At 34.2% G+C, this 72,089-nt stretch overlaps 6 protein-coding genes and 1 long non-coding RNA gene across 7 annotated transcripts; 5 read left to right on the top strand and 2 right to left on the bottom strand.

The window, feature by feature from the left end:
- The first annotated feature begins 3,576 nt into the window (after positions 1–3,576).
- Positions 3,577–5,551, top strand: LOC133803888 (probable nucleoredoxin 1). Its single transcript, XM_062242028.1, has 3 exons — positions 3,577–3,777; positions 4,265–4,729; positions 4,811–5,551. The coding sequence occupies exons 1-3, from the start codon at positions 3,661–3,663 to the stop codon at positions 5,309–5,311; spliced, it is 1,083 nt and encodes a 360-aa protein (XP_062098012.1). The 5' UTR covers positions 3,577–3,660; the 3' UTR covers positions 5,312–5,551.
- A 20,770-nt stretch (positions 5,552–26,321) lies between these two features.
- Positions 26,322–27,356, top strand: LOC133806505 (glutathione S-transferase T3-like). The gene is made up of 2 exons (XM_062244597.1): positions 26,322–27,180; positions 27,346–27,356. Exons 1-2 carry the CDS (start codon positions 26,322–26,324, stop codon positions 27,354–27,356), a joined length of 870 nt encoding a protein of 289 aa, XP_062100581.1.
- A 500-nt stretch (positions 27,357–27,856) lies between these two features.
- Positions 27,857–29,158, top strand: LOC133806504 (uncharacterized). The gene has a single exon (XM_062244596.1). It carries the CDS (start codon positions 27,857–27,859, stop codon positions 29,156–29,158), a length of 1,302 nt encoding a protein of 433 aa, XP_062100580.1.
- Positions 29,159–30,551: 1,393 nt separating this feature from the next.
- On the top strand, positions 30,552–32,733 carry LOC133803160 (uncharacterized). Its single transcript, XM_062241121.1, has 3 exons — positions 30,552–31,624; positions 31,719–32,247; positions 32,312–32,733. Exons 1-3 carry the CDS (start codon positions 30,728–30,730, stop codon positions 32,686–32,688), a joined length of 1,803 nt encoding a protein of 600 aa, XP_062097105.1. The 5' UTR covers positions 30,552–30,727; the 3' UTR covers positions 32,689–32,733.
- Positions 32,734–32,972: 239 nt separating this feature from the next.
- On the top strand, positions 32,973–33,454 carry LOC133803158 (uncharacterized). Its single transcript, XR_009877811.1, has 2 exons — positions 32,973–33,142; positions 33,224–33,454. It is a non-coding gene; the product is annotated as an uncharacterized LOC133803158 (long non-coding RNA).
- On the bottom strand, positions 33,432–37,308 carry LOC133803157 (uncharacterized). The gene is made up of 3 exons (XM_062241120.1): positions 37,071–37,308; positions 34,347–36,201; positions 33,432–34,263 (listed from the first exon to the last, which is right to left on the bottom strand). Exons 1-3 carry the CDS (start codon positions 37,072–37,074, stop codon positions 33,600–33,602), a joined length of 2,523 nt encoding a protein of 840 aa, XP_062097104.1. The 5' UTR covers positions 37,075–37,308; the 3' UTR covers positions 33,432–33,599.
- A 5,273-nt stretch (positions 37,309–42,581) lies between these two features.
- LOC133803156 (probable nucleoredoxin 1-2) lies at positions 42,582–44,629 on the bottom strand. Its single transcript, XM_062241119.1, has 3 exons — positions 44,466–44,629; positions 43,404–43,868; positions 42,582–43,322 (listed from the first exon to the last, which is right to left on the bottom strand). Exons 1-3 carry the CDS (start codon positions 44,580–44,582, stop codon positions 42,822–42,824), a joined length of 1,083 nt encoding a protein of 360 aa, XP_062097103.1. The 5' UTR covers positions 44,583–44,629; the 3' UTR covers positions 42,582–42,821.
- Between the last annotated feature and the right edge of the window lie 27,460 nt (positions 44,630–72,089).

Genomic DNA, 72,089 nt, shown 5'->3' with positions numbered 1-72,089 from the left:
TAATATGGTATCAATCATTTAACTCATATAATCACATTTATGCACTTAACGGACCAAAATTACAGATATGCCCTTATAAACAAATACAGGTCCACATGCATATTTAATACTCATAAACATGCATATAAATATATTCATATCATCATATAGATCTTGCATGTCACATAACCATGCATTTAATCAATAAATCACACATATATCCAACTATGTCCTCCCAGCATACTAATCAAGGCACCAAACCCCATTAGTATTTTTGGGACGTTACACAAGTGCTTGGTGGATAGAAAATGATGTATCTTACAAGTGAGCATTAGGCTCCTATTTATAGAGTTTGAGACACCCTTTGAATTTCAAATTCCACCAACCCCCATGACTGTGACCAATGTTTAATTTGATATTTTTGGAATTAAAATGGAAATTTGGGAGTTACTTGGGATGTTAGAACAATTCAAATTGGAAAAAATTGAAAAAGGAAATTGGCTGCCAGCCTCACTGATCGCGGCCATTGGCCTCTATCCCCCAGGCCGCGACCAGGGATAAACAGTGGCCGCGGCCACAGGCCATTTTCAGCACAAATTTTTTCAGTTTTTCCAAAACGTCCCAAACCCTTTCCCACATGATTTTGTAACCTCGATACACCTAATGAGAGTTAAAAACATGTCTCCAACATCCATATTTCATAATGACTTTGTCAAATCCAAACTCAAATGTGTAACACACAATCTACACATTATTGAGTAATATTTGGGAGTTACAAATTTGTAACTATTTTTGTAACTCCAAAATATGTCACATTTGGGCACACACATGTGTCCAATTTTTTTATTCTCAAAATATGTTTCAAGGTGTGACAAATCACATTTTGTCACATTATTTAATCTAACATTATATTATTTAAAATAATATAACATTCCCCTACTTAGATTAAATAATCACATTTTGTAACACTTATTTAATCAATCAAACATTATATTAAAATATAATACCATTAACAATAAAATTATATTTCTTTAGCAAAACTTTTAACCGATAAACTAACAAGTATAAAATAAATTATAAACGTTAAAATTTATTTTTATATATTTTAATTTTTTTAACGAATATGAAAGTCAAGTATATGTAATTTATTAATTTTTAATGAGGTAATTTAAAAAAAATAGTATTATTTATTTTTAAATTTTGAAATTGATTTTCTTTTTTGAATATGGAGATGTATTAATTTTTCTTTATTATTTTAATAAAACATGGTGCAAATTTTTGTTTGTTTGTTTCTTAAAAAAAAACGGATAGGATTCATGCACTCTATATATCTTTTTAGGGAATTTTTCAAAAATATGGTTTTTTAACTATCAAAGTGCAAAAATATAGGAGTTAAACTTTCCTTAATTTGTATGGGAAAAGTTAATTAACAAAAACTTAGTTTATGGGAAAACTAATCCCATATTGAAAATCAAAATTAAACAAAAAAAAAAATCAGCAAAATGAGGGGTACTATGGTAATTAACATAGCCAAAACTCCTTCAGCCAAGCCACATCTTCTCTTTCATTTTGCCTTAGCTGCCACCTCCACTCGCCTGCCTCACCATCTCCACCATCATCTTCGGCCACCCACCCTCACCACCTGCCAAGAACACCCCAGCTGCTCCTCCCTGAAACCCATCCACCCTCACCACCTTAGGCACGCACCTCCGTGAAACCTAGCCAAGAACACCACAGCCGCACCATCGATGAACACAACCTCAATCCGCGCATCTCTGTGCGATTCCATTCGCGAGCCCCCAAATCCAAAACGACGAGGATAGGTTGAGGTGAGGGATGTGCTGGTGGTGGTTGGAGGCGATGAAGAAGGGTGGCGCCTGGGCTGAGTGCGATTCGTGGTGATCGGAGTTGCGCAAAACGACGGGGATGGTTGGGTTTGCGACGGGGTTTTGCGCGCAGGGGATGGGGGTTTCTGGTGGTGGTCAGAGGCGAGGGAGATGGTTGGTTCGTGGTCAGATCTGTTTTTTTTTTATCTATCTTCAGATCTGTGGTAACTGGTTACCTTCACGTTCTTTGTGTGTATATTTCAGGAGGTAACTGGTTACCTTCACATTCTGATGTGTGTGTATATTTGTGGGTTCTTTATGGTAACTAGTTACTAAATCATACTTACTCTTCCTTTTTTTTTTCCCTTCAAATGTGATGTTTCTTTTCATTTCTAATATGAGTAACTCGTCACCCATCTTATGGTAACTTGTTACCCCTCTTATGGCAGTAAGTTACTAATCTCACTGTAACTGGTTACCCCTCCTCATACATGTTATTTAACCTCTAAGATTATTTTTTACATAACTATGAAAAGTCAAACAAATAACTGGTTACCCCTCTGGATAAATATTATTTAACCTAGCTGTAGGATTTTTTTTTACATAACTTTGAAAAATCAATTAAGTAACTAGTTACCTTACCCAAGTTTTGAAAAAAATGTTTATAATAAATAAAAAATAATAATAAACACAATTCATATTACAAAAAAAAATAATAAAAAATTTGCAAAACAACCATGGAAAAATTTAAAATAAAAATAGTTATATAAAATTAATATAAAAAAAATCAAATAAGCTAAAAAAAATAATCAAATTACAAACATATCATTCCAAATTAATAAAACTTGATTAAGAGTAAAACTATGAGATAATCAACCTTTTATACAAAAATATGGGAAACAAAACCCATAAAAGTGAAATTAAAAAAAAATAGACATAGATTAACTTTTCTTAAAAAAAAACCATATTTTTGCACAATTTATTAAAAATCTCATATAACATGTAATTTTCACATCTTTTTAAATCAATGGGCTGTAGTTGTAGAATTTTTAGTTATATTAGTTAAAAAAAATACTTTAACTATATATACCCAAAATGATATATATATATTTTTAAAAATATTGCAACAACCATAATTTTCATGATTCCATTAAATTATTATATTTCTAACAATAAAAATTCATTACATGATGATAGGAAATAAGAAATAAAATAACTCAAATAAGAAAGAATTGAAAAGTGAGTGAAAAAATAACATTATATATAACACATCAATGCTTTTAGTTGGTTATATTAGCATTTATTATATTTATTTATATACTTTTAGGAAAATCTCCTATACTATATATCATCACACCATCCTAAATAAATAAAAGAATATATATATAGTAATAGAACAAAAAATCATATCAAATCTACAATTAAATACAATATTATCTGTATTAATTAAGTCTTTTTTTTTTTTTGAGGATAGTCTCTAATTAATAATATTATGTTTATAACATACTCTACTTGAGGCCCAAGCCCAAACCCAATACTATTCAACCTCTTCCGCGTTAAGTCATGCTTGCCAGCCACGTCCCCTCCCTTTTATTTTTGCCTTGTTAGCTTAGCTTTGATTTTCAAGGTAATAATAAGCATTACCAGTATTATATATATATATATTTATATTTATACAGCCACGTCCCCCTCTATTTATTTTTTACTTGTTAACTAAGTTTTGTTTTTTAAGGTAATAAGCTCATAAAACAACAAGCTGTATAGTAACTTGGGAGAAATTCCAATACCTTATATATATATATATATATATATATATATAAAAAGAGAAGAGAGTTGAGTAGAGATATATACAAAGATGTGGAAGTATGAAAGTGAGTGGGGGTTTAATAGGCATACCCATTACGACTTCCCCTCTCTCTTAGCCTCCAATTCCGAGTCCAGGGACTTTCTTCTCCGCAACGATGGCACCAAGGTATAGTAACAAAGATTTCAATCTCTCTTTTTTTTTATAAATGATTTTGGATTTTTGCAAGAATTTGTTTAGTTTATGTGATGGGTATTATATTTTTTTATTATTGTTTGCTTGGGTACCGATGTTATGAATCATAGCTCTCAAGATGTTTGATGAATTGCCTAAGCGAAATTTCCCTTTTCTTATTATTATCTGCACTGCTTTTATGCTACTATATTCATGTTGTATTGTTATACTAGTATAGTATTTGTCTTTTTTTATTTCAAACTTCATTCTAGTAATTTTTTCAAGAGTCAAAATTTCCTAGAGTTTTGCTGAATTATTAGGATACTTCATTTGAGGCACTGAGTACCATGAAGGCTTATAATCATAATCACTAGGATACAATTCTTGCACTAACTCCTGGTTAAAGATGTTTGTGGAATTGTTCATCGTAATGATTTTATGGATAATTTCAAATTTTGATTTTTGGAATTTTTGATTATAGGTTAAACTGAGTAGCTTGAACGAAAGAAAGTTTGTGGGTTTGTTATTTTCTGCGTCATGTAACTTTTATGAGAACATATATATGTTGGTACAACTCTACAAACAAAAGCAAGGCGAATTCGAGCTGGTTTACGTTTCCTCCGACGAAAACCAAGACTCCTTCAATGCCATCTTTTCGAAGATGACATGGTTGGCCATTCCCTTTTCTGATTCCACCATTTGGATTCGCAGTCGCTTGAACGAGTTCTTCCACATTTATTGGCCCAACACTCTTGTCATTTTCCACGACAATGGAAAGTTCGTAACCGACGAAGGAGTAAAATTACTCGAAGATTACGGACTCGAAGCGTACCCATTCACAGATGAAAGAATAGATTCTTTGCATGAATACATTTTTCAGTACCATTTGAGTTATTATCTAGTCTCCGAATCTCGTGATTACTTTATTTCCAATGACGGCCATCAGGTAAATCGATTACTTTGCTTTACTTTACATGGTTTTGTCTTACTAATCAATAATATATATATATCTACTACATATTTATAGGTTCCTTTCTCTGAGCTTGAGGGAAAAATAGTTGGCTTGTATTTATGTGATATTTCTAATCGCCAATGCCTTGAAACCACCACCGACGTACTTAAGGATTTTTATGGCAAACTCAAGGAGAAAGGTGTAGACGACTTTGAAATTGTTTTCATTCCTACCAACATTGACGATGATGACCAAGAGGGATTCACAAAAGCTTTTCAAAACATGCCATGGTTGGCATTGCCATTCACTGATAAAACTTGTAACCAGAAAATTTTGGCCTATTATCAATACCCCTTCTCTCCAGTACTTCTAGTCATATTTGGGGTTGATGGAAAGATAATGGACGAAGTTTACGCAGATGTTGAACGGCTTGGCATCCAAGCTTACCCTTTTGCACGAGAAAATCTCAATCGTCAGATTGAAAACAGTATAAGTGAAGAATCCCAAGATTTCGAGTCTCTTTTAGCCTCTTTTGACAACGAATTTGTCATCAGAAATGATAGAAATAATGAATAAGAAACTAAAAGTTTTTTTTATGTTTAATTACCATGGAGCTTAAGGTTGTACAACTTATATAATAAAGGAGCTTAAGGCTGTACAACTTATATAATAAAAGAGCTTATGTAATGTTGCCTACTTTGATTATGTGTTGTATACAAAACAAACAAGCAAGCAATAACAGTTTGTTCTGAAATTAAGCAAAAGGTCATATCAAATCTCCAGAAACCTTGGAGATTTTTCAAATTTTGTGACAAACTTTATACACATCTGACCAACTTGGATCGGTGTTCCATTCAATATCAACCTGAATTGTTTCACTGCATCTGTAATTTTAGACTTTCCATTCTTTATGATATTGATAGAAGCTTCCAAAGGTAATCAATGTCTTTACGAAACACATCACATGATTACATTATGCTTGGGAAAATAAATAATCGAATATGTTGAACGACTCGTTGTGGCAGATAATCAGAAGCCACAATATATAGCTGATGCTTAAAGAGTTTTACTAAGCCCCATATATATCATCACACAGAATCCCATGAAGGTTGAAACTTTAAAGAAAGTCAACCAATTTATACCTTCTTGTTGACCTAAATAGATAGTTAGCAACTCAAACATCAAAATTTGAATAAGAGAAGAAAGATACATACCATAAGCAAATGGGATTAAGTCAGCAAGAGTTCCTGTTCTACTAATTAGCAAATGGGATTGCAATTCAACTTTCACGATGACAATTCTTAGTGTAACATTGAGCTACAAAATCAAAATTCACATTGCTTTGTTTACAGGTTACATCCAAAGTAAAATAGTTAAAAATTAAAACGAAAGAACATACACTACTACAAAAAAGGCTTTTCTATGCGGTTTTTTTACTCAATACACTGCGGTTTTCGAGAGTATTAAAAAGTGCAGTGTATTCGACCGCAGATAAAAGTGTTACGCAAACCGCGGAGAAAAGCTACACTTTTCTCTACGGTTGTAGTAAGCCAACCGCGGAGAAAAGAGACTTTTCTCTGCGGTTGTAATAAGCAAACCGCTGAGAAAAGCAACCTTTCTCTGTGGTTTGCTTATTACAACCGCAGAGAAAAGTTGATTTTCTCCGCGGTTGGCTTACTACAACCGCAGTTAAAGTGGTTCTCATTAAAAAAAAAAAAATCAATTTCGAATTATAACCTAGCATTTTTAATAAAAAAAATTAATTTTCAATTTTAATTATATATAATTATTTTCAATAGTATAACGTAATTTGTTAAATTGTTATATATACATTTCATATCTTATACAAAATAATTGGCTAGTAATGAATCAAAGACTTTAATCATTCTAACCAATATAAGTTAGCACTTTAATTTTACATACATACAAAAATTTAGATTTCATAAACAAATGGCATTAATCTAGCTAACCAATCACTTTGTAGTGGTAGTAGATCCTCTTTGACATTGAATTGTTTTTTGTCAAACCACTGCAAAATTGAAAAGTTAATATAGATTAGATAATTCAATACTATATCTAGTTTTTCTTAAGCAAAAAAAAGTTTAAAATATAACATACTTTCTTCTTGATAACTTCTGCCGGATTTGGTGCATTTACAAGATCATAAATGTATCTTAGTACATAATAACCACATTCATGACTTTCAGGTTGTTTTGGACAAGAACCTCTCAGCAATTTTGTAAATGTGCCGATGTATTCATTTTCCAAATATTGTGCGTATGCTCTACAAAAATTAAAATTAATTAAATACATATTATGCTCTCAACTTTTAAAAATTAATAATGCATACATTACAATTGAAGAACTTACTTTTCCATAACCTCCTTAATTATTGGTGGAGATTTATGATTTTTTAAAGGGTCCAAAATTATGGTCATCCCCCGCATCATCACGAGCATCAACATCCAATGTCGGCTAAAATAATAATAAATTATGATTATTATAAAATTAAAATTCAACCATAGTAGTGATAATGTTTAAGTAGTTCGTTCTTACTCAACAATCCAAGGAATGAAATATATTTGGCCTCGTCTATCCATAGTCATCATCCATTTGGTTATAAGATCCACCGTATAGTTTTTACTTTCATCATTGCCAATAGAAAGATGTTCGGTGTCAAAAAATTTGTATAATTGTCGTGAATTTTGGTGCATGCTTTCCCAAATGCATCTGTAGAATCAATAATTCATATTACATTTTCAATTAATAAATTAATATCGTCAAAAAAAAATTGGGTAGAGTTTTCTCTGTTTCTATAGCATATCCAAAATTATTAGAACCTATAAATTCAATTCAGATAAAACATACAACAAACAACATGCATGTTCTCAACCATAAGCCACTGCAGCACACAAAATTCGCAGAACCTACTTCACTAAGACACTCATGTTCTCAACCTTCTGTTATCTCCGCAGCACACAATTTCATCTTAGAACTTACTTCACTACGGATGAATATCTAATATATTCAAACTCCTCTAATAGTTTGTAATGACATAACGGATTGATACATACTTTATACCAAACAGCATAGCTGAGGATCCAATATTATCCATGGAGGCTGCTTGATAAACGTCTTCTGAAGTGATGAAGATAGCGTCTCGTTCTCCTATAAACTCCGGGTCAACGAGAACTTGTACAACCCCATCTATTCCTTTAATGGAATAATACTCCTTCACTATAAATTTTAGACTCAGATCAATTTTGTCCCATTGGTTATCTGTTAACCAATTTGAAGGTTCTGGTTGAGTTATTTCAGCGGGGATGACTACGTGAGATCCAACTGATGATAAATGTGGGCTTGGTGATAGGGATTTGTGTTTAGATGAAGATGGTGTTGGTTTTTATTGATCAAATCAGAGATTATGCGCAGCGGAACAACAATCAAATTGTCAGATTAATCCCATAAGATTTCTAGATCTACTTCTTCACACTCATATATATATTGAATTAAGGACAAGAATAGAAAAATTACCTCAGGTCCTTCCTTGCTGCTATCTTTTCGTATGATTGAATCCTTGAGATCTCACACCAAGATCTTCCAAAATGTTCTCAGGCACACAAAGAACGAGTGTGGGCTCGCTATACAAATAATAGGCAATAACTATTTATCAGATGTTCTCAACACATGAGATCTGATAAAGTTTGGACCTAGGTTTTGTGAAGAACAATGACCTTTGTTTTTGTCACTGTTCTCTTTTCTCTGAGAGAGATTCCTAGATATTTTTCTATGCCTGAAAATTACGTTATGTGAAAACTGATATCCAATATTTAATAATATCCAATATATTAAAATATTTGTTATTTTAAACAAATTCAAAATAACTGATCAGTTATCAGATTTTTGTTTAAATAATAATATTTTAATCATATTAAAATATCTCATTATTTATCTAATATTTAAACAACTAAAATTATGGAATCAAGAGACTAAGTCCATCTCTTATGCGTGTAGCATAGTGCTTGTGCACTGTGCCACACGTGTACCACATGCATGTGATGGCATGTGATTTTTCCCAATTTTTATTATTATTTAAATACCAAAAATCCCAAAAATATATTAATTCAAAATTAATTATATTTTTGTTAAATCAAATAATTAATTAATTCTTAATTAATTAATTAATTACACATAATTAAACAATAATTATGTTTGATACATAGAAAAATATTTTACTTATCACATAAGTCCTTTTTGCCCATTTTTGTATTTACCTTTGACAGTGATTGTTTGAGCCATTTCGGGGACCATGGACCTATAACATTAAGCTCCAATAAATTGAAACTAAATAATTAAACTCTTTAATTATAATAGTTAATTTATTAATTCTGATATTACTCCACTATAAATTCAGAATTGCACTCTTTATGTTATAGATATACTTTTACAAAAATCTTTTTCTTAAGTCGTCCATTGATATAACCATCTTACAATAGTTCAACCCTCTAATTAATTAGTTCATAAATTAGAATGGAAGAGTTACCATTTAACCTTTCTAATTTACTTCTTATTCCATAAGTACCATTAATTCACTAGTGAATAATTAATCTATAATCTAATTATAGATTTGAGCTCAAAATCATTCAGTTCCAGAATTAACTCTTAAGGGAACTAATATACGATCCGTTAGGAAAGATTAGATTCCGTATTGTTGATACATGTTCCCAGCCATCCATGATATTAAATCTTCAAAACAAAAGTCATTAGTCTCATTCTTTGAAGAGACCTTAACGAATGAATCAAAAGATTTAATAAACATGAACAGGAGTTCATGAACACTCATGATTTAGGTTGATCTATAAATGATCATCAGTTATGATATGAATTACAAGTCTTTATTATTAAATAGTTTTTGGATAAAGACTTTAATTCATATCGGTCCATGTCATATATAATCATATTATATAAAGCACCTTTACCGAGATGTCTTACCACATCAATAATCCGAATCTAGATTATTTGTATCATTATGATACTCAGTAAACCGTACTTACAACTCCAATTAAAGAATTCCATAATTTTAATTTGTCGTTGTTAACTATTTTTATTCATTCATGTGATCTTAATTCTCTCGTACTAATACAAGATCACATCCTCAATAATGAATATGGAATTTTTATGATATTTACAAAATTATTCAAACAATAATTTAACAATCTAAATATGACAATAATAATAAACCATTGTATTTATTTATTCACAGAAAAATAAATGTCTTTACATTCTTTTAGGACACACTCCTAACAGATGGACCCTACATAATAACATTTAACATATCAATATAGTGTACCCATTTAAAAATAAAATTTAAATATCTAAGCAAATAATTTTATACCTGACAAGCCACAATTAATTTTTTTGGCCAAGGCAGGAATGTGTCTCGTGCGTCCCCAACATATCGTATGTTACCAAAGGGAATAGGGATCTCAGCTTCTTCTTGTAAGACATCTATAAGCCAAACCCTCGCAACTGAATCATCAAGTACATTTCCATGGACGGTAATTTGGCTACCCATGTTTGGTACAATGATTACACCCTTAGCCACCACATTGTCAATATTATCATAACACAAATAAACTTCATAGCTCGGTGGTGGCGGAGACTCATAAATTGATGATCCATCATCTTCATCAAAAGGATAGTCTTCGGTTTGATGAAAATGATCATCCGCGTTGGGGGCAGGTCGATAGACTTCATCACTTGTATTCTCATAATATTGTCCCTCATCATTTTATTGGATTAGCTTATACATGATCTTTATTTATTTTCATGTATATCTAATATTAAACAAATTAATACGAGATAGCCTAAAACATGTTTCTAAAATTGAATTCAAAGATAAACAAATAATATAATACTTACAGTATACGCAGCGGAATTAAGAGTCATTCCTTCAGTTTCTCTAACTCTTGTATCTTCTCTGTCGCAGAGTATTATCAAGAAACTGAACCGATCTTCTATTTTCTTCACGATCTTCCAATGTATCCTTAGAACCACCTAGACTAGTGTGGGCAATTCTCAACACATGAGATAGATATAGAGAGAAGAAGAGAAAATAACAAAGTGACTTAGAAAATGACTTGTGTTTAGAGAGAATATAAAACTATCAGAAAATCTAACTTGTGACTTATCTGTCGTCTCTGAAATCTTCTCTCTAAGCACTCCTTTTATAGACTCAATTAGGCCATTTAATTTAATTAAAAAATCAATAAAATAACAGCCATTTTGAAGCCCTAGGTCGAAATTATCATGGGCTATAGGCCCATGAAATTTCCCATTTGATTATAAGCCCATTGGACTTAAAATCAAGACTTGTATTATTTTCTATTGATTTAATTAATTAAATAATTATTTAAATCCTTTATCAAATTAATTATTTATAATTTGAACCTTGATTTAAATTTATTTATTAATTTAGATACCAATTTATCTTAATTAATAAATCTGCCATAATTTCTCTTTTCTTCTCAAAATTACACAACTCTATGAAACTATCCAAAATTGACCTGGTCCACTTTGATAATTTTAATTGATAATTAAATCAATTAATTGAGACTATCTAGATGATTTTATCCAAGGTACAATGGGGACCATGGGCCTATGAAATCAAGCTCTAATAAGTTATCATAAATTTAACAAATAAATTTACTAACTTATCAATTCCTCGTGACTCCACTATAGACTTGGAATTGCACTCTTGAATTCATAGAACGCTCTATAACAAATATAGATACACTATTAATTATCCATTGTTACAACCATAATTGTCATTCAATCCTCTATAGACGGTCTACAATGATATAGGACTAAAATACCGTTTTACCCCTCGTTGTATTTTATTCTTAAAACACTTAGTTCCTTGTAAATGATATTTCAGTAAACTAATTTAATTACTGAAATGAGATCTCTATTATTTAACACCTTGAACCAAACTAAAAGGAAACCATCGTTTCACTTCTTCATCAGAAGCTATAGATGTTCATATCTATGATTAACACTCCCACTCAATTATACTACCGAGTTCCCAAGATGTAAGTATGGGCTAGTCCGTAGGGTAAGCTGGTAACGAACAAGTCAAAGAACTCAAACAATACAATCAGTTAGAATACTAACCACTCAGAATTGAGATTGAATTGACCTATGGTCAACTATATGATATGACTAGAATAGATAATAACGGTATGTTTACTTATCTTATCAACTGTCAATATCGGTCCTGTCCGATATAACAAATACATCCGATCTTATCTACTTTGCTAATGTTCTGGAAAGAACATAACACTGTAATGTGTAAGTAGATCATATCGTAGATTGGCAAGTCAGTGTAAATCCGGTGCACTGACTAATCTTAGGACTAACTTATTTTGAACATATAATCATATTTATATTCCACTGTGATTACGTCACTATAAATAAGATTAGCTATATGCTCGGGATTTAATAGAAGTTTATATTAAACAAATAATCATGAAAATAAAACATGTGAGCAAAGTGATTGACCAACTCAAAAAATGATTTCTATTCTTTTATTGATAATAAAATGAGATTACAAAGAATTTGGGTTTTAATTAGGGCATAAAACCCCAACACATTTGTATTCTCATAATATTGTCCCTCATCAAATTGCCCTTCATCGTAGTATCCACACTCATCGTTTTCCTCATTATATTCTTCATTTTGAGCTATCTTCTGTCCTAAATTTATGTCTTTTTAGCTCTTCAATCTCAGCTTTTAGTCGACCAATCTCCTCTCTTGCAGTCATTGTTTTATGTTTTTTTCCAAACATTTTGGAAACGGTCGCAGTGAACCTACAAAAAAAAAATCAATAAAGTCTATCAATAAACCAATCTAAATAATTCTTAAAAGAAAACAACTATTATAAATTATCATACCCGCCAGCTCGAACACGACCTGGGTGTTCTGGTGTCCCTAATGCTTGAGTTAAGATGTCATCTCGACCCTGAGCTGTAATTTCGCCACGACTCAATTTTTCTTTGACGTCCTTCTACTCAAGATATTATTTGGTTAAATTAGTTTATATAAATAAAAACAATATATTGATTGTAAAACCTTAGAAAACTTACTATCTTTTTGGCAATCTGTCGGTCTAGCTCTGTCACGAGAACTTTATTTTTTTCACGCGATCTAAGCCAAACTTGATACCTCTCTGGATTTTGAATATTTCGTTCTTTTTTCTGCAATGTACAAGATAATTATAGTTATATGTTGCGATAATATCAACAATTATTTAAACTATAATATCAATTATACTTACCAAATCTTCTCTTATATTAGCCATTCCTCTACGAGAGGTTCGATGCCTTGACTTCATTAGTAATGCACGTGCTTTTTGTTCTTGATGCACTATTTGAAACTCTGGACTTAGACGACTAGTTACAAATTTTAACCATTCTCTCTCATCAATTAACTCGCTATACCTCTTTGGGGGAAATTTGAGTTCTTCCATCATACCCATTTCAGCCAAAGGTTTGATGTACTCGGTAGTGAGTTCACTTTTAAAATCTCTCATTATTGACTAGCTTTTTTCAAAATCTCACGTTTGAAGGTTTGAGGAATGTTGTGACCACCCTGAGAATATAATTAAGAAAAGTAATTATTAAATTTAGATATCACACATAAATAAATAAATATCATAATGATAATTTCTTACAATGATATCCTCCCATAGACCATCTTTCAAATCTTGTGGGACCTTCCTCCAATCACCTGAGTTGATAGAAATCATGGCTCGTACTCTAGATCCAAGATATGATATCATTTTTGTATACACATCACCTATTGGTTGTTCTAAATCGTTCCATTGAAGATTTTTCTTGATTCCTTTGGCTTTTTGTTGGGTCATGTAACTCATTCTTGTTTTACCACGACCTTGTTGTTTCTCTTTGTCATCTCTTTTATCCGCCATCTGCATCACACAAATTAATAATCACAAGTGTTAATGCATTATACAAATAAATAATCACAAGTATTAATGAATTATATAACTTACTAAACATGTTTTCTTCTTTTTCTTATTTTATTTCTGGTTGATTCACAATCGACCCATATTCCTTCTTTGATGTCGGTTCTAAGATAATCACGATCATCGGTATCGCTTTCATTATCATTATCCTGAATATTCTCAACTTGTTCATGTATCGATTGTCCAACAATGAAACAGTCATGATGTAAATCATAATTTTCATCGTACTCTTCTTTTTCTGAGAACTTCCGCTCGGGAACTGATAAAACAATGAACCATTTATCATTAACTGGATCAAGAATGTAAAACACTTGTTTCGCTTGGGCAGCCATGATAAAAGGATCGTTCTTGCTTCCCTTCTTGCTTAAATCAACCAGAGTGAATCCAAGTTCGTCAGTTTGTCAGTTTTAACTCCAGTATTGTTGTCTACCCAAGAACATTTAAGAAGAGGAATACGAAATAATGAATAATCTAGCTCCCATATTTCTTCAACAATCCCGTAGTATGTCATTGTGCCTGAAATTGGGTTATTATCTTTTGCACTGGCAAAATGCATAGCTTCTGCAACTATACTTACTCCACTATTTTGAACCAGCCGAGTATCATCTCTTGACTTAGTATGAAATCGTTTCCCTTCAACAATGTAAGCTTGATGCTTTATTACATCAATGCTTGCTCCAAGAGATATGCGCTTCAACTCAATCAACAATCCATGATTTTTTTCTCCCAACTTCGTCAAAATTGTATTCTTCAGCCACTGGCAAAACGTTTTATTATGCTCATCTATAACCCATTTTTGTTTATTTTTAATCTTGTTTGGAATCATCGACCGTAATGACTTTATGTGATCACTCAAACATAAAAGAAATAACAAAAAGTTTAAACAACAAAAAGAAAATCACTACTCTAATATATATGATTGAAATATATTTTCTACTTACATTATATATGATTGAATCTCAGGATTATTTTGCAACACAACTAATTGAGCTTGATCTAATTCTGCCCTAGACACGGTGATCACTGTTCCATTCCCTCGTAGTCCTTTATCAACTCCATCTGAGTTATTTCGTGGTTTGCTAATTCCGATTGCCTCAACTCCACTCATGTATTCTGAGCAAAATTCTACTGCCTCTTCTGATATATAACATTCAACCATACTAGCTTCAGGACGACAATGATTACGCACATAACTTTTCAACACCTTCATACTTCTTTCAAATGGATACATCCATCTCGCCCAAACTGGTCCACACAACTTGGCTTCCCTTACTAGATGAACCATTAAATGTATCATAATGTCAAAGAAGGATGGCAGAAAAAACCTTTCAAGGTTGCATAGAGTTTCCACTATCTTACAATGCAATGCATCCAATTTTTTCATTTCTAATTCTTTTCTGCATAAATGATTGAAGAATATGAAAATATTCGTTAAACAATCTCGAACTTTTTTCGGTAATACTGACCGAATAGCAATCAGAAGTAATTGTTGCATCAACATATGACAGTCATGTGATTTCATACCCATTAGCCTCAAATCTCCCATGGATACCAAGTTTCGAATGTTGGATGAATAGCCATCAGGCACTTTCATCTCTGCAAATGATTTACATACAACTTTTTTCTCTTCTCTGGACAACGTGAAACAAGCAGGAGGTAAATATGTGCGTTTACCTTTTTGTTCAGGTGCTAAATCATTTCGTATACCCATTTCAACAAGATCTAAACTACTAGTTAAACCATCCTTAGTTTTACCGGGAATATCAAGTAATGTACCTATAATACTTTGTACACATTTTTTTCTATATGCATGACATCCAAACAATGTCGAACAAGTAAATCTTTCCAGTAAGGGAGACGAAAAAAAATTGATTTCCTTTGGAAACATCCATTTACTTTCTTATTTTTCTGCATTTTTCCATACTTGAAATCAATTTTCTCTACTTCTTTAAGAATTTGTTGCCCCGAAAGTGGCAAAGGAGCAACACCTAGTTCTTTATCACCATCAAATGCTTTTTTTTTTGTCCCTATAATGGTGATTTAGGGGCAAATATCGTCTATGAACCATATAACAAATTTTGTGCCCATTAGACAGACGAATAGCCTTTGTGTTAGTGCAACATATTGGACATCCCTGGTAACATTTTGTGCTTAACCCTGATAGATTACCATAAGCTGGGAAATCATTAACAGTCCACAACAAAACAACTTTTAAGTTAAAGACTTCTTTCTTAAAACCGTCATATGCCTCAACACCATTTTCATACAAATCTTTCAAATCATCAATTAATGGTGCCAAATAAACATCTATATCGTGTCCCGGTTGTTTTGGGCCTGAAATCATTAACGTGAGCATCAAAAACTTTCTTCTCATCACTAACCACGGAGGAAGATTGTACATAACAAGGAAGACAGGCCACGAACTATGCCTACTACTTAGAGATTTATGTGGATTTACACCATCGGCAGCTAGACCTAAACGAAGATGTCTAGCTTCAGTTTTAAATTCTGGATTTAAGTTATTAACTTTTTTCCAAGCCTGCGAATCTGCAGGATGTCGAAGTTTACCATCTTTCACTCGCCTAGTCTCATGCCATAATAAGTTTTCAGAGTGTTCTGCACTTCGATATAATCGCTTAAGTCGCGAAATCAAAGGCAAGTACCACATCACTTTCTGAGGAATAAGTTTCCTAATCTCCTTACTCTTGTTAGGTTTGTAGCGGGGTGAATCACATTCTGGGCAAGTGTCCATGTTTGCATACTCTTTACGATATAACACACAATCGTTCGGACATGCATGGATCTTCTCATACTTCAAGCCTATGCAATTTAAAGTTTTCTTCACTTCATACGTAGACTCAGGGAAGCAATTACCTGACGGCAAAATCTCTTTAAAAGCAGCTAAAAATTGACTAAAACATTTATCGCTAACTCCATTTTCTGCTTTTATGTTGTAAAATTTTACCATCGTTGGTAATCTTTGTTTTAGACAACCATTGAATAATGGTTTATCTGCATCTCTAACAAATTTATCAAATTTTGAAGGATCATCAACAAACTCTTCTTGTGCTTCATCGAGCAATTCCATAGGATGATCGTCAAAATCACTATAACCCAAATCATCAACCCCTCGCCTCCCGAATGGATATGGATTATTATTTTTCAATGATTCCCCATGCCAATACCATGTACGATAACTTGTATCAAATTCCCGACAAAATACATGATTTTTTATCATGGTAATATTTCCTTTTGTTCCATTACCACAATCTATACATGGACAGTGAATTCTTTCTGGATCACTACAATTTGTTTGGCAAAATTCTAAAAATTGGTTGAATCCGTCTTGAAATTGTTGTGTTTCTCTATTCTCAAGAATCCATGACTTATCCATAATGATAATATCTACCTAATTCCTAAGTTGATAATGAAAAGAATTTTAATATAGTAATTGAAAAAATTATGTTCAATTATTAAATTATAAAATGAAATGGGCAGAGTTTCATTTATTTCTATAACATATCCAAAATTCATATGTATTTACAATTTCAACAAAAACAAAAACATTATTATTATATATAGTAACTTATAAAACATGTTCAACTAATATCATCAAAAAAAAAAATTGGGCAGAGTTTCCTCTATATTTATAGCATACCCCAAGTTATATACCTATAAATTCACATCAAACAAAACATATAACAAACAACATGCATGTTCTCAACCATAAGTCACCGCAGCACACAATTTTATCTTAGAACCTACTTCACTAAGGATGAATATCTAATATATTCAAACTCCTCTAATAATAGTTTGTAAATATAAAAAATAAAAAATTAAGTAGTAATTATTACTCACCTTCAAAATTAATATTCAACAATTTCAACCTCACACTCAAACAAATATTTCCTACAATAAAAAGTTAAACATTAGTAAATATATGGTAATTGAATTGATCCTAAAATAATATAATTAACAAAAATATAATTTAAAAAAACCATTACCTAAATAATATACAAAATTATGCAAGCAATCATTTTTAATATAAAAAATTATGTAAACAACATTATTATAAATAAAATAATACAAAAAAAACCCTAAAACCAAAATATACATTAAAGAAATCAAGTTTTAGTGATCAATACACGTTTTAAACAATGAAAATGTCTTCCAATCCTATATAAAATTTCAAAAATATTAAAAAAATAACCATATAAACATACATTGAAACCACCATTAAACCGACACAATATTTCTTCATGTTTACCCTAAAACTTCAAAATAACTCAAGATTAAGTATATTTACATGATTTCAAGCTTTAATATGCAAGAAAATGGAAAAAAAAAAAACAAACAAAAAAATGGACAATGTGGGGCTTACCCGTGGCTGGGGACGGTGGTAGGAGCTTCGGCCGTGCCTCTCTGTGAAGAGATGAATATGTGCAAATGAGAGGGAAAAATAGGGTATTGTGCTGAAGTAGGTGGAGACCACTTTTCTCTGCGGTTCTAGACCCAAAACCGCGGAGAAAAGTGACTCATTCAAACTTTTCACTGCGTTTTTTTTAAAACCGCAATAAAATAGGGCGCGAACATTAAATATAATTTTTTGACTCTTTCAAACCTTTTCTCTGTGCTTTTTATTTATTGTTTTAAAAAAAACGCAGAGAAAGCCTATATTTGTAGTAGTGATAAGAATGAAGTTTGTTGCTTGCATGAAAATAAAATTGGCGGTTCCCTTGATTAGTACTATAAATAGGTACTAAGTTACCCTTACTCACTTGTAATACGTTAAGAATCTGTTATGTAGTATTTTCTATGGGAATTCTGAAATCCAAAAGGATCTTCACATCATCTTTTTTGTTAGCTGGAAGGACATTTTTTGGGACCCCATTAAGCACTAGCTCATAAGATGGAACTGCAGTCCATAAATCCAGCAGAACCGACCCTTTATCTGTGAAATTTATCAACATATTAAAAATAAATTGGAGACTCACCAAAGCGAACAGTTATAGAATAGCCATTTGTTCTTGTAAAGCTATTCCCTGCCTGATTTGTACAAATATTCTCTGCCATTCTAACTAGCACTCGTCCAAGTGTGCTTATCATGGAAAACATTATGTCAAGCTTATAATGAATGGCTGGCTCGATAATGCGCAATGATTTTGGGTTTATATAGGCTGGTCCTTTCAGTATGACTTAGAAGAAGAAGAAGAAGAAGAAGAAGAAAAAGAAAATACATGTATTAACTAGATCATGGAGTTTACTGTGAACTTTTTTCAGACTAGTTTCAAACATTGCAATTACACCACAGTTTGATGAGTTCAAACACTTGAAGCCACCCCTTCCCATGCAACTTCATTGAATTTGATATCAATGGAAACTCTTTTAGCATTGATGTAGCCCTGCTTACTGGAAATTGTTGCGGTTGGCAGTAAGATATTATCAGTAAAAGACTTATAGAACATTATTGGTTTATGAAAGTTGAAGCTGAAATAAGGATAAAAAATGCTCACAAATGAACCAAGAATAAGCCGTCCTATCCCCATGGGGCGGGGAATTGGTGGGGAGTGCTCCCCCCGTCCTCGTCCCCATTTATAATTTTAATCCTCGTCTCCACCTCATCCCCGCTTATTCCACGTTAGATAACAAGAAGGAAGAGATTGTAGATCTTGATTATTATTATTATTATTAATCTGATGACGATGATGATCTTCTTCATAGTTATGAAGACTTAACAATGTGGTGGTGCTGCATGACGTGGAGGTGGTGGAAGAGGGCTCTTGCGAGATGATGGAGCAGCCTCTGGATGGAGTCTTCATAGGGAGAAGAGTTGGCCGACAAAACTAGCACCAGGCGGTGAGTACCACCCAAATCTGACTGAGAAATCAGTTCGGTGCACCTAATCACCAACTGACGCATGTGAATTGAGTTAATGGGCTGAGACGTCGGCGTTGGAAAGGGCTGGTGGGAATGGGATGTGGTTTGAAGTAGATCTGGTGAGGCGGCGGTGGCGGCTGCAGTATCTTGCTCTTCTTCACCTCCTTGAGGATGTTGTTGTTCATGATGAAAAGAATTGAAAGACCCCATAAGAATTATCAACTGATTTTGATGATGATGATGATGATTGCCATATCACCAACTAGAGTGCAAATATATAGGGAAGTTGCGTCTGAAAAATTTGCTAGAGAGTATGATGAGTACTGTTTGGATATTTATAAATATATATATGATTAGTATATATATATATATACAAATGGATTCACAAGTAGTTTTACATGTAACATGTGTAAATAATAATGATAGTAAATAGAGAGTGTGCGAAAAAGAGATCTCTAAGGAAAAACGACATGTCGTATGTCGTTTTTGGGTGTTTAAGCCACGATTTCCCAGGGAAAACGACGTGTCGTTTTTAGGAGCAGATTTTTACAAAAAACTAAAAACAATTTTGGGCACGTGCATGGGTATTTTTGTCCGTTTCTTTCAACATTTGCTCCATTTTTATTTTCCCACTTAAATGTGTGATTATATTTCAGAATTGGTCAACTTAAATGATTAATTGGCACACTGGCCTAGTTTTGATAATTTTGTACAAAATAGTCTTTGAAACTCGAGAGTGGTCGAAATTTTTTTCAAACAGCTTGTCCAAACTTTAAATTATGAAAACTAGGTCAAAATAACAAAAAAAAAAAAGTCATTTTGACCAATTACTTTATTTAATAAGGTGCGTGCAGTCGCTTACTCCTTTTCCCACCACTGTGGCACCACATCCCTCTATGCTAATTACTACTCCTGTTAGTCTCCTCTCTCTCTCATGTAGATATATACGTGGAAATCAGTGAGACCATCCCTCTTTGTCTCTTCGCTTCAAACAAATATAAAATATTTTACGTTAGTAGGTGGCCACTTAATTATTACAGGTCTAGTCAAGGTCAAATTGTAGATGTAAGTTTGTAATTCAACATATCTTGTCACGAACTAATTGTAACGCCCTACGTCACTATGGCTGCTTCCTGGAATGACGGCTGGCTCTACAAACCAACACGAGTCTTTCCAGCGTGCTTTGTCCTCACTCGTATGCTTCCTAGGAAAACTTCCCAGGAGGTCACCCATCTTGAGATTACTCCAGGTCAAGCACACTTAACTTTGAAGTTCTCAAGTGATGGGCTACCGAAAAGAAGATGTCTTGTTTTCGGTAGTCCATCACTTGAGAACTCCAAAGTTAAGTGTTCTTGACTTGGAGTAATCTCAAGATGGGTGACCTCCTGGGAAGTTTTCTCAGGAAGCGTGCGAGTGAGGACAAAGCGCACTGGAAAGACTCATGTTGGTTTGTAGGGCCAGTCGTCATTCTAGGAAGCAGCCATAGTGACGTGGAGCGTTACAAATGGTATAAGAGCCTTGACCCAGCCGAAAGTGTGGCTAATGGGGACGTCAGGCCCGTAAGGGGGAGTGAATGTGACAGTCCGAATCCTGTGATCCGTAAGGGGAAAGAACGGGTAAAACTGTGCAATCCCACACCGCCTGGGGAAGGTTAAGTGTGATGATTCTAAGACTGTGTAGGTATGAGACTACACAGTTGAAGATAGCTTAAATAGATTGATGGGTACTACCTATATCAACAAGATGCATTTTCTTTTCGGTAGCCCATCACTTGAGAACTCCAAAGTTAAGCGTGCTTGACCTGGAGTAATCTCAAGATGGGTGACCACCTGGGAAGTTTTCTCAGGAAGCGTTCGAGTGAGGACAAAGCACGCTGGAAAGACTCATGTTGGTTTGTAGGGCTAGTCGTCATTCCAGGAAGCAGCCATAGTGACGTGGGGCGTTACACTAATAAACACATTATTCATTTAAAAAAACACACATATTCTTTGAATATGTCCATTATTGATAATTAGCAAATGTTTATACCAAACAACTATAACATATATTCTACGATAATCATTATTAAATTTTTTATTTAAGAACTAATTAAAACGTAAAAAAAAATTGAACAACTTCAATATTTTATGCTTGAATATATGATACCAATTAAGATATATATATATTGTACGCCCTGATTTTCCCACGGGCTGTTAGCGAGCTGGGATACGGCCTAATCATGACTACCACGTGGACATCCCCAAGACCGAAGCTGCCTTCGTAAGGTCCTACCTCCTCAGCTCGAGGTAGCCTAAGGGTTCGCCAAGATTAGACTGAGTTGGACTCTGAAGGCCACAGGTCGAGGGAAGCATCCAGCTCGTGGTACGAGCTAGGGTTGGAGGCTGTGACCTTTTATAAAGTCAACCACGCAAGGTAAACGTGCATATATCAGACATCACGTGTCTGATATATCCCTGACTTCTCGGACACGCAGCATGAACGTGCATATTCAGACACCCACGACTGGGTTGGGCCGTGCGGCCCATTATCCCCTTACCTATTGATTTGACCACACTTATGTGTCAGGTTTAGGAATTAATCATGAATGCTACAGTGTTGACATAATAGGTAAGAAGGTCACGGGATGACCTTCTTACCAACTCCCAGGTGCCTTCTCCTATAAATATGGAGACCCTGGGAGTTACAAGGGGTTGGATTCTATTATGTAAAAAATACCCTGGAAAAGAATACCAAGCATATAACAATAATATCGACTGGTGGAGTAGAAGGATTTTAACCTTTGAACCACCTAAAAAACGTATTTTGTGTCACCATTCCATTTCCAAGATCATTCATCTATTTCGGTTCACATTAGCACTAATCCCTTCCTCTTTCTTTTCTTAATTACCTTTTGGCGAAGAACCGCGTCAACATATATATATGTGTGAGACTAAATATGTAATATACAAATATCGCCAACATGTATTAATGTTTCCTTTTTAACCAATTACTATTTTCTTGAATTTGTATTGATTAGGGATGCACATTTTCCCCATGGGGACGGAGCCCCATAAGAACCCGCCCTTAATGGGGTGGAGAATCCCCGTTTAAATGGGGAACGGGACGGGGACGGGGACGGGGATAATTTTTAATCCCCAAATGTTAAATAGGGCGGGTGCGGGGATGGCACTCCCTGCCCGACGAGGCTCCGTTTAAATTATTACATATTTTTCTACTATTTTATATCTTTCTTAATGTGTTATTGTAGTATATTAGTAGTCTTTTTAATATTTTAATTTTTTTTGGGATCATGTTAGTATTTTAAATCATAAACAGTGTGCAATATTTTAATTTACATATAATTTACTATTTTTATTTTAAAATTTTAATCTAAAATTGATTTTTTAAATAAATGGATTCCCCGCCCCAATAGGGGATTCCCCACCCTGTCCCCAATGGGGAATAAGCGGGGATGAGGCGGAGACGGGGATTAAAATTATAAATGGGGACGGGGACGGGGACGAGGGGAGCACTCCCTGCCAATTCCTCGCCCCATGTGCATCACTAGTATTGATCACTTACTCGTTTTGTTCGTCCTCTAGTTTCAACATTTTTTCCTCTACGTAGTATATTGATTAATATTTGTATATTAAAATATATTTATATTATTCGTATTCAGAGTATGCTGCCAGGGTTGATATGGGGTGAGGTGGTCATGCATTCAGGTGGGACATCTTGCTCCAGATTTGAATCGATCTTTTAGTGTAGTCTAACTTTTTTTTTTCCCATTTGCATGATGACTAGAGAAAAAGACTGAGTAAATCTCAAGAGGTGATCACCTGTGTGGCGGAGAAGAGAAAAGTCGATTCCAGTTGCAGTGACGCAGAGAGAGAACATGGGGTGGTGCTCTACCAGAGCTTGCATAAAGGGTGGCCATTGGAGGCCATGCATGATGTCGAAGTCGAGGATGTTGAGTGCCTAATGTTGGTTCTCATCTATGACTTCCAAGATGGCTTGGTTGGTTGTGAGATGACAGAACCTTATGAATGTTATGATTGGTTAAATACAAATGATAAGTGTTAAAATACAAGCAAGGTATAAACACTTAGTAGAATTCACATAATGAATATGTGAATTTGAGTTGCAATTGTAGGCACTTATAAAATGCAAATTTGGGTCCAAAGTGATACATGAGAGTATCTAGGGGTTCCCAAAAAGTTTGGTGGCATTTAGAGCAATTTTGGGACCTTTGGAATTGTCCAAAGTTAGAGAGGGCGGCGACAGTGAGACATCGCCTAACTCCTAGGGTTTCCAGAAACCCTAGCAGGCGATGCATCTTCTGCATGCAGGCGACATTACGTGAAATATCGTAAATGCTCTAAATGACGTATTTTTCAAGTCTAATTCTATTGGTTAGGACGGTGCGTACTCTATATAAGTGTCAAAAATAGTGATTTGGAAGACATGATCACTCTCTCCAATCTCTCTCTCTAGCTCTAAGAATCTCTAGTTTTCTCCAAGAACTCTCCAAGAAAGTGCTTGACTTTAAGAGTTGAAGGCTTGTTCAATCTCAATCCTCATTTTCTGAAGAGAAGGCCTCAAACATCAATGGTGGCTAGGAAATAGAGTATTAGGATAGCGTTATGCAACGTGTATAAGCCTTGGTTTGTTTAAAGGATTTGCTCAAAGTGGTGATCTTGCTTAGGGTTTGAAGCTTCTTCAAAGTTGAAGAACATCATTGTTCTACTTGGGTTTGCATGTTCTTTCTTAATCTGTTTTAAGTCTCCGTCAATCCAAATTTTGTATAGTAACTATTTCTTGTGGTGGTGTTATCTCACTCTTTCCCAATAATGAATGTGGTTATTTGTTTTAGGGTTAGATAGCAAGAATGAAGGGCTTGGAGATCTTGATTATTATTATTAATAATCTGATGACGATGAAGATCTTCTTCATTGTTATGAAGACTTGTGTGGTGGTGCTGCATGACGTGGAGGTGGTGGAAGAGGGCTCTTGCGAGCTAATGGAGAAGCTTCTCGATGGAGTCTTCGTAGGGAGAAGAGTTGGCCGACAAAACTGACACCAGGCGGTGAGCATCACCCAAATCCGACTGAGAAATTAGTTCGACGCACCTAATCACCAACTGACGCATGTGAATTGAGTTAGTGGGTTGAGACGTCGGCACTGGAAAGGGCAGGTGGATGGGATATGGTTTGAAGTAGATCTGGTGAGGTGGCGGTGGCGGCGGATGGAGTATCTTGCTCTTCTTTGCCTCCTTGAGGATGTTGTTGTTCATGATGAGAAGAATTGAAAGACCCCATAAGAATTATGAGCTGATTTTGATGATGATGATTGCCATATCACCAACTAGAGTGCAAATATATAGGGAAGTTGCGTCTGAAAAGTTGGCTAGAGAGTATGATGAATACTGTTTGGATATTTATAAATATATATGATTAGTATATAGATATATACAAATGGATTCATTAGTAGTTTTACGTGTAACATGCGTAAATAATAATGATAGTAAATAGAGTGTGCGAAAAAGACATCTCTCTCATCTCCGAGGAAAAACGACATGTCGTTTGTCGTTTTTGGGTGTTAGGCCGCGAGTTCCAGGAAAAACGACACGTAGTTTTTAGGAGCAGGTTTTTACAAAAAAAATTAAAACAATTTTGGGCGCGTGCATGGGTATTTTTGTCCATTTCTTTCAACATTTGCTCAATTTTTATTTTTTTACTTAATTGTGTGATTATATTTTAGATTTGGTCAACTTAAATGATTAATTGGCACATTGACCTAGTTTTGATAAATTTTACAAAATAGTCTTTGAAACTCGAGACAACTAGTCAAATTTTTTTTTAGACAGCTCATTGAAATTTTAAATTATCAAAACTAGATTAAAATAAAAATAAAAAAAGAGGTCATTTTGACCCATTACTTTATTTAATAAGGTGCGTGAATTTGCTTACTCCTTTGCCCACCACATCCCTCTATGCAAATTACTACTCTTAGGCCAACTACAATGCCGATTGCCATAAACGTAGTCAGTTGACTTTTTCTGACAGGCCACATAAAAAAAATAGCTTAGCATTGGAGCCATGCGTTGCCAATTAATATGGAAGGAGTCGTTGCCTCTGTGAGGCAACGGTGCCTTCTCTATATATATATATTTTTTTTTAACTATATATATATATTATATAAGAAATGTATCCGTTGATAAAAAATGGTAATATTAAAAAAAATTCTTCTATAAATACTCATATATTTCATTCAATTTTCACACCATTTCATACATTTTTCTTCCAAATTATCAATATCACAAAATTTATTTTTTTACCAATGGATTCCCAAAATTCTCAAAAATTTTCAAATTCTCCAAATACCAACTCCCAAAATCTAAATTTTCAAAATTCATCATTTTCTCCATATACCAATCCCCAAAATCCAAATTTTCAATATTCTCATTTCAATCAAAATTTTCAAAATACTCCTTCTACTAATCCTCAAAATCCAAATTTTCAATATTATTAATTTAACCAAAGTTTTCCAAATTCTCAAAATTATCCCATGTCCTCTTACCCTTACCAAAATTTTGGCTCTATTGAGACACCCCAACAAGCTCCATTCTTCACACCAACAAATTCACTACCATATGCATTTCATATGCCTTCCCTACACCAACCCGAAATGGTTTCAAGAAATTATAGGCCAAGTATGGAAAAGTCTAGTATTGATTTGAATCGTGAAACATCATCGACATCTGTCTCTGAAACCCAACCTGAACATAGTGTTGAAGGGTTGGAAAATGTAGTTCTACACAATGAAGATGAATCAAGGCATAAATGTAAAGTCAGCTGGAGCAAGGAAGCCACTATACTTCTGATAAGTGGATGGCTTAATACATCTAAGGATGCCATTGTGGGGAATGACCAGACTTCTACACATTTCTGGGCTCGAATCGCAGATTACTTCAACACCAACCAAAAAGGTGAGCAAGCAAGGACTGGAAGGCATTGCAAAGACCATTGGAACAAGATGAATCAAAAGGTGGCGCGATTCAATGGATGTTATAAACGAGTTCAATTAGCACATCACAGTGGTTGGTCTGATGAGCAAATTCTTGAGAATGCACATCAATTGTACAAATCTGAAAATAACAACTCAAATTTTCTGCTTGTGGATTGTTGGAGATTACTAAAGGATGAGCCGAAATGGAATACAATGTACCAAACAAAAGGTGGTAAGAGAACAAAGGTGTCAGATACAGTGGCATTTACTTCTTCTTCCAATGCAGATATCAGTGATGATGAAGTACGTGAAGTGCGCCCTATTGGCCAAAAGGCAGCAAAGAGAAAAGGGAAGGAAAAAAAAGACACACATGCTAGATTTATAGAGATTAGTGAACGGAAAGCATCTGCATTGGAGAAATTGGTGGCGATAAAAGAGAAAGAGGCAGAAGATAATAGGATGACAAAATACATGGATTATCTCATCATGGATACGTCGCATATGACTCATGAACAAAAGAAAGATCATGAAAACTTGTGTACTTATATTAAGAATAATATCCTGAAGTTGTAATTGCTATGTATTTTTATCAACCGCATTATTATGTATTTTATTTTATTTAAATAAATTATCCTTTATGTTAACGGCTATATTTCAACGGCTATATTTTAACGGCTACATTTTAACGGCTATATTTCAACAGCTATATTTTAACAGCTATATTTTAACGGCTACATTTCAACGGCTATATTTCAACGGCTACATTTTAACGGCTATATTTTAACGGCTACATTTCAACGGCTATATTTCAACGGCTACATTTCAACAGCTATATTTTAACGGCTATATTTCAACGGCTATATTTTAACAGCTATATTTCAACGGCTATATTTCAACGACTACATTTCAACGGCTATATTTCAACGGCTATATTTTAACGGCTACATTTCAACGGCTATATTTCAACGGCTATATTTTAACGGCTACATTTTAACGGCTATATTTCAACGGCTATATTTTAACGGCTATATTTTAACAGCTATATTTTAACGGCTACATTTCAACGGCTATATTTTAACGGCTATATTTTAACGACTACCATGTCTATAAATACCAAATTTCAATATTCCTTTTACTCAACTCTCCATTCAATCCTTCATTTTACTCTTTCATTCATCTTTCATTCCCAAATATCATATACTCTAAGTTCAACAATGGATTCGCCAAATTCTCCGAATCCATACGACAATATGAGTCTAGAGGATATCATAATTGCAGAGTGTACTGACGATCATGATGATCAATATTTCAAAGCGCTCATGGATGGAGGTAGCTCAACAAGACAAGGAAGAAAGAGAGCCCACATTGATAGAGGTCATGTAGAAGGACACCAACGTTTGTTCGATGACTACTTTTCTGATGAACCGGTGTATACAGAATATCAATTTCGAAGAAGATTTAGAATGCGTAGACATGTATTCCTACGCATAGTGCAAGCTCTAGAAAATCATTCAGAGTATTTCCATACGAGGTTTGATGCAGTCGGTAGAAGGGGGCTTTTGCCATTACAAAAGTGCACCGCTGCTATGCGAATGTTGGCATATGGAGCGCCTGCCGATTATGTTGATGAGTATGTTCGAATTGGTGAAACTACTGCTATTGAATGTCTAGTCAATTTCGTTCGAGGAGTGAATGATATTTTTGGGACCGAATATTTAAGACGGCCCAATGCTGGGGACATTCGTCGCTTACTTCAAATAGGGGAGGTGCGTGGTTTTCCAGGCATGTTGGGAAGCATTGATTGTATGCACTGGGAATGGAAAAATTGCCCAGTTGCATGGAAAGGACAATTCTCGCGAGGTGATCACGGCAGGCCAACAATCATGCTCGAAGCAGTTGCATCACAAGATCTCTGGATATGGCATGCATTTTTTGGTGTTCCGGGATCCAATAATGATCTGAACGTGTTAAATCAATCCCCATTATTCACTGAAATCTTACAAGGGCAAGCTCCAAGAGTTGAGTTTACAATAAATGGAACACAATACAACAAGGGGTACTATTTAGCAGATGGTATCTATCCAGAGTGGGGTACATTTGTTAAAACTATCCCACTACCTCAAGGAGAGAAAAGAAAATTATTTGCTCAATGCCAAGAAGCGGTACGTAAAGATGTTGAGCGAGCATTTGGAGTACTTCAATCTCGTTTTGCTATTGTACGAGGACCTGCACGTTTTTGGCAAAGAGATGTTCTCAAAGATATTATGTATGCATGTATCATATTGCACAATATTATTGTCGAGGATGAAAGAGATGCATATGAGAGTTTGGTTGATTTTAATTATGATGACGGCCCTACAAACACCCCAACAGTTGAAGTATTGCATGGACCTATTTCCGACTTCCCGACAATGCTGCAAAGAAATGCTGAAATTCGTGATAGAAATATTCATCGCAATCTTCAAGCAGACTTGGTGGAACACATATGGTCAAAATTTGGAAATAATTTTAATTAGTTTTTTTTTAATTATGTTAGATTGATTAATTACGATTATGTCATTTTATAAGTTTTTTTTAAATTTAGTCTAATTTAAATATCATGTACTATTTATTTATATTAATATATGAATTTAAAAAATTTAGTATGATAATATTTATAATTATAAAATGATATATTAAATAATAATATGTGGGGACTATGGTTGGCAATTTTTAGGGTAGCTTGCATTGGAGTATTTTTAAGAAATATGTTGCCAAAAGTGATGTGGATGAGAGAGAAAATAAAAAATTATATTTTTTAGTTGATTTATACATTTTAAGCAATGTTGGAGTAGTTTGCATTGGAGAGGCTCTTATTACACTGCGCTCTCTTTCATGTAGATATGTACGTGGAAATCAGTGAGAACATCCCTCTTTGTCACTTCGCTTTAGATAAATATAAAATATTTTACGTTTGTAGGTGGCCACTTAATTATTACAGGTCTAGTCAAGGTCAATTTGTAGAGGGAAATTTTAGACAGTATGTGTAATATCATACTTAATTTTTTTTAAATGCCACCATAAAATAATCTCTCATATATATGCCATTTTAAAATTTTGGACAAAAATACCCATCAGGACCCCTCACCTTCTCTCTTCCCAGCCAAACCGAACTCTTTCCTCTTCCCAGCCAAACCAAATTCTTCCCTCTTCCCAGCCAAACTCTCTCATTTCTATCTCATTATTTTCTCTCGGGTCACATTCTCACCATCTCAGGCGAAGCTCTCTCTCTCCCCACAGTCGCCGTCGCCACCGTCTTCTCCATCTCCAGCCACGGTAAGGTAAGACATTCGGTTTTCATGTGTTTTTTTTAAAAAAAAATTGAATCGTAATGTATAAATTGATGAAATGGGTTTGATTGTTAATCTTTATTTTGCAAAAAATGTAGCTTAAAATGGGTTTGATTCTATGTGCATTCTGCAAATTCTGCAAAAATTTTGTGGGTCGATGTTCTTTCGATTCCACGTCGATGCTCCATCGATGCTCCATCGATGACATACAGTGAGTAATCGATGCTCCATCGATTCTCCATCGATGGTATATCGATGCCATGTCGATTCTTTCATAATCGATGCATAATCGATACTGAAGTATAATCGATGCCACATCGATTCCACATCGAGTCCATATCGATGCTGAACATATATGGCATCGATTCGACATCGATACACCATCGATACACCATCGAAAATAACATCTCAATTGGATGTCGAATCAGCATCGACATGGCATCGATGGAGCATCGATGTGGACTCGAAAGGCTGCATCTATGTACCATCGAAAGGACATCGATGCTTCATCGATGCTACATCGATTCTACATCGATGCTACATCGATGCCATGTCGATACTGATTCATAATCGATGGCAAACGATGGTTTATCGATGCCACATCGATGCCATATTGATGCTGAACATATATGGCATCGATTCCATGCTCCATCGATGCTATTTCGATGGTACATCGAGCCCATTTCGATGCTGAACAAAAGATTGAGTATTTTTTATAAATTCAACTAATTCTTTTTTTTTTTTGATATTTTGCAGATGCCACCCAAACGTATCCCACCACTTGAGATCCCTATGGAGGATCATTATGTCGGTCGTATGACCTATAGGGGTTCCGGGAGGTTAACAAAATTGAAGAAAAGATTTGAGGAGCATGGATTGTTGGGGAGGGTGAATGAGTCTGTTTTTGGACCATTCTTCACAGCCCCTCCCTTTTCGTTCTCTGGGGCATTGGTTCACACACTACTTTTGCGGAAGGTCAAGTCTCCGCGTGGCGATGAGGTGCACTTCTTGATGGGCCCAAACTTATGTAAGTTTGGGGTGCACGAGTTCGCCATTATCACCGGCCTGAGCTGCTCCTGTCCACCACTTGCCGTTGACATTGAACCTCACATTACTTCCTCCCGCCTAGTTGATACATATTTCAGTGTGGAACCCGAAAAAGACATTCGGTTCAGTATCTTGGAACGAGCTTTTAGTATGTGCGATGTACCTGATGATTTGTACAAGCTCGGTTTGGTTTACTTTGTGGAGGGGATACTATTGGGCGCTGAGAACGACAATGCTATTTGGCGAGATTCATTGTCGATGGTCGAGGATTTAGATTATTTTGAGAAGTATCCATGGGGATCCCTTTCATTCGATACAACTGTGAAACAATTCAATAGAGATATGAAAGCGATTGGTGGTACAATACCAGGTAAGAAGGCGAAGAAGATCATTGAGGCGGAGTCTTCTAAGGGTTTTAAGGTGGAGGCAAAGTACACTTGCAAGGGGTATCCACCAGCCTTGCAATATTGGGCGTACGAGACGATTCTTGATTTACAGAAGGAACACGCCAAGCCCTGTGGATTCAAGTTCCCTAGGATGCTACAGTGGGAGAGCATAGGCCAGCCGAAGCATTTGCATTTGAAGGATGTACTTGCGAGGAGACATGTAAGTTATAAAACATTTAAATAATTCAAGAAATTTTGAATTATACTAATCAACTTATGTCATTTCTAATTTGATTGTTGTGTTTCCATTACAGTTGTCATGCATTTCTATCCTAAGGCCTCGACCAAATGAGCGAGACTTCTTTGATGCCGTATATCAGAGGACAGAGGGGGATGCTCCTAGGTATGCGATGCTGCAGAATATGATCCAGCCTGCACCAGAGGATGGAAGACCTTACGATCCTGAGGCAGAGGCTGTTGCGGTGGCTGAGATAGCCGTTGAGGCTGGCATATTTGTGGAGGATGTCCCGACAGAGTCTGCTCCAGATACTAGTACAGAACCTACTTCTGCTCCTGCTCCTGCTCCTGGGGCTTATGAGGAGGTGTTGGGTGAGATAGCCAGACTATCAGGTGCAGTGGACGATGTTAAGGCCACTCTAGGTATCGTCCTTAAAAATCAAGAAGTCATATTAGAGAAGCTGGCAACACTAGGTAGTATACCTACTCCTGCACATACTCATGCACCCACTCCAACAGATGATGTAGAGTACGACATTCTCCCCTCATGTTACGAGCCTTCTGTTGGAGAAGCCACACCTTCTCAGCCAGTGCAGACGGTCTTAGGTACGATTAATCCATGAGTTTTTTTTTGTTTTAAAAAGATTAGATACTAATTGCTCCTTTACAGGTAAGCGTACTAGACAGAGACCAGTAAGGTACGAGGACTATACTCCAGCAGCCAAGAAACCAAAGTTCAAGGACCCAGTTACGATCCTTCCTTTAAAGGTGTTGGATCAAGATATGTTGACAACTTTTAACCGATGGGTACTCGGTGATATTGATAACAGCAGACCGAGGAAGTTGGAATGTTGTGATGGGACCCCTGTTTGGTTCTTGAAGTTGAAGGTGGCAAAAGAATGGTTGGCAGAAACTGTAAGTCTCTTATGTTTGTTAGAACATTTATCTCATTTTAACAATCCACTCTTCCTTAACGTTACTCTATTTATTTGCAGCATCTCGACGCTGCGAATTATCTTATACGGAGACGTCTTTTTGAGTTGCTGAAGACGTACCCCGTGAAAGCCACCGTACTTGATTCATCATTTGCACAATATATTCCTGCCAGATACGAGGAATTCAAGAAAGATGGCAGGACTTACCAATGGGACTCAGACATTCTTGATTTCCTGAAAGGAGATGCCAAAAAGTACAAGAAGCCTTGGGGTGATTGCAACGAGGTCTACTTCCACTGGTGCATGGAAAATCGGCACTGGGTCCTTTGCGAAATAAATTTCGCTGATTGGATGATCACTGTATTTGACTCAGATCATTCTAACTTTAGCCATACTAAGTTGTCTGAGTTGATGGAGCCTTGGACTAGGATGCTTCCATCTTTACTCAACGCTTCTGGTATGTTTAAAGGACACCCCAAGTTAAAAATAGCTAGACCGAAGATCACCGTTCCAAACTTTGATTGGCGACGCATGTCCACTGATATTGTCCCACAGTCTAGAACCAGGTAGACGTACTAAATTCATATTTTCAATAATGTTCTCCTTTAATTTTCAATACACTCACAATAAAGATTTCTTGGTTTCAGCGGAGATTGCGGTGTATTCGCCATCAAACACTTGGAGTTCATTCTTGGAGACATTCCCTTATCATATGCCATCGAGGACAACATTCAGTACTTCAGGGATAAATTATGCATCGACATTTTTTATGAGAATGTGTACCCTTGATGTTAGAACATTTATTTTGATTTCGATGACACACAATAGTATATTTCTCCTTAGTATTGTATATAAAAAATGTCGTTTCGATTAACAAAGTCCATTAATACACAAATATAAAGAGTAACAAAGTCCATTAATACACAAATAAAAAGAGTAACAAAGTCCATCAATACACAAATAAAAAGAGTAACAAAGACCATTAGTACCCAAATAAAAAGTTTAACATTGATGCCATAAATTTCAAACACGAACTTTACAAGTTGCCCTATTATGGCCTAGACCTCCACAAGTGCTGCACTTGCGTGGAACAACCAATTTATCTCCATTGGAAGGATGGCGTTTCGTCTTAGGCCTACCTTGTTTCTTCTTTGGACGACCAACCGGGTTTTTCTGCGCAGGTGTTCTCACTGTTATTGTCATAATGTCATGTGGAACAATCCACTCTTCCTCGTTACCAGTAGGATATATAGATTCTGTGTAAGAGGACCTCCATGTCTCAATTTTATAGTAATCTGAACACAACGAATAAAAGTTCACCCCTCGCTTAAGGGATCCAGATAGTGCATGAGCACATGGGATACCAATAATCTGAAACACGCCGCATGTGCATGTCTTATTCAGGAGGTCGACTTCACCATTCAGCTCACCATCTAACACATGGAACTCATGCCTCCCTATTGCATAAGGAATCAAGAATCGAGCTTTCTCAGCCATATCCACCAAATTTTTCTCATAGGTCGGTGCAAGAGTGGTAGTTGTCTTCTCGCTAGTTTCTCTCCTATTACAGAACCAGGACTGTAGTGTGAAGCGAATAAATTCGACGAATGTAGTTATCGGAAAGCTCCTAGCGTCCCGGGTCTTATTGTTGAAACTTTCAGCGTAATTGCTTGTCATTATATTATACCTAGTATCCAGGAAAACTAAAATTTAATAGTAACATACATTTAGAAGATTTCAAAAATTAAAATACAATTGACAATGACATACCTATTTCCAGGAAAGTAAGCACGGGACCACTTATCAAAACCCATTCCTTCTAGGTATTGAGCAATGGCTGGGTCTTTTGATTTGATTTTTTCGAAGTTAGCGTGGAACTCGAATTTCCTAAAAGCATATGCCGCATTATACATCAACACATGACAATGATCAGTCTTGAATTTAGCAACCACATTCATACTAATGTGGTGGTAGCAAGCACCGTGATAGGCATCGGGGAAAATAGTTTCCAAGGCATGTGTAATACTTGCATGCCTGTCAGATACAAACGCCAGGTCCTCGACTTCCCCAATCGCTTCTTTTAGCTTTGACATGAAATACTTCCAAGAATCATGATTCTCACTATCCACAATACCAAATGCAACTGGATATAGATGGTTATTTGCATCCAGTGCGACTGCACATAACATCTGCCCACCGTATTTTGTCTTTAAAAAGGTACCGTCCACACATAACACAGGACGACATGTACGAAACCCTCTTCTACTAACTCCGAGTGAGAAAAAGCAATATTTGAATCGATCTTCCTCAGTGACAAAATCTGTCAACGTCCCGGGATTTTTCTGTTGAAGCATGAACAGGTACGATGGTAACTTCTGGTAGGATGCTTCCAGTGTCCCTCTGACATAAGAAAGAGCCTTCTCTCGACATCTCCAAGCTTTTCCATATGATAACTCAATGCCATAATCATTCTTAATGTCCTCTCTTATGTTGTTTGCCATGTACGCATTCGATCCAGTCTGATATTTTTTCTTTATGCAATGACCAATAACCCAAGGTGCAGCTTGGCGATGGCCTTTATGTCGGAGGTCAAGTGAGCAAGTGTGTTTGTTGGTGAAACGAGTTATCTCGAACATATCAGATTTAGGAATTCTCTTCCCCCTCAATCTCCACCCACAATCAGGATCCTTGCAAGTGATATACCAAACTTCAGTACCTGACTTCTTCACCACAAACTCGAAGTTCTGCTTCATTGCATACAAGTGTGCCTTCGTCTTCAACTCTAACTTGTTCTCAAAAACTTTCCCAACTTCTATTACTCCACAACTCACCCCAGATAACGTGGGGATAACATAAGAGGGGCATGGGATATCTTCAGCAGTATACGCTGGAGAACTCCATCTATTTCCATCATCTTGTGTAGTTGGACGACTGCTCTCTGATCCAGCAGTCCTCCGTCCTTGGCTTTCTTGACGACTTGGCAATGGTCGTACATTTAAATTATCTACTTGAACCACATGTAGCATCGACAACTGATCCTCTGAGTTATCATCAGAACTACTGCACCCCTCAACTCTTTCATCATCATCACCAAAAAGGGCAACTGGATCGTCATTGACATAAGGCTCATACTCATACCCATCATCATGCGGGAGATTTGTTGGGGGAAAAAAGGTTTCATTATGACTAGGACCTCCCATGCATACACTTGGCCCAGTAGATGTTTGTGGAATAGCCGTGCATGATTGATTATGATTTTCCATATTAACACTCGCTCTAGGAGATGGATCAATAAGAGCAATGTTCTTTGCAATCGAACTAACGCATAAAGGAACCCGATGTTTTAAGGACTTTGAATTTTCAAGAATAAGAGCACTAACTCCTTCATCATCTGTGATTTCAATGGGATCTACACTAAAATCATTGCATGTAAACGGCACTTCCAACTTTAAGTCAAACAATGACCGATCCACTTTCAACTTTGAATACAACTTCTCCAATAATTCTATGTAACCAACATCAATTGGTACATGTATTATAGTGTTCGAACCAGCTTTGAAATTCCATTTTTCTCCTTTCTGTTCCCAAACACCGTTGTAAGAAACAATTATATTAACTCTGGAACCTGCAAATTTACAAAAAAAAACATAAGAAAATTATAAAAATAAAGTGTAATCTATGAAGAATCGATGGTAAATCGATGCCTATGAAAATCTGTATTGTAGTTCAAAATCGATGCCACATCGATGACATTTCGATGCATCATCGATGCTGATGGTTGCCATTTCGATGCGATACCATTTCGATGCCACATCGATGCCTTACCGACGCTGAACCAAATAAACATATATGGCATCGATTCAACATCGATACCACCATCGATACATCATCGATACCAACATCGAAATTATATCATCGACGTTAGTATCGATGTAATATCGATGGTGTATCGAAATGCCATCGATGCCATATATGTTCATTTGGTTCAGCGTCGATGTTACATCGATGCCACATCGATGCTACATCGACGCTGAACCAAATAAACATATATGGCATTGATGTCATTTCGATACACCATCGATATTACATCGATACTAACGTCGAAATTTGCCTCAGTATCGATATGGACTCGATGTAGAATCGATGTGGAATCGATGCTGATGGTTGCCCTATGTATGCGATTCAATTTCGATGCCACATCGAGTCCATATCGACGCTGAACCAAATCAACATATATGACATCGATGCAACATCGATACACCATCGATATTACATCGAAAATATCATCTAATTTAGATGTTCGCATTAGCATCGACATGGAATCGATGGGGAATCGATGGAGCATCGATGTACTATCGATTTTGGAAATCTCAGATCCGAAGAACAGTTCAAAAGTTGCAGAAAAAAATACAAACTCAACTGCGGAACAGTTCAAATCTAATTTCTAACTATGGCATTTCATATTCATAAGTAAATTAATGAAATGATACTTACCCATGATTTTTTCTCTTAAAAACGCCAAGAAACTTCCAATCCGTTCCACCTCCGAGCTGTGAAAAAATGGCTGTAAATGAGGGATGAGAGAAAGAGATAGAGAGAGTGAAGTGTTAAATTTGAGTGAGGAGGGGAGGAGGGTATTTGTGTCCAAAATATAAGAGGGGGCATAATATGAGGAGAATTTTTATGTTGTCATTTAAAAAAAATTAAATATATTATGATGCATAAAGGGTAAAATTTCCCTTTGTAGATGTAAGTCTGTTGATGTAAGTTTGTAATTCAACCTATCTTGTCACGAGCTAATAAACACATTATTCATTAAAAAAAAACACACATTCTTTGAATATGTCCATTATTGATAATTAGTAAATGTTTATACCAAACAACTATAACATATATTCTACGATAACCTTTATTAAAATTTTTATTTAAGATAAATTTTGTGGTTTGCTAATTAATGATAATTATGGGTTATTTATCATTTAACAAAATTATATTAAACTAGTTCAATGACAAATAAAAACTAATTAAAACGTAAAATAAAATTAACAACTTAAATATTTTATGTTGAATATATGATACCAATTAAGATTTATACGTGTGAGACTAAATATGTAATATACAGATATCACCAACATGAATTAATGTTTCATTTTTGACCAATTACTATTTTTTTTTAATAAATCTTGAAAAAATTTAAAAATTAAAAAAAAAACACCCAACGGACAACCGAGCATAAAGTTATGCTTTGTAAAAGTTTTGAAAAATTACAATATTTTTCTCTGCGGTTTTTTCAACAAAACCGCAGAAAAAAGTCTTTCTTTCTCTGAAAAACCGTGGAGAAAAGTAGTACAACTTTTCTCTGCGCTTTTTTTAAGAAAACCGCAGAGAAAAAGTTTCCATTTCCCACATTTCCTACTTTACATTGCACTTTTTTTAAAAACCGCAGTAAAACAGTTCCTAAGACTCCTTCAATCCTTTTCTCTGCACTTTTTATTTTAGATTGAAAAAAAAAGCACAAAAAACCCTATATTTGTAACAGTGAACAAACAGGAGAGGCCCGCCGTGGAGCAAGTATTGCTGGGAAGGGAGATCATGGACGTGGTGGCCGCACATAACAACTTTTATCCATCATTAAAGATTTTATATATTTCATGATTAATTTTCAATAATAATAAATATTTAAGGATAATAACCACTGCAAGCATGTCAATTTCGGGGCCAGTGTGTGTGGCAAAGGTGCCTCATGATTATATCTTATATATCATTCTCATGAATCATGATCATATACATGTTTTGTTAAGCTGACAATTCCACATATATATTTATTTATAAATATTACCCAAACAGTACTCATATATGTACTCTCTAGCTAGCCAACTTTTCAAACGCAAATACCCAAACAATACTGATGGGGTCTTTCGATTCTTCTCATCACGAACAGCAGCATCCTCAAGGAGCCGAAGAAGAGCAAGATACTGCAGCACACGGAGATCATGGAGATGGTGTCCGCACACGGAGAGCACCACATGATGATAAGACGTCGGTCGCAGAGGTATCATGAGTCGTGGGAGGTTATGCTTCGAAGCTCTGGGTTTTTGAATGTGTCATTGAGTCCTTTTGCTGTTTCTCAAGCTAAGCTTCTCCTGAGGCTTCACCACCCATCGGAGGGGTACCAGCTCCACATTATTTTCTCAAGAAAGAAAGACTTTTTTATGCGGTTTTCTTAAAAAATCCGCAGAGAAAAGTATTGTACTTTTTCAAAACTTTGACCAAGTATAATTTTGTGCTCGGTTGTCCATTTTTGGTGTTTTTTTTCAAAAACTTTGGTATATTTTCGAGATCTATCTAGCTGCATACAAAAAAAATTTAAAAACCTGAAAAAAAAAAAAAAAAAAAAAAAACCATTTTTTCAGGTTTGGTCACCGAAAAAAATCTGAAGAAAAAAATTAAGCAACCAAATTAATAAACTATGAAAAACCTCTCAAAAAGTTGATTTCTATTTTGCTATTTCACACAAAATAAACTCTAAAATAATGATGAAAAAAACAAAAAACTATGAAAACAAATATTTATAGATCATTACCTATTTTGAAGCTCAAGAACACAATGTATGACAAAAAATACGGTGAAAATTGACAATTTTTTTACCAAATCCTAACTATTTTTACTAACAAAAACCTGAAAAATAGACAAATATCAAGCATCTACTTCAGTTTAACTAAGATTTAGCTCAAAATGATGAAAAAAATACTAAGATTAAGGTTGAAAGACATACCGCCACCGCTAAAGAAGTTTTTCGCGAAATGAAGTAGATCTTCGAAGTTTGTGGGGAAGGAGTTTATATATAGGTCTGGAACCTAGAAAGACTTTTCTCTGCGGGTTTCTTAAAAAACCGCGAAGAAAAGTAGTCTTTTCTCTGCACTTTTTTTAAGAAAACCGCAGAGAAAAAGTTTCCACTTCCCACATTTCTTACTTTACATTGCACTTTTTTTAAAACCCGCAATAACATAGTTTCTAAGACTCCTTCAATCCTTTTCTCTGCGCTTTTTATTTTAGATTGAAAAAAAAGCACAGAAAACCCTATATTTGTAACAGTGAACAGACGAGAGAGGCTCGCCGTAGAGCAAGTATTGTTGGGAAGGGAGATCATGGACGTGGTGGCTGCACATAACAACTTTTATCCATCATTAAAGATTTTATATATTTCATGATTAATTTTCAATAATAATAAATATTTAAGGATAATATAATAACAGAAAATATTTATGAATTATATAAACTATATTTTTCTAATGAATATAAAATTCTGCCATTATTTTAAACATTTGAACTATATAAATCAAAGTTGCATCAAGTAATTAGAATGATAATAAAATGCAAATGTATAAATGATTGCATGTGATTGGTTTATATTTCATAGAGTCTCTCTCTCATTATATGTCAATTTTGACGTTTTGCTATATTCCTATACCTTAGACTGGAGCTGTCTAATCATTGTCAATTGAGGTTTAAGTCATATACCCACCTCCCTACCGGGCGGGACTACATCCATGTCCATATATGTACATGAGAGAGACAGAGGCACCATGTTAAATAAAGTCTATTTTGCAAAAACACCCTATTCATTAAATGTTGATTTAATTATTTGTACACATGCATAAGATGAGATGAGAGATATGTCTTTTTCTATCATTATTATTACTATTGGTTGTGTTTACTAGCCGGTTCTACTATTACTATCATCTTATAAGTTTCAGCCTTAATTAATTGAGAGATTCATATATAACATATGAATAACGAAGAATATACTATATATATATATATAGAGAGATAGAGATTTGTATTAATAAGAGCGCGTGAATTTGGATTATTTATTCATTAGTTAAATAATATTTTTAAAGAAGCATAGTAGAGAGTACTATAAGACAAATTGTTATCCAAAAAATTAGCATTGATGACGTGGCAAGTGATCCCTGGACACGTGGCTGACACCTGAGAGCGTTCTGCTAGAGTATCGACCAGAAGACGCATTAGAAGCAGTAAGCGGCCCAGTCTTACCTGCGACCAGTCTGGTCGATAGTTCCGCATACAAGGCAACATTAATGGGAAGATATTTGTAAATCCCGAATTTATCTCACACAATCTCCTGAGTATCCAATTATTCAGGAAAGAATATCTGTAACAATTTTTTGTAATCCCCCTTGAGCCTATAAATAGCAAGAGATAGCTCAAGGGAGGGACTTTTGGCTTTTGATTCATTTGAGACTATAGTAATTCTCCTAGCAATATTGTATTGTTCTTCAGAGGTAAGTGAAACTCATTGAACCCTTGTTCTTTGATCACTCCTTTGATCCTTAGATCAATATCAGTTTAAGTGGACGTAGGTCATTACCAGATCTTGGGGCCGAACCACTATAAAATATTATGTCTTATTTACTTTTGTCATTACGTTCTTCTCATTACATTCATTCATATCAAACATATTCTGACTCCGTGTCAGTTGGTCAAATCTTGGGTCAACACAAATATTAAATGTGCATCATATATTATTTATGTTCGGGGGCAGGGAGATTTTATCAAAGAGGATGAGAGAAGTATGAAAGAGATATTAGTAGAGACTAGTACGAATATATTAGTAGAGACTAGTACACCATTAGTTTATAGATATTGAAGGATTGAGTATGTATAGTATGTAGATACAAGGCTAGTCTATATAGTAAGATTCAACCTCAAAACGCATCCCCTATTTGGCGTCTACTTTTGCCTGGGCGGGAAATTGTTTGAGATTGATCCTTGCTATAAAGATGTTGCGATATGTATCTTTATACTATCTAATGTTGAACAACCAGATTTTATCCTAATGCTTCCCCTATACAAGAAAGAGCCCAAAGGAGAATTTAGAAAGCCATAGAATATGTAGAGAAAGAGAAGATTTTATGATTTGGAAATTGATGCCCTTACAAGTGAATGTGGAGGAGTATTTATAATCCCCTTTCCACCAAAACCACATAAAGAAAATTTAACATACACTATTCCCTAGACTATTGAAAATAATTATATATAATTAAAATTGAAAATTAATTTTTTTTATTAAAAATGCTAGGTTATAATTTGAAATTGAATTATTATTTTTTTAATGAGAACCACTTTAACTGCGGTTGTAGTAAGCCAACCGCGGAGAAAATCAACTTTTCTCTGCGGTTGTAATAAGCAAATCGCAGAGAAAGGTTGCTTTTCTCAGCGGTTTGCTTATTACAACCGCAGAGAAAAGTCTCTTTTCTCCGCAGTTGGCTTACTACAACCGCATCGCAGTTTGCGTAACACTTTTCTCTGCGGTCGAATACACTGCACTTTTTAATACTCTCGAAAACCGCAGTGTATTGAGTAAAAAAACCGCAGAGAAAAACCTTTTTTGTAGTAGTGTATGTTCTTTCGTTTTAATTTTTAACTATTTTACTTTGGATGTAACCTGTAAACAAAGCAATGTGAATTTTGATTTTGTAGCTCAATGTTACACTAAGAATTGTCATCGTGAAAGTTGAATTGCAATCCCATTTGCTAATTAGTAGAACAGGAACTCTTGCTGACTTAATCCCATTTGCTTATGGTATGTATCTTTCTTCTCTTATTCAAATTTTGATGTTTGAGTTGCTAACTATCTATTTAGGTCAACAAGAAGGTATAAATTGGTTGACTTTCTTTAAAGTTTCAACCTTCATGGGATTCTGTGTGATGATATATATGGGGCTTAGTAAAACTCTTTAAGCATCAGCTATATATTGTGGCTTCTGATTATCTGCCACAACGAGTCGTTCAACATATTCGATTATTTATTTTCCCAAGCATAATGTAATCATGTGATGTGTTTCGTAAAGACATTGATTACCTTTGGAAGCTTCTATCAATATCATAAAGAATGGAAAGTCTAAAATTACAGATGCAGTGAAACAATTCAGGTTGATATTGAATGGAACACCGATCCAAGTTGGTCAGATGTGTATAAAGTTTGTCACAAAATTTGAAAAATCTCCAAGGTTTCTGGAGATTTGATATGACCTTTTGCTTAATTTCAGAACAAACTGTTATTGCTTGCTTGTTTGTTTTGTATACAACACATAATCAAAGTAGGCAACATTACATAAGCTCTTTTATTATATAAGTTGTACAGCCTTAAGCTCCTTTATTATATAAGTTGTACAACCTTAAGCTCCATGGTAATTAAACATAAAAAAAACTTTTAGTTTCTTATTCATTATTTCTATCATTTCTGATGACAAATTCGTTGTCAAAAGAGGCTAAAAGAGACTCGAAATCTTGGGATTCTTCACTTATACTGTTTTCAATCTGACGATTGAGATTTTCTCGTGCAAAAGGGTAAGCTTGGATGCCAAGCCGTTCAACATCTGCGTAAACTTCGTCCATTATCTTTCCATCAACCCCAAATATGACTAGAAGTACTGGAGAGAAGGGGTATTGATAATAGGCCAAAATTTTCTGGTTACAAGTTTTATCAGTGAATGGCAATGCCAACCATGGCATGTTTTGAAAAGCTTTTGTGAATCCCTCTTGGTCATCATCGTCAATGTTGGTAGGAATGAAAACAATTTCAAAGTCGTCTACACCTTTCTCCTTGAGTTTGCCATAAAAATCCTTAAGTACGTCGATGGTGGTTTCAAGGCATTGGCGATTAGAAATATCACATAAATACAAGCCAACTATTTTTCCCTCAAGCTCAGAGAAAGGAACCTATAAATATGTAGTAGATATATATATATTATTGATTAGTAAGACAAAACCATGTAAAGTAAAGCAAAGTAATCGATTTACCTGATGGCCGTCATTGGAAATAAAGTAATCACGAGATTCGGAGACTAGATAATAACTCAAATGGTACTGAAAAATGTATTCATGCAAAGAATCTATTCTTTCATCTGTGAATGGGTACGCTTCGAGTCCGTAATCTTCGAGTAATTTTACTCCTTCGTCGGTTACGAACTTTCCATTGTCGTGGAAAATGACAAGAGTGTTGGGCCAATAAATGTGGAAGAACTCGTTCAAGCGACTGCGAATCCAAATGGTGGAATCAGAAAAGGGAATGGCCAACCATGTCATCTTCGAAAAGATGGCATTGAAGGAGTCTTGGTTTTCGTCGGAGGAAACGTAAACCAGCTCGAATTCGCCTTGCTTTTGTTTGTAGAGTTGTACCAACATATATATGTTCTCATAAAAGTTACATGACGCAGAAAATAACAAACCCACAAACTTTCTTTCGTTCAAGCTACTCAGTTTAACCTATAATCAAAAATTCCAAAAATCAAAATTTGAAATTATCCATAAAATCATTACGATGAACAATTCCACAAACATCTTTAACCAGGAGTTAGTGCAAGAATTGTATCCTAGTGATTATGATTATAAGCCTTCATGGTACTCAGTGCCTCAAATGAAGTATCCTAATAATGCAGCAAAACTCTAAGAAATTTTGACTCTTGAAAAAATTACTAGATTGAAGTTTGAAATAAAATAAGACCTATACTATACTAGTATAACAATACAACATGAATATAGTAGCATAAAAGCAGTGAAGATAATAGGCAATTCATCAAACATCTTGAGAGCTAAACTTCTCTTCCCGTGCATTGCATATCAGAGAGCTACCAACAAACCAGATTGAGCCAAAACTTAGCCCCTTCAGAATAAAATCCAGCATGAGTACATACACCCAATAAAACTCAAAAGACTCTATGATTCATAGGCCATAACAGCGGTACCCAAGCAAACAATAATCCAAAAATATAATATCCATCACATAAACTAAACAAATTCTTGCAAAAATCCAAAATCATTTATAAAAAAAAAAAAGAGAGATTGAAATCTTTGTTACTATACCTTGGTGCCATCGTTGCGGAGAAGAAAGTCCCTGGACTCGGAGTTGGAGGCTAAGAGAGAGGGGAAGTCGTAATGGGTATGCCTATTAAACCTCCACTCACTTTCATACTTCCACATCTTTGTATATATCTCTACTCAACTCTCTTCTCTTCTCTGGCTATATCTATATATATATATATATATAATACTGGTAATGCTTATTACCTTGAAAATCAAAGCTTAGTTAACAAGTAAAAAATAAAAGGGAGGGGACGTGGCTGGCGGCAGCATGACTTAACGCAACGCGGAAGAACAGTATATTGGGCTTGGGCTTGGGCCTCAAGTAGAATATGTTATGAACAGTATATAATTAATTATAGACAATCCTAAAAAAAATTGACTTAATTAATGCAAATAATATTGTATTTAATTATAGATTTTTTTTTTTTGAAAGAAATTTAATTATAGATTTGATATGGTTTTTTGTACTATTACTATATACATCTCCATATTAAAAAAAAAATCAATTTTTCAAAATTTCAAAATAAATAATACTATTTTTTTATAAATTAATAAATTACATATACTTGTCAGTTTATCGATTAAAAGTTTTGCTAAAGAAATATAATTTTATTGTTAATTATATTATATTTTAATATAATGTTTGATTGATTAAATAAGTGTTACAAAATGTGATTATTTAATTTAAGTAGGGGATGGTATATTATTTTAAATAATATAATGTTAGATTAAATAATGTGACAAAATATATTTTGTCACACAAATGTGATTTTTCACACCTTGTAACATATTTTGAGAATTACAAAATTGGACACATGTGTGTGCCCAAATGTAATATATTTTGGAGTTACAAAAATAGTTACAAATTTGTAACTCCCAAATATTACCCAATAATGTGTAGATTGTGTGTTACACATTTAAGTTTGGATTTGACAAAGTCATTATGAAATATGGCTGTTGGAGACATGTTTTTAACTCCCATTAAGTGTATCGAGGTTACAAAATCATGTGGGGAAAAATTTGTGACGTTTTGGAAAAATTTTAAAAATTTGTGCTGAAATGGTTTGTGGCTGCGGCCACTGTTTATCCCTGGTCGCGGCCTGGGGGATAGAGGCCAATGGCCGCGGCAAGTGAGGCTGACAGCGAATTTCTTTTTTCAGTTTTTTTCCAATTTGAACGATTCTAACATCCCAAGTAACTTTCAAATCTCCATTTTAATTCCATAAACATCCAATTAAACATTGGTAACAGTCATGGGGTTTGTGGAATTTGAAATTCAAAGGGGTATCTCAAACTCTATAAATAGGAGCCTAATGCTCACTTGTAAGACACACAATTTTCTATCCACAAAGCACTTGGCTGGAAAATACATCTTGAGGCTTGATTATTCCAGAGAGTTATTTCCTAGAGAGATCCCTTAGTGCTTAGAGAATAGGGGAAATAAGCTTTTGGAAAAAGGTTTTGAACCTTGTTCAAGTTGGTAATCTCCACTACTTTACACTTTGGTTGTGTGAGAGTTTGTTTTTTCATTGATCTTTTCTTTCTGTTGTTCTTCTTGTATTATTATTGTATTGAGTTTGTAATCCTCTTCTTCTATTTCTATTTACATATCCGTTGGTATCTTTTGTTTTAGGGTTTTAGTTCTTTTAATTCTCTTCCTTCTCTTATTTTTATTTACTTGTATTTTGAGTAATTGAGTTGTAATATTTATTTAATCAATTACCTTGTCTATTGTATTTTTTGCATAAAGTTGTATTTTGGTTTTCCTACTTTTCCATTGAGCAATAACATATATTCTCTAACAATCAAAATCTCAACCTTCTTTGTTTCAATGGAAGGGGAGACCATCAAGATCATGAACCAAGACCTAGTGAGGTTGGATAGGTTTGATGGGTCCAATTTCACTAGGTGACAAGATAAGGTGAAATTTCTTTTGACAACACTCAAGATAGCCTACATCCTTGAGTCATCCTTGGCACCTCTAGCTGTGCCATCTGATAAAGACACTCCCGAGGAGGTGGAGAAAAGAAGGAAGAGAGAAGAGGACAACCTTCTTTGTAGGGGTCATATCCTTAATGCCCTATCCGATAGGCTATATGACCTCTATACCAATACCAAATTCGCGAAGGATATTTGGTATGCATTGGAGAGTAAGTACAAGGCTGAGGAAGAAGGTACAAGAAAGTTCTTAATTTCTCAATATTTTGAATTTTCTTTCATTGATGGGAAAACTCTTTTACCTCAAATTCATGAGTTACAAGTGATTGTGAACAAGTTGAAAGTTCTCAAGATTGAGCTTCCCGAGGCCTTCAAAGTTGGTGCAATAGTGGCAAAATTACCACCAACTTGGAGGAGCTATAGGAAAAAAATCCTCCATAAGAATGAGGATTACACTTTGGAAGAGATCCAAAAACACATAGGAATTGAAGAGGAATCGAGAATAAGAGACAAGGGTGTGAATGAGTCTAAAGATGAGACTTCCAAGGCCAATGCGGTTTCACACAAGCATCCAAAGGGTAACAACAACAACAAAAAGGGTAGTGGGGACCATTTAGGTCCAAAGAAAGATCATGGACAATTCAAAGACGTGAGTGGTCATTGTTTTGTTTGTGGAAAATCCGAGCACTATGCTAGAGTATGTAGGTACCGAAAGGACCCACATGAGAATGAGGTAAATGCTATAGAAAAGGAAGAAGAGATCCTAGCATGATTACCATGTTTATGTGCCTTGTTGGGAAAATTGTTCTTTTGTAATAAAGCTTGTACTCTTGAAAGCTATCAATAAAATTAAAGTATTATTCTATGAAAATTCTTTATTTTTCTATGAGACATTTGTGTGAGACATTAACAAAGTTTCAAAATGAACTTGTTAAAATAATAGGTAAGTGTGTAGACCTATTATTTCATAATGTGATTATTACACTTGTGTTCACATTTTATTTTGTGAAATATATAAAAGAAAGCAACCAAGTGAAAGTTACTTTCAAATAAGTGTGCCTTGCTTTAGCAAGTAAATGAATCAAGATAAACATTGAGGTTTTTTATCTTGATCTATTGAGTGTTTATCATGAAGCTTAAGGACTCATGATGAACTTTGAGAATCATAGGTCTAGATTTATCTTGAAGGATAAGACTAATTAGAAATGAAGAGATTTCTAATTTAAAGTGATATTTTATTGTCACTATGTGAAAAATGTGGGGGTGATGCTCCAAAGTTAATCAATTTATTGTTAATTAATTGATTAATTAGGTCATTCTATCAAATAGGTGATTTGGAATTCCACATTCTAAATCACATTGGCTTTGTGTGTATAGAATGAACAAATCTAGACATGCTTGGTGTCTAAAGTTGTTGTTTTGTAATATTTTGTTTCAAGAAGGAATCAATTTAAAACATAAATGATAATTCTAGAAACAAAATAGGTTTCTAGAATTAAATATTCAAATGTTTATCTTGGATATTAAACTGTAAAATAGTGGGGGTGTTGACTATGGTCAAAATCACTATTTTAAAGAGGCAACTATTTTAATCAAACTATGGCTAACAACAAAGTTTGAATAAAATAATGAGAGTGTCTAAGTATGCATACATGAGAAAAGAAATGATTCAAATGAAATCATTTTTACATCTCAAGGGGTGGGACTTAGACTCCCTAAAGAGATTCACGGTTGATGGTAACATATCTTAATACTAGTCACCAAACTAGTATTAGGTTCAATAGGTAATAACAAGTCAATCAAGTGAATAGTAGTAGTACTCAAATTTTGTCCCATCTGAGATAAGAGTACTAGTGTGTTACCAAAATGAGGGTTAAAACCGAAAGGTTTTTTAATAGAACTTAGTCTTGAGAAGACAAGTATTTTAGGGTAACAAAATACTGTAAGAGTTCTACCTATATAGACCTAGGGGTGGTGTCGCCCCTCATGAGAATTGGGAGTCATTCTCAAGAAAAGTCTATCAATGGAATGTGCACAGGGACATTAACGGTGCAAAAGCGAGAAATTGAGGTCGCAAGTGAACACAACAAAGGTGTGTGTGTTATCACCGGTTTGTTATCAAGGGATAGTGGTTCAATGCTTCGGCAACCAAACTTTCAACAAAATTTGTGATAATTACACTAAGGTAAAATTCAAGTCGAAAGACATTTTACTTTATGCACCAATGCAAAGGTTTCTATAGAGAGTGATTATTTAATCAAGTGGGGGAATATTATATTTTAATATAATGTTTGATTGATTAAATAAGTGTTACAAAAAGTGATTATTTAATCTAGTGGAGGAATGTTATATTATTTCATATAATATAATATTAGATTAAATAATATGACAAAATGTGATTTGTCATACATTGTAACATATTATTGAGAGTCACAAAATTGGACACATGTGTGTGCCCAAATGTGACATATTTTGGAGTTACAAGATCAATTACAAATTTGTAACTCCCGAATATTACCCAATAATGTGTATATTATATGTTACACATTTGAGATTGGATTTCACAAAGTCATGATGATATATGACTGTTAGAGACATGTTTTTAACTCCCAATAGGTGTTTGGAGGTTACAAAATCATGTGGGAAATGATTTGGGACGTTTTGGAAAATTCACATTTTTGGCTGAAAAAAGGTTGTGGCCGCGCCCACTGTCTTTCCCTGGCTGCGGCCTGGGGAACAGAGGCCAGTGGCCGCGGCCACTGATGATTCTGGCCGCGGCCAGTGAGGCTAACAACCTATGTGGTTTTTCAGTTTTTTCCAAATTGAACGGTTCTAACATTCCAAATAACTCTCAAATCTCCATTTTAGTTCTATAAACATCCAATTAAACATTGGTAACAGCCATTGGGGTTGGTGGAATTTGAAATTCAAAAGGGTATCTCAAACTCTATAAATAGGAGCCTAATGCTCACTTGTAAGACACACCATTTTCCATCCACAAAGCACTTGGCTGGAAAATACACCTTGAGGCTTGATTATTCCAGAGAGTTATTTCCTAGAGAGATCCCTTAGTGCTTAGAGAATAGGGGAAATAAGCTTTTGGACAAAACTTTTGAACCTTGCTCAAGTTGGTGATCCCCACTACTCTACACTTTGGTTGTGTAAGAGTTTGTTTTTTCATTGATCTTTTCTTTCTGTTGTTCTTCTTGTATTATTATTGTATTGAGTTTGTAATCCTCTTCTTCTATTTCTATTTACATATTCATTGGTATCTTTTGTTTTAGGGTTTTAGTTCTTATAATTCTCTTCCTTCTCTTATTTTTATTTACTTGTATTTTGAGCAATTGAGTTGTAATATTTATTTAATCAATTACCTTGTCTATTATATTTTTTGCATAGAGTTGTATTTTGGTTTTTCCACTTTTCCATTGAGCAATAACATATATTCTCTAACATATACGACTCGAGACGATCCTAGTGAGCAGATTAGCAGAATAATCATAGCAGGGTTAAATACCCGGCTCGGGGTGAGCTTAGGGGTATTTTGGGAAGTTTAATGTATATTTGGGATTTATCGAGTAATGGGCAAGTATCTGTAATTAGTTGGGTATGTCAGGAATTGGTAGGACAACTCGAGGAATTAGTGGGAAATGAGAAAAATGACTATTTTACCCTTAAGAGCAATTAGAGAGCTGAGTTGATTTTAGGGGCATTTCGGTCTTTTTTTAGTTAAGGGATAAACTCAGTGGAGACTTTAGGAATGATCAGAACCCACCAGGATTTCTCAAACTCTCAGCACTCTCTCTCCCTCTCTTATGCCTAAGGGAGTTTTGAAGCTTTGGAGGAGAAAGCTTAAGGAATTAAGCTTGAGGGCTGGGGAAACTAAGGCCAGGACTTTGAGGTGCAGCTCAGGAACAACATCAGCATCATCAAGGTAAGGATTTTAGGTTGATTAATCGGCTGAATTCCATTAGAATTTCAGGCTTGCAAGGAAGTAGATTTTTAAGTCTGATTTTGAGTATTGGGTAAGGGTATGTAGTTGTTTCTGAATTTCTATGATGTTTGGGTTGTATGAATGAGGATTTTAGGCATACTTCTAGGTTTGGCTGGTGTTTGGGGTGTAAATTATTGGGTTAAGCTGGGAAAAATATTGGAGAAACCTAGGGATTTCTGGGTTCACTAGGGCACGTCGCGACCCAGTTCATGGGCGTCACAACCTGCGTGCCCCAGAAGGCCCTAGGGGCTTGTTGACTTATGGGCGCGTCCCGACCCTAAAGGGCAAGTCGCGGCCCACCTCCCCCCTGTAACAAGAGGTTAGCGCCCCTGACTTGAGGCGCGCTGTGACCCTTAGGGCCAGGTTGCGGCCCGCCTAGGCAGCCATAGCCTAGGTTTGCTTTTAGGCTTGGGGAGGCTTGAGGACTTAAACCTAAGCGCTCAGGACGAATTCTACTATCCGGTGTAGTAGAATTCGAGGTCTCGGAGGTTAGTATTTGATTCCAAAGCATTTAATTGGATTAAATTTGTTTATAGTTATCCATTGTCGCTTGTGACTAGGATTACTGTTAAGGCTCAGGACTGAGGATCGTGCTCGGGACCGCTCTTTATCCTTCGCTCGGGACTCAAGGTAAGAAAACTGCACCCAAGTTGTGAATGGGACTGAGATTCCCTATAAATGAACGTATGTGTTCTGTAACCTGTAAATATGTTATGTGTGATGTGAAAATACGACCTAAGAGAGCTGGGGCTGATACTAAGTGTACTGAACGCAGCTCGGCCTAAGGGAGTCGGAATCAGCTAAATAACCAGAGGGCTCGGCCTAAGGGCGCCGACCCCTATTTAACTGTATTAAGATTAATTTATATGTTTGGATTGAACTATTATCATTGCCTAGTTTAAAACTTGCATTCTGCTGATTAATTGAATTGATTAGTCTAAAATTTGTTATATACATTTGATGTTATCTATGCTTGTTGATTATGGTTTTCGTGTCGAGCCTTTGCTCACGGGTACTACGTGGTGCTTGTAAAGGCAAAGGAAATCTGGACCAGACATGAGTTGGAGAGCTTTGGGAGCAGTGTGTACATTGGCAGTTGCTCGACCGCCATGACCGAGAGATTCACAAGAATTAGAGCTCAAAACTGTATTTTACCATTTAGACTAGATATTATTGTATTAACTTTTTAGGGTTGTATCTTCCATGTAAACATTATTTTTTGGATCCCATGTATCAAACTCTTGTTTTAATGAAAGTCAATCATTCTACGATCAAAATCTTTTAACCCTAACTTGTTAGTTGACTTTAGAAACACATTTATGTTCAAATGACTTGATTAGCGAGTCTTGCACTATTTTAAACACACAGTATAATAGTCTTGGTTACCCAAAACATTACAACTTGGCCGGAAAATACATCATAGATGCTTGATAATTCTAGAAAGTTATTTCCTTGAGAGACCCCTTAATGCTTAGAGAATGGTGGAAATAAGCTTTTGGACAAAGATTTTGAACCTTGTTCAAGTTGGTGATTCTCACTACTCTAGACTTTGACTTATTTCCCAAGATGCATTTACTTAGTTTGCTTCTTGTAGTTCTAGGAACTATAACTATTTTGCAGGTGCAGTAAAAGTCTGTTTATGTCACTCTACCTATTTTAATAGCTAGAATAATCATCTTTGGATGCTGACCTGGAGTACGTAAGTAAAGCAATTACTGTTAGCATTTTTATTGAAATTTATTGACTATTTGTTAGGTATCAAATGTTCATACTAAGTCTAACTATTTGTTAATTTTGTTTACAAAATGTGCAAAGAATTCATTTGTGGGTTTCACTATTTTATATAATTAATAATTCATTTGTCAAGAAAAAACAATTTCGTTACATGGCTTGGAAATGTTCATTTTTATATATATATATATATATATTTATAATAATGTCATCAAATTGTAATAATAATGTCATAAGACAATACAATGTAGATATCCAACCAATCATTGATTATATCATATTAATAAAAAAAAGCAATAAATTATGCTCACTTGTTATTGAATTTTGGTGGTCTGGCACCTCACTACAAGAATTTTGATATTTAATTACAGATGTTAATAACACATATAAAAAAACGTAATCACTACAACATATTATAGTATATATTCCATTAAAAACTAAAGTTTTTTTAAAAGTGTTATTATTAAAATCTAATACTGGGCTTACATTGCTGCAAAATAAAAACATGGGCCTACATACCTTATACATCAATAAGTCACTTCACATTTGTAGTGACAAGATTTATAATTCTTTGCTGGATAATTATTTTCTTTCAGTTTGTTTATGTTAAATTAATTCTTTGATAAATTTTTTAGTTTATTAAAAACCAAAAAACATACATTTTTTAAATCTTTATTTTTATAATAAATAGTAATTGTTGAGTGAATATATTTCTTTGTTTTTTTTTTATTACGAGTTATTTATCTTTTTTTTTAGATTAGTTTAATTCTAGAATATATACTAGAGAAAAAGTAATTAGGATCAATGGAATAAGGTTAAAGAAAATGTTAGAGCTAAAAACAAGTGTGAAGAGTAGTTCTCGTAAAAAGTTATAGAAACATTCATGAATATTATTCTATTTATTACTAATTATTTAATAATTATAAAATAATGTGTTTATGATTTATAAAATATTTTAGTTATTCCTTTTAAAAATAAAATAATTAGGTATTTGAAACACATCTCTAGGAATCAACCTGATTTACTATTTGAATTATATTTATGTGCACTTTTTAAAATTAAATGTCCTCATCTAACATTTTTCTATTTTGTAATGTTGATATTAATGTTTAGGTTAATATTTCGATTTGTCTTAAAACATTGGATTGGTAGCTAATTGCAAAAGGTATGTGTGTATTTGAATTTTTTTTTTAATTTTCAATCTTTTACAATTTCGAATAGAATCTGTATAACTTTAGTGGAGTTTGAATATCTTAGATACTCATCCGTAGTGAAGTAGGTTATGGGAATTTTGTGTGCTGCGATGATAACTAAAGGTTGAAAACTTACATGTCTTAGTGAAGTAGGTTATGAGAATTCTGTGTGCTGTGATGATATATGGATGAAATCCTGTGTGTTATTTGATTTGTTTGACATGTTGGTGTTGATTGTGACAGATGGCTAGACTAGTAAATTAAGAGATATGCTGTCTGATTCTCTGTATATTTTTTTATACTTAGTTTTCAGAGTAGCCTGTGAACTCTTTCCTTTATGGATATTGGAGTGATATGTGATTGATGGAAACTTGTTATTGATTTGTTTGGACAGTGAGAGTCTGTAACTATAAGGTTTTTTTTTATAGCATTCATGGGTGTTGGAGTGTTGTAGTATTGCTTAAGAGCTCTTAGCCATGGCTTTGGTGCTTCTTGATTATTTTTTATTACTTTTTGGGGTGATGCTAAGAAAGATTCTATCATCTGTTTTTGTACTGATAGAAAGATGTCATTTGGTGATGATCATCACATGCTTGAAATATGACGTAGGACATAAGTCTAATGGTGTTAAAAATTTATTTTAAGTTTACTACAATTGTTTTTTTATTCAACTAAACGCTAACAACTTAGTAATAACAATGCTTTTTTTTTTTCAATGTTTGGTTTTATGTCAAATTAAATATCAAAATAATAAAAGATAATTTGGTGTGCATTGTTTCAATCTCTTCAATTAGCCAAGGCAACCAAGCACTATTGTTTGATCAGTATATTATTTAGATTTTTGAAATATTCAAGTTCTTTAAGATACAGAACGGAAAATATGAAGAAAAATATATATAGTAAATATTTTCTTTTAGATATTTGCTTTTGATGGTTTAATGTGCTTATGGTTGCAGAGAAAATGGAATCAAATGGGTCGCGGAGTTAGGCATTTTTGTTGTAGCAACGTCAATATGTTGCTACAATATCAATTTTGAGCAAGCTCTCTGACTTATTTTTGCTGCAACAAAGTTTGTGTAATGCTACAACAAAGTTTCAGTGGACAAGGACAATTCTCTGACTTACTTTTGGTGCAACAAAGTTTGTGTAATGCTACAGCAAAGCTTCAGTGGACAAGGACAGCTCTCTGACTTACTTTTGCTACAGCAAAGTTCGTATAATGCTACAACAAAGTTAGTAGTGACTATTCAAGAAATTGACGAAGTTCGAGAACAATGGGTGATGTCCTTTTACAATTGGTTATAGCAAAATGAAAGATGTAATAAGCTAGCTTACAATACATGTTGAGAAATTTAAATTTCTTTTAATTTTTTTTTTTGCATTTTTTTAGTATTTTCTTTTGAAATTTTAGAAATCTAACATATATAATACATTTTGGACACTCAATGCGATATATTTTTTAAATCAAAATGAAAATTGTAGCTTCACATTTTTTAAAAAAAAATTAACTTTAAAGGACATGCAAAAAGAGCCCTAAAAATTTTATTTAAAGACACTCAATGAGATCTTATAGGACTCGCGTTGCGATCTCTAAAAATATTGTGAGTCCTAAAAAACCTCATTTTTTAAGATTCAAATAAATGGCTCGTGCCCTGCGAGTCCTAAAAGCCCTAAAAACTTTTTTTTTTTTAGTAATTAAAACATTGTATGTTCTTTATGTATTAATGTGTGGTGTTACAGCGTGTGAGAATAACGATATTACACAATAGACCTTGAAAAAATAAAAAAATATTAAGCATAACGTGAAATTACAATTAAACCTTAGCTCCAAACTAATTTTTAAACCAAATAAAACACACCCAGTAACAAAATTGGCTACAACAGGTCAAAAATAATATTGTTTATTTATGAAGAAATTATGAGATTTTTAATAATGTGCAAAAATATGGCTTTTTAAAAAAAAAAAATTAATCTACGACTTTTTTTTAAGAATTTTCACTTTTATGGGTTTATTTTCTCATATTTTGTATAGAAGTTTGTTTATGTCATAGTTTTACTCTTAATCAAGTTTTATTATTATGGAATGGTATGTTTGTAATTTGATTATTATTATTTTAGCTTATTTGTTTTTCATATTATTTTTATATTACTAATTTTATATTAAATTTTTCTTTAGTTGTTTTGCAATTTTTTTTTCTTTTTTTTTAATATAAATTGTGTTTAAAATTATTTTTATTTATCGTAAACATTTTTTTCTTCTTCAAATATTGTGTAAGGTAACCAGTTACTTGATTAATCTTTGACAGTTATGTAAAAAAAAATCCTAGAGCTAGGTTAAATAACATGTACCGGGAGGAGTAACCAGTTATCCTGAGAGGAGTAACTTTCTACCATAAGAGGGGTAACCAGTTACCATAAGAGGGGTGACAGGTTACTCATATTAAATATGAAAAGAAATATCAAATTTGAAGGAAAAAGAAGAAGAACACTTCATTTTTTGTGTAAGAGGAGTAACCAGTTATCCTGAGAGGAGTAACTTTCTACCATAAGAGGGGTAACCAGTTACCATAAGAGGGGTGACAGGTTACTCATATTAAATATGAAAAGAAATATCAAATTTGAAGGAAAAGGAAGAAGAACACTTCATTAAAAAATGAGGAAGAAGTAACTATGATTTTAGAACATAAGTAATCAGTTACCATAAAGAACCCATAAATATACACACACATCAGAACGTGAAGGTAACCAGTTACCCCGATAAATATACACGCAAAGAACAGGAATGTAATCAGTTACCACAGATTTGAAGATAAAAAACAAAAAAATTCATATCCACCCCTTTCCCTTCTCCCCCATTTTCTTCATATAATTAATTTTTCCCATCAGGATAATTGGTTACCCACATACGTTTTCATATTTTTATTAGTTTTCTTTCCAAGTTTTGGTGTTCCTATAAGAGTTACAGTAAAAAGAAAATGCTGAAAAAATTGATTTGATTTTTTTTACATATATTTGAAAAAATTATAAAAAAATTACAATAATAAAAGATAATAAATAAAAAAATAGTAAAATAATTATGTAATGTTAAAATATGTGTGAAAAAAAAAAGGAAAAAAATGGAATGAGAAAAAAATAAGTACAACAAATGAAGGAAAAAAAACTAAAAATATATGAAAAAAAACAAAAGAAATGTTAAAGGAAAAAAAAAACAGATGAATGAATAAAAATGAAAAGAATAAGAAGAAAAATAATGGAAAATTGAAAGAAAAAAATATGAATGAAAAAGTTGGTAGAACAAATGAAAAAAAAAAGGAAAAAAGAAAAAAATGGAAGAAGAAAAAAGAAAGAAAAAAAACTACTCATGTGTGAAAAAAGAAAAAAAATATGGAAGGAGGAAATAATAAATACAAAAATGAAGAAAAAATAGAAGGAAAAAATGAAAAAAAAAAGAAATTTTTTTAAAAATATGAACAAAAAAAATAAAACAATACAAATGAAAGAAAAAAATAGATAAATAAATAATTATGAAAAGAAGAAGAAAAAGGAAAAAATGGAAAGAAAAAAATAGATAAAGGGAAAAATTGGTAGAAAAAAAAAAAGAAAAATGACAAAATAGGTAAGTAAAAAAAGAAAGAATAATTAAAAAATTTAGGGAAAAATAAAAAATTGAAAAAAATAAAATAAAATTACTTTCAAAATAAAATAAAAACATAACTATAATAAAAAATGTGGCATTTCCATATTTTAGTTAGCTAGGAATTGTATTTCTCATACTTTAATTTTTTCTTTAATAAATTTTTCCATATAAATTAAGAAAAATATAATTCTCATATTTTTGCACAAAAATTATATAAAAGAAATATTTTTAAAAAATTCTATTTATTTATTGTGGGTCCACAACCTATAAATACTAGGAAAAATTACACATTGAACTATAAATTTAAAAAAAAAAATTGAAAATTATAGAATTTTACAAAAAAATTCAGATAACAATTTGTAACAGTTTTCTAATCGTCTGTTAAAATTTTCTATTTAGTCTGTAAATATTGGTTATAAAATTATCATATATAGTTACAAATTTGTAAACTATAGTTACAAAAAAACTTTATTGTTACAAATTTTACAAAAAAAACCTTGTATTTACGATTATGCCCCCTGTAATTTTGTAATTTTTTTCCAGATTCCATAATTTTAATATTTTTTTTTAAATCTTATTTTGTGAATTTTGCTAAATACACAAAGTGGCTATCAGAAAAAACTAACAAAATAATAGTAAAATATTATATGGGTTGGGTGGGAACTACTTGCATCAATATTCTATATCACTTTTATTATTCTTCTTTGGTTGGGCTTGGGCTATCATCAGATGAGATTGGAGCTGGCTAGCATTTATACCATATAACGTCAATGATTAGTTTCATTGCAATTATATTTGATCTAAAGAAAATATTAACTCAAAAGCTTTCACAGCTACCTAGTTAATTTCCTTTCATTAATCTTTTATTCCCTTTTTTTCTTTATATATATACATATATATATATATATATTTATAGATATTTTTTGTATTAAGTTCTCCCTTATATATCATCTATTGTATATATGTAATGTAAATGTAATCAAATAATATTTGAGTGGAATCATAGTTTTGTTTCTTCTTTATTTATTTCTAATGTCTTTTATAGTTAAGTATTTCATATACCTAGTTTAAGGAGTTTACAAAATAAAATAAATCTAGTCTAAGGAGTTTCTCTTTTAACGTGTCTTTAATTTGTGTGTTTGTGAAAATTTTAAGGGAGTCTTATGCTAAAATAATTCTAAAGTCAGTCACTGATTTAAGTTTTATAGTCCTGAATATTATCCTAAATAAAATTGTATTCCAATTTATATTTGATTACTTTTAACTCATATCCATGATTTGTCTTATGCACAAAATTTTAATAGGGGAATAGTTATGTACTAAACAATAAGTACATTTTGAGGTCTAAAATAGGCCTACCATAGTTTAAATATAATATCCACATAGGATAAATTAAAGTTAGACGATTATGAATGAATGGATTTCTTAGGTGAAGGTGTTATCATCATATTTAAATGATTTGTTTGAAAAAAATATTTAATTTACTAGTGGAATGGAATGATGTTTATTTTAAGGAAGATACCCCTCATTTTCATATTCAATTTATATTTTTACATAATCACATTCATATAGTTTCTTTAGGTCTCCTCATCACGTGGTTTATTATAAAATAAGAATTTCAATTCTAAAACTAGAATATAAATACTTTTGTTATTACTATAATTAATAGTTGTATTTAATATCTAAATTATACCAGCCCATAAGAATAGCAATTTTATAATATATGGTGTCTCATGTATACAAGTAAAACATTTATAATATATTTAAGCAGTTATACATATAACTATATAAATAGTTACCAAACCATGAGTCGAGCTTGTCTTCAGTAGTGAGTGTACATGCCCAGCCAGTCTACAGAAACCCTAACATTGGCACGCTCTGATACCAAGTTGTAATGCCCCAGTTACCCCAGGACAGTTACGGTGAACGATGAACCGTGAGTTTAACTCGCTACCCGAGTTCTTTGGTTAAAAACGTGCTTCTAGGTGTTATTAATAGGCTAAGGTGGAAAACCAATAAAAAAGAAAGGATATATTTTATTTAAAACATAAAACTGTTCATGGGCCCATAAAAACATTTACAAGTTATTTACAACTCAAAATGGTCATTACAGTTTAAATTTACAACTCGCCGACCTAAGCGGCAAAAATAGGGTAAACCCCCTAGCTCCTCTGAGAACTCCTTGGCCGTGGTGGTCAAGCGGCCGCATATGTACATGTCACCACCTAAGCTCTCCACTCAAGGCTGGGTGAGCTTTTCTTTCCCTTTACCTGCACCACATAGCACCCATGAGCCAAAGGCCAGCAAGAAAACACAATAATGCAAGTATATAATATCAAATGATGATCGTGATAATCATACAGAGCTTATAGCTCTGAACAAATGAGTGATTTAACACTTGAGGTTCTGGTAAACCATAATGAGTGACTGACAAGCAAGTCACTAGCTTAAACAAATGAGTAACTGCTGGGTGAGTCACTAGTTTAAACAAATGAGTGACTACTGGGTAAGTCACTAGCTTAAACAGATGAGTGACTGCTGAGTAAGTCACACGGGGCTCGACACCCACAGCCATGTGACTAAACAATCACTGTGGCTCTAAATAACTAGCCTTTGGCTAGACAAGCGCTTATAGTATTTATCGAACTTGAGGTCGGTCCGGCATTAACGCTCTTTTGAGTCACTTAATGCAGATGTTGATTAGATCTAATCTTTTTTGGCTTGCATTGAACACGCTAAGGCCGTTCCTGACTTATGAGTTAGCACTGTGTGACCAATGCCCAGTACCACTGCTGAACTTGACTAATGAGTCACAGCTTCACAGTTGATACAGACACCTTTGCCAATTCTGACTATTCAATGAGTGACTGCTGGGTAAGTCACTAGCTTAAACAGATGAGTAACTACTAGGTAAGTCACTAGCTTAAACAGATGAGTGACTGCTGGGTAAGTCACACGGGGCTCGACACCCACAGCCATGTGACTAAACAGTCACTGTGGCTCTAAATAACTAGCCTTTGGCTAAACAAGCGCTTATAGTATTTATCGAATTTGAGGTCGATCCGGCATTAACGCTCTTCTGAGTCACTTAATGTAGATGTTGATTAGATCTAATATTTTTTGGCTTGCGTTGAACACGCTAAGGCCATTCCTGACTTATGAGTTAGCACTGTGTGACCAGTGCCCAGTACCACTACCGAACTTGACTAATGATTCACAACTTCACAGTTGATACAGACACCTTTGCCAATTCTGACTATTCAGTCAGTACCATGCACAAGTGAGCAAGATTTGCTAAGTATTCAATAATCAATCCATGTCCACATTTAAACATTCAATATGCCTCATGAATAACCATGCATGTCACATATGGGGTGCAATTTTCTTACCTCTGGTTCGAGCGAGAATTAATATAAGAACGACCCTTGAGAACGATCAACCTTTTAATTCCTTGATGGTCACCTGGTCATAACCAAATATGGGATTCCATCAATAAAATGAATAACAAAGGTTCCCGAACCAAAACCTAGCCTCCGGGACATCGAATCCTACTAAACCCGGTAGTAGGATCGATCCCGAGGCCTAAGGCTTGAATCCCCAAGCTGAAAACCTATTTCTGGCCAAAATTCCACTAAGGGCCGCGGCCCTCCCTAGCCATGTCGCGACCTTTCTACCTTTCAGCCACTTCCTCTCATTTTCTTAAGCTTGGGCCGCGGCGCTCTAGAATAGAGCCGCGACCCCACCTGAAACTCAGTCAAAAACCCTATTTTCCTCCCTTAGAACTCAATCCAAAACCTCATTAAAACTCTCCTAACATCACTAAGCAAAGCCCCCAATTGCTACCACAACTTACCCACCATACAAGCATCAAAACCCAAGTGAACTTCCTCAAAAGAAACTTCCATTAATTCTCAACTTAACACCTTAGATTTCACAACTGAAAACCATAAGAAAAATAGAGCATAACTAAGGTTTCATAGATAGATTCTTACCTCAAGTTGGATTTAAGTCCTCTTCAATGATTGAACTAAAGTCCTAAGCTCCAAACTTTGATTCCTTAGCTTAGTTCTTCAAATTGGGATAAAAACCTCCAAAGGAAGCAAGAGGAAGATGATGATCGTGAAGGAGGTAACCAAACTCTGTTTTGGTTCTATTTTCTACAACCTTCAGCCCATATACCAATCCTAGGGGTAAAAAGACTAAAATGCCCCTAGGTCAAATAAAAGTTTCTAAAGACTCCCTTGGGCAAAACTGTCATTTTCCACCTATCTCGTTAATCATAATTAACGCTCTCCAATTCCTGATATCCTCAAATACCAATAATTCATATCCCGTTACCCTTTAATTCTCGGTAACGCTCTAATCACCGAAACACCCCGAGACTCACCCCGAGCCCCGAGCTTAAGCCTGTTATGACCAAACCGATAGTTTATACTCAAAGATCATCTCATGCCGAATAGCTCGAACAAATTCACATTATAACATGGCCTCAACAATATATCACCTACATGCATACAAATATACAATTACGCTCTCAACGAGCCAAATTACCAAAATATCCCTGTCATGAAATGTGGACCTACATGCATGCATTTAACATCATATTATAATATAATTCACATAAACATGCATATATCAGTTTAATGGCATAATAAATCAATTATGGCCCTCCTGGCCTACTAATCCGACCATTAAACCACATTAGGGATTTCAGGGCATTACATGCTATGGGATCAAAAATCTCAAAATGAGGTGAGGGATTATAATTTGAACATTTCCTACACCATAGTCTTTCATTTAAATGGTGGGAAAATAATTCTATTATGACAATTTGTGCCTAAATTTGAACAATTTAAAAACTGCTTGGCATTATTTTCTACGCAGATATAGACTTCAGAGAAGTAGGACTTGGAGCTGATCTTGTTATTATTACAGTGTAATATTTTTTATAAGTTGTCTGATTTTAAAGTCGTCTGCACATTGTTTATAGAATACTCAGATCCGTTTGGGAGTATACGTGCAATAATTTTATTAAATGAAAGTATTAAGTTATTAGATGCATCTATTGGTAATCTAATAATAAAGATATATATAAAACAAATTGACATATATGCATTCTCTTTATTAGTTACCTGCTTTTGCCAACATATTGAGAATATTGGGTTGATTTTTGTACAAACTAATGGCATTTTTAAAATAGTCTTTTTGCAAGAGAACGGAACACGTCCCATGCTTTTCCCACTCATGGGACCAAAGCCATTCATTAGTGTTGGAGCCAAAGGATGGCCGATAATTGATCATGTCACTGATTATTGCTTGTATCTGTATATACTCCACGATTGAGATAAAAATATTAATGTTATCTTAAAAATAAAAATAAAAATAAAATGATTTGAAGTTGAATTATGTATGTACCTTAGATTTATCAAATTTTTCTGTGGTGCAATCTATTATTGATTTTCCATTAGTCCCTTGAGGCCAAAGACCATGGATATAAAAGTTTGGTTGGTAAGGTGTTGTTTTAATTCACTATTACAAAAAAAACATTTTTAGCAAACTCTCCTAAATGCGAGTCCTAAAAAAGCCTCCTGGACTTTTTAGGACTCGTAATTGTTGAGTCCTAAAAACTATGTGTGTTCTAAAAGTTTGAGTTTTTTTTTAAACAAACACCTCCTGAACTTTTTAGGACTCGTAAAGAATGTTTTTAGGACTCACGTGAGTCTTAAAAACTTATGTGTATCCAAAAAGTTTGAATTTTAAAAAATTTCAAATTCTCTCTATTTTTTTAACAAAATTTTTATTATTATTTATTAAAAAAAACAAAAAAAAAATCACTCAGCCCATTTTTCTCTCTCTCTCACCTTGCGTCGTCACTGCCAGGGCCGAACGACCGCTGTCCCGTCTTCGACCACCGCCACGCGCTGGACCATCGGAAGCGCCGTCCCCCGAAATCGGACACCTCACGCACGGCTTAAGGCTCTCAACGGGGCGCTTGAAGTTCAATCGTTCATGGGTTTCTCCCAAACTTTCTTAGCATATTCCGGCCACCTCGAGCCACCACGAGCTGAACCACCACCACCACCATACTCCTTGCTTCTTGGGCTTTAAAACCCAATAGTTTGTTTTCCGAACCACCACCTTTGAATGGTGGCACTGCCACCGTCGCCTGAGCCCTGCCGCCAGATTCAAAACCCACCAATTAATTTTTTAAAAATAAAAAATAAAAATTTTCAGGACAACATTGCGAGTCCTGAAAAACTCCAATTTTTAAGGTTCTCAAATAGAGGACTGGCGCCCCGCGAGTCCTAAAAAGCCTTTTTTATAGTAGTGATTGGTGGAGGTAAATACATGGATCCTCGCTACTACATACATGCATATCAAATTGTTTATAATTAATTTCAAATAATAACAATAATAAATAGACATGATAAAATAAAAGTAAATATATATATATAATAATTAACCTGGAGAGTAAGCAAAGAAAATGTAGTTTGTGGTTTGGGCAGAGGTGGAGGTGAACGCTTTTGCAGTGTGAAAATGTAGTACTGGGTGGAGGAATAGAGAGTGTCGCAGCAATTGATATGCAACAGCTAATCATTATTAGCGACAATATTAAAGCCACGAGTGTGTGAGAGAGATAGCTAAAGAGAAAGAGAGAGTGTGAACGAAAGTGAGCTAAAGAGAGAGAGATCAATGTATCGATATATATACTAGTTGATGGGGTGGTTTGCTTCTTTGACATAGCAAGCATGTATCGTCCATTTAAACTCCTCTCTCCCTATATATATAAATTATGCAAACCATTTAAACTCCTCTCTCTCTATATACATTGACAAATATGACCCTTATTGAAATATTTATATATTAGTATATCCTATATAACCTCACATCAACAATGTTGACACAATTTGCTATATATATATAAATACTTAACTATAAAAGACATTAGAAATAAATAAAGAAGAAACAAACTATGATTCCACTCAAATATCATTGATTACATTTACATTACATATATATTATAGATGATATATAAGGGAGAACTTAATACAAAAGCTATCTATAAATATATATATATATATAAAAAGAAAAAAAAAGAATAAAAGATTAATCAAAAGAAATTAGCTAGGTAGCTAGGAAATTAAAGGGGCAAAGTGTTACTTTTTCTTATGTGAAAGATTTTGAGTAAATTAATTAATAATTAACATTGATGTTAATGTTAATATTTTGTTTAAATCAAGTAATTGCAATGAGACTAAATTATTCATTGATGTTATATGGTGTAATATGCCAGCTACAATAATATTATCGATCTCGCTCTGATGATATCCCAACAAAAGAAGAATAGTAATAAATGTGATAGAGTTGAATATTGATGCAATGAGTTCCCACCCAATTGTCTATTTATATCTATTACTATTTATCACACCTTAGAAATTCTAAAAACCCATACACTACTACAAAAATATTATTTTAGGACACTTTTTTAGGACACTCACCTAAATGTGAGTCCTAAAAACAACTCCTGAACTTTTTAGGACTTGCGAGCCCTAAAAACTGTGTGTCCTAAAAAGTTTGATTTTTTTTAACAAACACCTTCTGGAATTTTTAGGACACTCATTGCGAGTCCTTAACGAATCTTTTTAGGACACTCATTGCGAGTCCAAAAAACTTACGTGTATCCTAAAAATTTGAGAGTTGCTTATGATGGCCGGAAGTTTATCTACACTGTTGGGGAGTTGCCATTTACCTCCAAAGATTTTATTATAAAGATACCCTTTTCTCTGCGGTTTTTAAGACTTTTCTCTGCAGTCGAATACCCTGTAGTTCTTATTACACCAAAAAACCGCAGTGTATTAAAGAAAAAAAATCGCGGAGAAAAGGGTATCTTTTCTCTGCGGTTATTTTAAGTAAACTGCGGAGAAAGGATTTACACTGTAGTTCAAGTTGGTAGAGGAGAACATGTTAAAAGTAATGAAGGCTAAAGGTGCTGTGATTGGGAACCCAATATTGAAACCTGCGTTGAGAGCAGGGATACGGAAGCTGATTGGGGATACAAGTTTGCTAGACCATTTGCTAAAGCACATGGGTGGAAAATTTTCCCCCAGAGGAAATGAGCGATCCCTCCTGCTTCATAACTCCGATGGGGCCATGGAGTATTGGCTCGAGAGTGCTGATTTGGCTGATATTAGAAGGAAAGTTGAAGTGAGTGATTCTTATTGGACACCTCCTCCTGGGTGGAAGCTAGGAGATAGTCCCACCCAAGATCCTGTGTGTTCAAGAGAGATCAAGAAAGGAAGAAATTGCAACATGAAAATGTAAATTTCATTTGGGTTTTTCTTATTTTTTTTACTTTAGCTTTGGTTGTGTTCCTTTTTAGGACTCGCGAGCCCTAAAAACTATGTGTGTCCTAAAAAGTTTGATTTTTTTTAACAAACACCTTCTGGACTTTTTAGGACACTCATTGCGAGTCCTTAAAGAATCTTTTTAGGACACTCATTGCGAGTCCTAAAAACTTATGTGTGTCCTAAAAATTTGAATTTTAAAAAATCACAAATTCCCTCCAATCTCTTGGACTTTTTAGGACTCTTGTAATGTCCCGAAATCTCTAATGCGGTTTAATGGCTGGATTAGTAGGCCGAGATGGCCATAATTATTTAATTATGCCATTAAATGATTATATGCATGTTTATGTGAATTATATTATAATATGATGTTAAATGCATGCATGTGGGTCCACATTTGATTGTTAGGGTGTTTTGGTAATTTGGCCCGTTGAGGACATATTTATGTATTTTGGTGCATATTGTGATTTATGGATGAGATCTCATTATTATGGAGATATATTCGAACTATTCGTGTAACGAACTCCTTTCTTAACATACATATATAGTGTAAAAACAAAGTTTAACATGAATACGACAATACTGAAATTCTGAATTTACAAAAAACTTTATTAAACATTATATAAACTAATGTTCATAACTTCAAACCATACAATACCCACAAAATAAATAAAAATTTATCTTATATACAAATCTTAATACTTTTATAAAAAAAATTCATGGCGTTACTACACCTTAACGTAGAATTAGAGATATATCCAACCGATAAATTTAAAAGCTTTATGTAAATTACAACGTTCATGAAATACTTTTAAAGCTTTATGTAAATTATAAAGTTCACAAAATACTTTTTATGAAATATAAATATAAAATCAAGTTTCTCGTTTATTTATAAAATAGCATAGCAAAACTCCACTCCCTTCAAGTCAGCCCCATATGTACAGTTATGTTGGCTCCACGTATACTCATCAACAATTTATATTTGGGGCCTCTTACCTACAATACAAAACATTATCTGATGAGCTAAGGCTCAGTAAGCATAATAGCTACCTCATATGCATTAAAATAAACGTGCAACATGTTATGTATTTTCTTTCTTTCACTTTCCTTTCTTTTGGGCCCAAGAGGATGCTGCTGCCGGCAGTACATAGGGAATCACATTCCCACCTGAACGTAAACATGATAATAGGGAATTTCTTCCTCATAAACATTCATTATATAGGGAAGTACATCTCCCTCCTTACATTTTTGGGACGTAGGTCTCCCAAGCAGCACCTCTACTTTAACGCTTTCAATAACTTGTTTGTGAACATTAAGCGTGCTTATGCATAAGAAATATAACATTCTTAAAAATGACTTATGCATAACAACATGGCAGAATAACATATAAAGCATATAAATGCACATAAGACACATAAAATACGTGTATTGTAGATGAGGATTCTACTTACCTTGCGTCCTGATAAAACAACTGAAATTGTTAGCTTCTTGATAAAAACACGAACTATTAACTTACATAAAATCTACATTGTGAAATGTTAGCTTATAATTGTTATTATTCCATTTTTCCTGTTTTATTGCTTATTTTATGTCCAGGCGTATTGTAACGCCCTGGCTACCCCAGAACAGTTACGGTGAACGGTGGACCGGAATTTGACTCGCTACCCGAGTCCTTTGGTAAAAAACGTGCTCTAGGTGTAATTAACAGGTTAAGGCATAAAACCAATAAAAAGGAAATGGAGATTTTCATTACAAACTGCTCTGCAGAGCTAAACAAAACATTTACAAGTGGTTCTCACTGCAAAATGGTCATTACTGTTTTAAATTTACAATCCCGTCGACCTAAGCGACAAAAATAGGGTAAACCCCCTAGTTCCTCTGAGAACTCCTTGGCCGTGGTGGTCAAGCGGCGCCATATGTACACATCACCACATCAGCTCTCCACTCAAGGCTAGGTGAGTTTTTCTTTCCCTTTACCTGCACCACATAGCACCCATGAGCCAAAGCCCAGCAAGAAAACATAATACATTTCATAAACATTATCAAATGATTATCATTATAACCATACTAAGCATAAAGCTTTCAAGCAAATGAGTGATCATCGCATGATTCAAGAGGGAGAGTGGCTGCTAGGTAAGCCACTAGCCTCCAAGTGCTTATTTCATTCATCGACCCTCGAGGTCGGTCAGGCATTAATGCTCTTTGAGCCATTCAATGCTAATGGTCGATTAGATCTAATCTCTGTTGGCTTGCGTGAACCACGCTAAGACCGTTCTGGCTAATAAGTCAGCGCTAAGTGACCAGTGTCCAGTATCACTGCCGAACTTGACTAATCAGTCACAGCTTCACAGTTGATACTAACACCTTTGCCAATTCTGAGTGACCAGTGTCCAGTATCACTACCGAACTTGACTAATCAGTCACAGCTTCACAGCTGATACCAACACCTTTGCCAATTCTGACCAACGAGTCAGTGCAACGTGACCAGTGCCCAGTACCACTGCCGAACCTGACTAGTCAGTCACAGCTTCACAGTTGATACTAGCACCTTTGCCAAACCTGACTAATTAGTCAGTGCTATGCACAAGTGAACAACATATGCTAAGCATTCTATGTTCAATCCATGTCCATATTACACAATCAACATGCCTTACAAATATCCATGCATGTCACACTTGGGGTGTAGTTTTCTTACCTCGGGTCCAAGCTAGAACGAATAAAAGAGTGACCCTGAGAACGATCGACCTCTTGGTCCTTTAGCGGTTACCTGGTCATAACCAAATTATGGGATTCCATCAATAAAATGAATAATAAAAGGTTCCCAAACAAAAACCTAACCTCCGGGACATCAAACACTACTCAACCGGGTAGTAGGTTTAACCCCGAGGCCTTAGGTTTGAATTCCCATGCTTAAAAACACTTTTCTGGCCAAAATGCCCTGTTGGGCCGCGGCCCTCCCCAGCTGCGCCGCGGCGCGCCTCCAAACAGAGGCGGCCACCCTCCTAACAGGCACCTTGGGCCGCGGCTCACCTATGTCAGGTCGCGGCTCAATAAGCAAAAATGCCCAGAATTCAGCACGCACCAGCAAGCATCCTCCTGCGTTTATCCTTAGAACCAGCCCTTCAAACCAACTCAAAACCTCTTCCAAACACCCATTTAAACCTCCAAACATCACCCATAACTCTCCCCCATCACAACCCAAGTAAAACACCACATAAACTCCCCTTGATTCCAACTTACCACACCAAAATCTAGACCTGAAATCTTAAAACGAAAACAGAGCATAACCAGAAAAATAATGGATAAAACTCACCTCAAATTCAAAACCAAACCCTCTTCAATGGCTGAACCAAGTCTACAACCTTAGCCCCTTGATCTCCTAGCTTAATTCCACCCTTTAAGCTCAAAATTCCAAAGAAGAAAAAATGAGGGATAAGAACGTACGGGAAGGAGAAGCTCTTTCTCTGTTTTTGGTTCTGTTTCTACAGCCATCTAAACCTCACATATATCCTAGCCAAATAACCTAAATGCCCCTAGGTCATTTAAGGCTTCTAAATCCAACTCAAGGGTAGTTTTGGCACTTTCTACCTATTCCGTTAATGATAATTAACGCTTCCCAATTCCCGCTAATCTCAATATTCTCAAACACCAATATTTCACATCCCGTTACCCTTTAATGCCCGGTAACACTCTAATCATTAAAACACCTCGAGACTCACCCCGAGCCCCGAGCCCCGAGCTTAAGCCTGTTATGACCAAACCGACAATTAACATTCCTTGATCATCTCATGCCAAATGGCTCGAACAAACCCACATCATAATGTGGTCTTAAGTTATATCACCAACATGCGTACAAATAATCAATTTACCCTCAACGGGCCAAATTACCATCACACCCCTGTAATCAGAAATATGGACTCACATGCATGCATTTCACATCATATCATAATATAATCAGCATATACATGCATTTTATCAATTAACAACATAATTAAGCAAGTATGGCCCTCCCGGCCTACTGTTCACGCCGTTAAACACAACAGAGAATTCGGGGCATTACACGTATGGTCATACTATAATTGTCCATGGCAAGATCTCGGTATAAAAGTCGTGGTCATGGTCATACGGAAATGTCCAGGTCATAGTATCACTCCATAATAATAGGGAATAAGGTCATTTAATAAAATACCATAATAGTCCAAAGTGTGACCATAGACTATATATGTTTAGTATTATAAAGATACATAAAAAAAAAATAGTTTATATTTCAATTTTGGCATTGTAAGTTATGACGACATGGAATAATAATCTATATATAAATTTTGGCATTTTAAGGGCATGGTAACATAATCTATATATATAAATGTTGGCATTATAACGATATAGTAAAATAATCTATATATAACTTTTGGCATTATAACGACATAGTAAAATAATCTATATATAAATTTTAACTAAATAATTGAAATGAAAGGCTCGGGAAAGAGCTTACCTAAAAGGTTTTCGTAGGCTAGCGTTACGGACAGAACTTCGCTTAGATCTTCGAGGTTTAGAACTTTAGAAGGGTGTTAAGAAGATTTTTGGGTAGAGTGAGAGAAAGAAAATGAGGTTTTGTGATTCAAAATGAGTTTTGGAAGAGCTATTTATAGGAAAAACTTGGGATACTATGCTAATAAAATATTTAAAATATCAAGCATAGTGGAATAATAAAATATTCAAAATATTAAGCATGGTGGTTTGCTAAAGTCATCATTGTATCACTACTGTATCATCATGTAGGAACCATGGGGTGGACCCATTGTGGGACCCATGTGGACCCTACTGTGGGACCCACTATGAATAATACCCAGTGAATAGTAACCAAAAAATGAATACTTCTCAATCTTCTTATATTACTTAGTCCAACATTTTTTACTCACAAATTTTTCTGAAATAGTTTCTCTAACATCCATAAATTAATTATTCTCATGTGTTAGCTACTTCAACAACTTAGAATTGTTAAAATCCCACAATAGAAATACAGTTATATCCCCAACGATCAGGTTACTGTTTCCAACGGTCAGATCACTATTCACCAACGGTCATAACGGCTAGTTTTTCTCCTATAAATACTTGTTCCTTCAACCATTTACTTACAACAAATTCTTCATTTCTTACCCATTCTAGATAAAATTCATCATCAAATCATAAATTTCTCTTTATTGTTCTTAACTTTAGTGATTGTTTGCTTATATTTAGCATCATTCTATGGGTATTATACTAATGAAATGCCCATGAATATTATAGTTGCGTATTCATTAGTTATTCTTCCACTTTACTTAATAGCTCTAGCATTCGATTAACATTGTAATGCACTCAAAAGTATGAATAAAAACATTTTTCAGATGTAGTTGTTTTTTTGTTTTAAAGATCTGGCTAAGTAACTAGTTACCAATTAATTGTTATTTTGATAGGGGTTACCAGTTACCACTTTCTTCTTCTTCTACTACTACTACTTCTCAGATTAATTTTTTATTTTCAGATTTTTTATTTTCTAGGTTTGGCTCAGTAACTAGTTATCAATCAATTATTTTAATAGGGGTAACTGGTTACCTTCTTCCTCTTCTTTACTGGATGTATTCTGATCTGTTTTTTTTTCTTCCAAATCTGTCAGTAACCAGTTACAATTCATTGAGTACTAGCCATGACAATTAAAATTGATAGTAGTAACCAATTAATGCCACATTACTAAAAAATCTAAATTTATTTTTATAGTGGTAATCAGTTATTATTTAAAATGAAATTAAATGACATATATACATCTCCAACAATAATCCAAAACATTTATATGTATAATGACATAACCCAGACATCATCATCATCATCATCATCATCATCATCATCATCATCATCATCATCATCATCATCATCATCATCACAGTTAGTGAAAGTCATTCTCATCAACCATATTTGAATGTATATATAAAATTAATATAATAACAATAATAATACATCCATATATATATATATATAAATGTGTACTATTTTATAATCTTATATATATGTATATACATATAAAAATAATAATAGCAATAATATATGTATATATATAATGTAAAAAATAATATGCTTTAATTGTATATATATATATGTATATATATTATTAACTTAAAAATATATAGTAATAAAAATATCTCGTAATTAAAAAAAATCAATATTGAAATTATATTGTATATTTTAATAAAATTACAAAAATATGAAAAAAAAATCCCATAAAAATGTAAATAAATAAAATATGCCATATAAAACTTAAGGGGAAAAAATGTCATATTTATCAAAGTTTTAAAAAAAATCTCATATTTCATGTAATTTCCTCTATTATTAATCAGAGACAATCCTCAAAAAAATTGACTTAATTAATGTATATATTATATATGTTTGATACTATTCACACACATAAGATATTTTATTATATTTATATATTTTGACATATTAATTTATAATAATCAAATAGCACAACAAAAAATCATTTTAGTATAACTAGTAAGTATTCTTAGTTCAAGTTATGTGACTTGGGATGATTCCTTTGGATTCACATTTTTTTCCCATGATTTTTTTTTTCATTTGAGTTTTTATTTATCTTTAATCCAATCCTACATTGTTTAACAATTGTACCATATTATATTTTTTGGTCAAATCCCCTCACACACATATGTATATATATATATATATATATAAACAAGAAAAATAAATATATAAACATTAAATTATAAAAAAATATAGTATTTATTTTTACTTCAAAATACA

Source organism: Humulus lupulus, chromosome X (genome assembly GCF_963169125.1).
Source record: "Humulus lupulus chromosome X, drHumLupu1.1, whole genome shotgun sequence".
Lineage (NCBI taxonomy): Eukaryota > Viridiplantae > Streptophyta > Magnoliopsida > Rosales > Cannabaceae > Humulus > Humulus lupulus.
This window is presented reverse-complemented; position numbering and strand designations above follow the sequence as displayed.

Bases quoted from the DNA above. Each gene is read 5' to 3' on its own strand.
- LOC133806504 (XM_062244596.1), top strand. From the start codon at position 27,857: ATGGATTCGCCAAATTCTCCGAATCCATACGACAATATGAGTCTAGAG.
- LOC133806505 (XM_062244597.1), top strand. From the start codon at position 26,322: ATGGTTTCAAGAAATTATAGGCCAAGTATGGAAAAGTCTAGTATTGAT.
- LOC133803157 (XM_062241120.1), bottom strand. The intron at 34,264-34,346 runs GTATGTCATTGT...CCTGGATACTAG, and splicing joins GCTTACTTTCCTGGAAATAG to GTATAATATAATGACAAGCA.
- LOC133803156 (XM_062241119.1), bottom strand. From the start codon at position 44,582: ATGTGGAAGTATGAAAGTGAGTGGAGGTTTAATAGGCATACCCATTAC. The intron at 43,869-44,465 runs GTATAGTAACAA...TTTTGATTATAG, and splicing joins TCCGCAACGATGGCACCAAG to GTTAAACTGAGTAGCTTGAA. The intron at 43,323-43,403 runs GTAAATCGATTA...ACATATTTATAG, and splicing joins TTTCCAATGACGGCCATCAG to GTTCCTTTCTCTGAGCTTGA.
- LOC133803888 (XM_062242028.1), top strand. From the start codon at position 3,661: ATGTGGAAGTATGAAAGTGAGTGGGGGTTTAATAGGCATACCCATTAC. The intron at 3,778-4,264 runs GTATAGTAACAA...TTTTGATTATAG, and splicing joins TCCGCAACGATGGCACCAAG to GTTAAACTGAGTAGCTTGAA. The intron at 4,730-4,810 runs GTAAATCGATTA...ACATATTTATAG, and splicing joins TTTCCAATGACGGCCATCAG to GTTCCTTTCTCTGAGCTTGA.
- LOC133803160 (XM_062241121.1), top strand. From the start codon at position 30,728: ATGCCACCCAAACGTATCCCACCACTTGAGATCCCTATGGAGGATCAT. The intron at 31,625-31,718 runs GTAAGTTATAAA...TTTCCATTACAG, and splicing joins ATGTACTTGCGAGGAGACAT to TTGTCATGCATTTCTATCCT. The intron at 32,248-32,311 runs GTACGATTAATC...GCTCCTTTACAG, and splicing joins GCCAGTGCAGACGGTCTTAG to GTAAGCGTACTAGACAGAGA.